Consider the following 72089-nt stretch of genomic DNA (forward strand, 5'->3'; position numbering starts at 1 on the left):
ACACACACACACACACACACACACACACACACACACACAGAGGGAGAGGTATCTTTACATAGCAAATAGCTGTTTGCTCCTACATTAATGTTCGGGATGTTGAATACAGCTCCTTTCAATGTGCCTTATTAGAAAGTAGCACTACATTTTTGATATCTGTCAACTTAATCAAATCCAATATACTTCTGCTGATACATTGGTCAACTTAGAAAATATTCACTTACTGTTTCAAATTAAAAATTTGAAAACGAAGAGTTGGAAATGTACAATAAATTACCAGTATTTGTTCATGTTTCTGTTTGTAAATGCTCCTTTTACAGACAGACGTGTTCTTTAACAGCATTTTGAGAGATTTAAGTAACAGTGTTTTTAAAATATGACTACAGAATTATTTCCAAGCATTATTTCTGTGCCTCATTACCTGAACTCTGAACTCACTATAGTGTTAATCTCCATGTTTTGACCCCCATCCCCTCTGTGTCTCAGTCAGTTGTGACCAGTCGTTCTAGCTTGAACCCTTCCATGAAGTCACTTCCAGACAGAGAGCATCTCTCTGAGGCCCTGAAGAGCTCTTTTCTTCCACACCACTATCAAAATTCCACATCTGTCCTCCTCTCCCTCATCATCATTTACATTTTCAAATCTGCATTTTTTCATATAGATCCCACCTTACTCTAATTTTAATATCACTGTTATTTCCCATGACACCTTTTGTTTTATTATACATTATGAATTTCCCCCTCTCTCTCTGTCTCTCTCTCCTCAATGTTACTTTCTCCTGCCCCCCTCCCCCTTTTCCTCTCCCTTTCCTCGTCTAATCCCTGTGCCCACACCGCGCTTATGAGCTGAAATATTTTATCAGGAACCCTCAGTCAAACTTATCATTTTAATCTTATTTCAATAAAAAAAATAATCTCTCTTCTTGGCTGTTTGACAGCAGTTAATGGTTTTTCGTTATCGTAAAGGAAACTTTGAGGACTGAGATAGACTGCCAAAAAAATGCAAAAAAAGCCCTTGTATATTCCTCCCCAGATGATTCATAAAGCATGCACTAAGAACAGGTAACATATGAGGCGAGAGGACAAAAGCCTGCCGAGTAGATTCATGCATGCGTGCAGATTTACATATTCCTGCAGCCTTTGAAGCTCATCAGTACGGCTGTTTTGGAAGCCTGTATTGTTATTCATTGTTTGTTCTTGGCGTTCGCACATTCTCACAGCACAGCTACAATGCTAAGTTCTATTGCACATGTCACTTTATGTCCTCTACTTTAATCAAAATGGCATGAACTTATTTTGAAAGCCATGAAAGGGAAACATAGCCTCATGACACTTGGAATTCCCTCCATCTCAGCGGCAGTGTGGGCTGCTTTTTTTTCTTTGAGTAGGTTCTTTGTCTTAAAGAATAGGTCTGCATTTGTTTCCAGTCTGTCTTACATCTGTCATGTATTCTGAAGCAGCTTGTGTTTGCTGTGAAGTCAACCTGTCAACACTGGCTACCAATGTGATGAGAATGAATGTAGGAATTATGGACAAATTCCACATTTTCAAATGTAATTTCATTTCATCACAGATCAGAGAGCAGGATTGTTTTATAATGCACGTTCATGTATTTACTGCTGCACATCTCCCATCCAAACAGACCAATTTGATTAACAACGCTGAAATACACCAATATATAACTTTACTGTAGGCTTCAGGTCAAAGTATGTTGAAAACAACTTAATCTATCTGAGACGACATGCGAGAGACTTTAAGCTGAGATCAACTGTGTTGACATTTTGATGAGCTTAATTATACATTTTTCTGTTTTGAAAACATTTATTGTTATTGCTGTCTGGTACGCCCTGATGCTTTTATGAAAAGCCCGTGACCACTTCCTTTTCCGCCTCCTTCCAAAAGACACTAATAATGTATAAAGATGTGGGACAGCATTGATTGTGCAATAACAATGTTTATTTACAGGGTTTTAGACTTCTAATGTATAATTTTATATATTGCGCAAATTATATTAAACACTTGAGGGTGGCTGCGTCTCTGTTAAAATGGTATGTTTTTTGTTTTTTTTTTGGTTGTATGATGTGTGTGGAGGGAGCACCCTTGTCTTTTTAAAGTCAGGGATAATGTTAGAGCTAAGCTCAATATTAAACCAATTAACAAGACCCCAAACACAACACTTGACTTAGGGCAATGACTCATTACGAAACCTTAGAATGCTTAGAATGTAGTGTGATAAGGAGAGCACTGTGGCTCCACACACACCTCCAAATCACTACAAGTTGCAGACTGACTGGTGGATGGATGTCATCATATTAATGGTTGGTACTAGCTTATGTACCAACCTCCTGTATTTTGTTTTACAGGAGGAAACAATGATTTGGTTTTGACATATAAATACAAAGATTCCTATATTGTTAAATGTGATCGGGTATGGTATCATCTAAACTTTGAGCAAAAGCAGGATTACAGCAAAGCATCCGCATATTTGAAAAAAAAAAAAAAAAAAAAAAACATCACTTCCTGTTCACCGGATTACTTTCCCCATGATCTTCAAGACACTAGAAATGTAGAACAGCAAATGGAAAAGCTCTGAATTGGCTAGCGGTTGAATCACTACTGTGCAATTCAAATCAGTGACAGAGTGAAGAAAAACACGTTCATTGATATAAAAGTGTCACAGTTTATCACTTTACAGCTTTGTCACTTGCTCATACACCTCAGGGAAGCTGCAGCTTACAGAGGCAGAGAGGGAAGAGGAGGAGGAAGAGGGGGGCAGGGACTAGAAATGCCCTCAACCCAACGTCCTCCTCCTGTTTCTCCTTCACTCAGCGTCCATCCCTGTCGCCGTCCTCCCTGTCCACCTCCTGGCTGTCCATTAGAGGCACTGGGGGCACATTCCCTGACAGATAATTTGTTAAGTAAATGAAACAGATGTCTTGTTGTGAGTTGTTTTTCTTCCTCTTTTTTTTGTTTTTTTTTTGTTTAGGGAGGGGGGAGAGGTTGCTCCCGTGGGAGAAGAGTGGATGGGGATGGGTGGCAGCAGGGACGTCCAGGGGGTCACACTGACTTCGCCCCAGGGGTGGTTGGAAGGAAGAGGAATAACAAGGCCCTGGTGGAGTGCCCGGGGACACGCAAACATCATTCACATCTCCCCATAATCATCAAGGCCATGCTAGGATGCCTTCTTAATTTACATAATACCGTCCCGACGCTTTTACTCCTGCTATCCATCACGGCTGGGATGAGGGGATGAGGCCCTCTTCTCCTCTGTTCTCCTTCTCCCTCCGTCTTTCTTCCTCCCTCTGATTGTGTCTTGTGTTTATCTGCCCAAGCACAAAAGATTGATTCCCCACTGTTTCTCCCCCTTATGTTCAGCAGATATGAATTTTCACGGGATGATGAAGCACCGAGTCAGCTAATAATAAACAGAAAACACATATTCAAAAACAGAGGGAAGAAAGGGAGAGAGGAGGGGAGGCGTCTGTCTGTGTTTGGCTGATGAGGAGAGATGGATGTTGCAGGGTAAGAGACTCAGGAAGGTTCTCTCAAGAAAGTTGAATTAGAAATGCTGTTCTGTTTTTTCCTCCCTGACACTCCTTTAAAATTTCATTGTTTCATGGGGAGAGGAGGGGTGGAGGGAGTGTGACAGAGGGGAGACTGCGGAGACACACAGTGCTGTTTGTTTCATTGTTGTTGATCCTGCGTAGCCAGAAAAAGCAGACAGATCTGCACCAGGTCAGTGACGTCATGGAGAATTATACCGTGATAATGCTAATCTGGTGGTATGATAGAGGAATTAGTTATTCATATTAGATTGAAATAAGTGGCGGGAACCCACATATGGTTTGAAGTAAAAGTAGGATCAACTATGACAGCTGAGCAAATGTCATCTAATGAAGAAGATCATGACATGGAAGAAATATTGGACTCAAGTGCATCAGGTGGACACAAACACGACTCTTAATGATTGTTGCTTTGTGTCTTCTGGATGTCTTAACAAGCAACTGTTTGTCAAATTTGATATGATTATACAATTTTTATATATTTAAAGCTTGTTTTGCTGCCCAAAAGTGGCCAATACAATCAATTCATGATAATTAAAGATCTAAACATGTTTTAAATGCAAATACTGAAAAGGGCAATTTCAGCTGTCTCTGGTTGTCACGACGACTGAAATAGAACAAAATTCCACATGTTCAATTAATTTGGTCCATGATATTGGTACTGTAATATTGCCTGCTGTAAATGCAGATAGTGCAGGCCTAGATGGTTTTTAACTTTTTAAACATCTTTACAAAGCCCACATGTTTAGTCATGGACGAATGAGACCATCTCATTGACAGGGCTGCAGAATTTGAAATTTAAAATCTCAATATCCAGCAGCGCAGGCCTTTAACTCGTGTGGTGTTAAATCAGAGCGGTGTCGGGGAGCTATGTGCTGTGTCTATGAGCGCACAGGGCCATGTCTGGTTCACGGAGGACATTACCATAAGTACCATTACTGTCAGAAAGCATGAGATCAGTATCAGTGAAATATACTACTGCCGCTGCTACGGCATCTGCCTTGACTTACAACGTCCCTGCCCTAATACTGACATTTCTAGCACCGACACCCACAATGCAGTTTGCTACCAGAAGTAATGTGGCAATATGTTGAATACCATGCCATGTTGTCAATTCAGTCACAAACTCTCGAAAAAGAAGGAGGATCAATGCTGGGATTTGAGGCCATTTTTCTTCATATGAATCACATTTTTTAGTAATACATTGTCCTTAGTTCAGCTACATTCATATTCCAGCGTTTCACCCATACTTTTGGGGATATTCATCTTCTGGCTTGTTTTTTTCTCTGGACGCATTCCCAAACTGCAAATAGCAGATAGCAAATTTACATTTTACATAATTTATGTAATGTTTTTCAACGTTATACTACATAAAGTGCAGTACAGGCTAATGGGAACCAATTGTTACCACATGGCCAGCTGAAGCATCATTGTCAGGAAAACAGCCAGCTCAACTCTGCCTTCCCCGAGGGGGGGTGAATAAAATAACAAAAACATCTCGAGGTAGTTAGAACGGAGAAACATTAATGTAGTGTGTTTAACAGCTGGCAGCAGTCTTTCTCCATATAGCTGTCTAGATGGAAGTAAAAAAATGAAAAACTCACGGCACCAGATTACTATTGTCTCGTTTTTAGACCTTCAAGTCTTTTGCCTCATACAGGTCATGCGTGTCTGGGCAGTGACCTTATATATACACATGTCATATTAAGAAGTAAGCATCTTCTAAAGATGCATGTTGGCCGTGAGCTAACCAGTGGAGCACGCTCACGTGCACTAACATGCACTAAAAGGCACATGCGGCTGGCCTGGCTATGTCAACAAAGCCAGGCAAAGATGTGATCACAACAAACAGAGTGAGAGAGACTTCGTTCTCCGCTCAGGTAGACATTACTCTACTATATGTTTACAAAAACAGTTGTTTGAAATTCTGAATACCAAATTAAGCATCTTTAAGAAAGTTTAAATGTAATGTCGCCCGACGCTTTTAAGTGGCAACCGACAGGGCTCCATCCACTGGAATGGAAACACCAAAACTCTGACAAAATTATTATGTAGCAAAACAGCACTGGGCAGAGGTTGTGTATGGACAAATACATAATGCGTGCGACAAAGTGCAATGGAAATAGACTTGGTGAATAAATGATGATGTAAATAAAACATGTGACTTCAATGTCACTCAAGCATCCACTGAAGAGCTGAAAGCATCAGATATGTGAGGAGCGATGAGGAGACTGTAACCTTCCTCACATTAATACATAAAACAAATGGAAACGTTCCGTCATATTCTTCACATGGTTTTCTATCGTTTGAGCTTGGACTGGAGTTGTTTTAACGACCTCTTCTTCTTCTGTGATGGTTTTATGGCAGTGACTGGATAATTAGCTCCACAAGCTGTTTGTCTCCAATGAACTAATATTTAATATATAACAGCAGCGGATGGAAAAAAGCAGTAATTCACTTTTCCTTTTTTTTACTGATTTACTGTAAATTCATTTGAAATTTGGATGGAAACCATGCCTATTGTTGTATAACAGTTCAACAACACCTCGCAAGGCACATTAAGTCTGCAAGGGGAAGCTAGGAAATATTCTATGTGCAAGTTACACACAAGCAGGAAATTGACAGGAAATCATATGACGGCATGTGGCCACATAAGGTAACTGCCTAATCAAAGCTGACGACGTTAATGATGTGCTTGTGTATGAACACACTCACTGACTCATGCAAGGGAAGACACACCCTCAATCTGCATGCGTAAACAAGGTCTTAAACATCAGAGACGATGACAATAATAAATGCATAAAAACTCTGAAATGGAATATGAAGAACATATATTTTACAATATAAAGTAAATATACATACATAAGTGCAATGGTTTAATTTTCTTTGATAAGGTCATAACACACAAACCAAACAGATATTGCAACACTATACATTTGAACTGGTAATCTGTCACTGAAATCATTTGGTGAACTGAGATAATTACTGGCACAGACTTGTGAACTGTATGAACATGCAGGTGAGATGGGGAAGAACAGGCCCATGCAGATCTGTAATTCAGAGCGCTCTCTGCAGTGCAGGACAGACATCAGGCTCGACTGGCAGGAAATTACAAGTTTAGATTCGTTGCATTGCGACAGGTTATTGCCCACAGACCAATAACACCGTCAAATACACATCCAGCTCACAGTTGTCTTAGAACCTCGTGAAGCAGAAAAGTTGCCAGCTCTGTGTCCATTCTGAAGCCTTTCAAGTTCCCCCTGTGCATTTGTATACAAATGTGTGTGTGACAGTGTAACCCACACAGGCAATGACCAACACACACCTGAAGTGACACTGCACTGAGGCTCTGACAATACTGCTTCTAGAAGTGAAATGACTTGAGTAAGCACAATGCTGTGTGGGGGAGAGAGAGCGAGAGAGAGAGAGAGAGAGAGAGAGAGAGAGAGAGAGAGAGAGAGAGAGAGAGAGAGAAAGAGAGAGCATGAGTGTGTACATTGGAGAAAACGAAAAGTGTATGTGTGAGAAAAATAAATGTAGAAATAGAGATAGCAGTGTGTGTGGGTGTGTATGTGTGTGTGTGTGTGTGTGTGTGTGTGTGTGTGTGTGTGTGTGTGTGTGTGTGTGTGTGTGTGCTCATGACTGTGTGTGATGCATGTTTGTGTGGGCATTTTCCTATTGGGCTGCTAGCCAGTGTTCCCATCACCTTTTCTTATCCTACTAACCCTGTTTGGCTTCCTTATTCTCTGACAAACACACACACACACACACACACACACACACACAGACACATTGAAGCCATGTGTTTGGCAGACCATGCTGCCAGCACTTCTGGATCTACTCTTTGAAAAGGTTCAGTGTTTTTAACAGTAGAATTTGGCTGTGGTTCAGACTGCACACTGCTTTTCAGCAGTTAACTGTGTGTTTGTGGGAACACGCTTTGTTGCATTGTTGAATGGCCCTGACTTTGTTAAAAACGTTTTTTTCAACATTCTCAAAAGTGTTGTGCTAAACATTATTTGGTTGGTCCTTCCTGCCTCATTTTGACACTGTTTAAGTTAACCAGTTTGTGATGGGAAGGAGAGCTTATTTTGTTGTGTTATGCTTTAACCAATCAGTAGCGAGTACTGTTTCCTACTCTTATTGTAATTTTCAGTGAACAGAGAAACTACGGTTCATTACAATCAAAGAAGTATTTAACAGAGAACATGTACAGCTGTCTTTTGGAACAGTTTTCTTCTGTTGCTATTTATGGATGTAGACAGGTAGGTAGCTATCTATGTAGCAAGAGGACACCCTAGTCGTAATTGAGCCTTCAAAGCTCTAAAGATCAATTGTTCCTCCAAGCAGCAGCCAATGACCAAAACCACCAAACCACCATGGCTGAACAAAGGTGTTGAACCGGGCTAAGGAATAACGAGAATGAGGAGGCTGCGCCTTACAATTTTTGATCAGAAATAATCACGGAACTAACATTCTGTGCACCACCTACGGAGACTTAAACTCCATCAGTTTACATACAGTGAGCGGGTACATATTATGATGCCCCACTTTGATCAATAGGTGAACTCTGAGAAGTGCAACCCATTAATCTCTATAAACAGATACCCGCATATGAATGCAGATTCTGCAACGGGACAAGATTTTGGTGAAGGAAGTATTTTGTTTCAGGTTGAAGTCCAAGTAGCATTGACCAATCACCAATCAGAGCGGGCTTTGGTTGAATGCAGGTAAACAGTCCGTGTGAAGAGCTATAGAGGCAGAACGCATTGGCCGAAACACAATCTCAGAACCTGATGATTTAGGTCATAGTTGTTGTCTCTCAACTACAACTCCATTCTCGCGTCTCAAGTTGCTCATCGGACTGTATACAGTTCACGGTCCATCATAGTGCCTACAAGGTAAGTCTACTATACCTTGTTTAAAGCTTTGGTCTCAGCACTAACTCAAAGCAGCTATCCTCTCCAGCGCTGTAGTAAAGAGGCTGGTTTTCTCCCAGTATTTCAGCTCTGATGGACTTACCCAGAAGCGAATACTAAAGGTCAGCTTTTGACATTATAAAATTTAATTGTGTCCTCGAGCGTCCGAGTAATTATGGCACTTGAGTGAAAATGATCCTGTCTTGTACAAGTCAAGAAGGTGCAGCATTATTTCAATTGTGTTGACCAATCCCTGATAAAGATGTAATGGCAGTGCATAAAGATCCTCCCCCATTTAGTTTTCAGCTTTATTCGTCATGAAAGCTCCTTGTTCTGTCATCTCTTTCTAACACAAGGCTAGCTTCCACCTAGCAGCTCCCACAGGATTAGCTCCTTCTTCATGGGCTTTCTTGTGGTTTGTCTGATGCAGACATTAGTCTCATGTAGGACTGGGTGGGCGGACCTCGGTAGATTTTACTCTATGTGGAAAGACTTGGAACAATTGGGTGTTTTCTGATGGTCATCAGCGCTGAGTGACTCACAGCAGTAAGAGTAGAGGACAGGTGGCAGGGCGTACAGGTCCAAATGGAAAAAAAAATCAAATGTAGTATAGCTTATAATATGAGGAAGGACACATTTCTCCTCGTTATGATTGTAGATGCTGTTTGATTTTATTTTGCAAACCTCAAGTTGCATAACATTGCTTTACGTTATGGCGTGGCTCCAAAATGAAGTGGTGAATGACTCATTTCACTATCTCTGAAAACTCTGTGTGCGATTGCTTGAAGTCACAGTGGAGAGAAAAAGACACAGACAGACAGACAGACAGACAGACAGACAGACAGACAGACAGCAGATGATGGAGAGAGACAAGAGAGGGTGACAGTAGCAGATGATTGAGAGGTAAACAGTGCACGCACTACACAACATGAACAGTATCTGTATTTGTGTGAGTGAAATTAAACCATTTCAAAAAACCAATGGTAACTGACAAAGAAGAAATAAATACTTTAAATCTCTACTAAGTAGTAGTATTAAGTATTAATACTACAGTGTAAAATACACTGTTACAAGTACACATCCTGGATTCAGAATAATACTGTATTAAAGGAAAAAAAAGTGTTATCATTAAAATATACTTAAAAAAACAAAAGTAAAGGTAATAATTATGCAGAATAATATATATCATATTATTGTATTATAATCATTGCATCAATGCATTCATGTGTTCAACCCTTTAATGTTGCAGCTGGTAAAGGTGGAGCTTTATATGTATATTTACTTTATATACTGACAGTATAGTAGTTTAATCTATAATAATGCATCATCATTTAATACAATTGATTATATTCTCTAGTATTATTCTGAATCTGTAAGATAAGATAAGATAAGATAACCCTTTATTAGTCGCACAGCGGGGACATTTGCAGGATTACAGCAGCAAATAAAGTAATGTCAGATAAATGTAGTGCAAAATGTTCAATATTTCCCAGTGAAATGTAATGGAAAAGAAGTTCAAACTAGCATGAAATGGAAATATTCAAGTACAAATACCTCAACATTGTACTTAAGTACAGCAATTGAGAAAATGCACTTAGTTATATTCCACCACTATTAACATAGATACATTTAATAACAGTTTTTTCCAACTTAATAAGTATTCTGTATCTACTAAACAAAATACTAATTAATACAAACTACTAACACAAAGACATGTACTTTGAATGTAAATAAGGTAGTGTATAACAAAAAGCATTAAAATAGAGCTGGTTCCCAGGGGAGAATCCCGGCAAAACCCCCACACAGAGGTTCGGTCTGGAAACGCCCCTGGAGAAGGTATAAGTAGGTACTGAGATAAGCATAGATGGATGGAGGAGCATGGTGGATGTTGTTGGACGGGTATATAGACGATGTGGAAACATGGACTAACAATACACTAAGTGTATTTGACATTACCCATGCGTTTAAATCTGTGGTCTCGGTGAAAGCTACTTGTGACTTAAAGTACAGATTTCATCAAAGGAGAGGAAAACTGGGTGCCGCTATGGTGGGATGATAAAGTAGCAAGGCTGTCTTTGATAGGCTGACACACCTTTCAATAGAGCACATCAAACACATTCCAAAACATCATTCAAAAACTACCTGACCGGACTCACACCTCCTCAGAAAAGTGCATCTTTTGTTAAATATATCACCTGCAGAAAAGTGCTGAAATACCTTAGAAGAAGTTATTATGTTAGGCATAGACTTCATTACATTTTTGAAGCATTTTCCCAATGGCTTCACCATTAAAGGTCAGTATGGTTGGAGCCAAGGGGGAGATGGGGGGAGAGATCGTGTAAGAGTAGTGGAGGTCAACCGAGGGTAGGTCCAGTAGAGGTAGATACATAGATATGATATGAATGGGTTGACACATGTAGGTGAAGAGACAGAAGTAGGCTGACAGGTCTAAGGTGTGGAGACAGTTGGTTGGGATAGGCAGAGTAATGCAGAGATAAGAGGGGATAGGTGGAGGTACGCAGGGATAAAATGGATGCAGATATGGAAGGGAATGAGGTGTGATGAATGGGAGAGCAAGTATATTGAGTGTAAGGTAGAGTGACAGGGATGGGAGACAGAGTGAGAGACCTTCACAAGAAGAGAGACAAGAGAGAGAGAGAGAGAGGAAAGTCCAGTCACAGCCGAGACACTAATAACCCTCTCTCCATAACCCAACTCTGCCCTTCCATGTTAACATACTGTGAACTGAGCACAAGTGACAAAATCAATCCATCATGGCTGCCCGCCGACCGGCACAGAAAGGGACAGAGAAGCTAACAGAAATTGATGACATCCCCGCTCGAATTTTACACCGTTTCGGCCACAGCGGCGATTGAAACAGACAGAGATTTATAGTCCAGCCGGGGACTGCAGCTATCCTTGATTGCCTCTTTTTTTTCTCTCCCTTCTTTCTCCACCAGGAAGCCCCCTTTTTTGCATATTTATTCCCAAGCTCATCAAGAGTGAGCGGACGCATCAGAGTGACAGTCTTATTTCACCTTTGGGGAGGAGAGGGTGGCGGTGGATGGGCGGGAGGTTACATCCTACACTTTAGATAAAAGCAGATCAGCCCATCCTGCCGTCTGTCCTTTTTGACTACGATTACTCATTTTGATGTCAATTTTTAAAATCTGACGCTAAAAATAGGATTTGGTGCGATTTGATGAGACTGAGCTGCTTTTGAGTTCACACTGAGCCCAAACAGGGCAGCCCAGCCTCTCCTGAGACTGCGTGATGAAGACAGGGGTCACTCTCTGTCTTTATCCATATAGCATGTCCATGCCATGTTCAATTTAGATCAAAGCATGAACCTGACCGCTTCCACATCAACTTTTAATGGAGTGATTGAGATATAAGAAGATGTTTTTCCTTTTCCTGCTAAAGGACAAGATTGAGGACAAGCTGAAAGCAACAAACACTGGACAACCAGTCCGCTGCTCGGTAACCACAGGAGCTCGGAAATCAATGAACACTATTTGTTATACCACTTAAAAAGTTTGTCAAAATAATTATAATGTCTTTGTGGATACGGGATGATAATTCTGTTGTATTAGTGTTCGTAGGAAGGGGGACAAAGAGCAAGATGTGCATTTAATACCCTTCTGCTGATTAATTACGAGCCTTTAGAGCAGCAGGGTTGAGCCAACAAAGACCCACAGCAACCAGCTGTGTTCTTTTTGGACACGAAGTAAATAGAATTGATCAGTCGATGTTTTGAGTCATTATGTTTGCATTAAGGACATAACATGCTATCGTGTAAACACGTACTGCTTTTTTTCTGTATATTTATATATATTTTTATTATATGTATTATTCTGCGCTTTACTGCTTTATGGACCTTTGGTTAGATGCTTGACTGCATTTCGTTGTCTCAGTACCTGTACTTTGTTAAAGGAAAAATAAAGTTGAACCTAATCTAAAACCATTTACTGCTGTTGTGGAAGACATTTTGACTAGTTTACAAGCTGTGCTATACAAGACTGATTTTTTTTTTTTTCTTTTGGATATTAAAAAAAAGGCTTACATCTCTTCTCTCCCTCAAAAATATCCATGTTGAATGAGATCTGAGGGAGCACATTGGACACAAATGGTCAAAACTCCAAGCCAAATGAGACACAGCACTTGGAGATAAACATCTAACTTGACTTCAACTGTGTTGGAAGTGTTACAGAAGTGTTTCCAGCTTCAACCGTGTAAGAATGAAATGTGTCACCCACATTTAATAGTGAACCATGTCATAAGGGGGCTCTGGACCTCTCACTTAATGCATGATCAGATGGTAAAAGCCACTCTGCGTTGACCAGAGAAAGCATGTAGTTATCTGTGTTCCTCTGGCCTGCTGGAAGCTTTGGTTTTCCATCTTCACTGGGTGATTACAGCGTTCATGGTGGGTTTGACTGGCTTGTTGTTTTGGGTTAAGCAGCTTTTATACTCAATATAGGAAGTTACTCAGGGTATCCGATGCTTTCAGCGGTTATGAGCGAGGCCTGTGTGAGGAACAACCTCGTGTCACATTATAATCGGCAATCGAGATCTCGTTCTCAAGCATCTTTATTTGTGTGCTGGAAAAGGAGAAATGATGCCTACTGCTCTTTATTGTGTTTGCAAGCTGTTTTCCTGCTACTGCAGAGCTCTGTACATAATTCTGCCTATTTGTCTGTGAGTGACTTTGTTGTCTGCAGCTGTCGTCTTGACTAGGATGTCTGGGCGGGGGTGGTGTCGGGGTGGGGTGACTCTACCCGCTCAGTCATGCTTTGAAGGTTTTACGAGTACTTATGGAAAGTATAAATTTCACGGGCAGCGCCAAGCTGCAACCAAACGGTGCTTGACGGCAGCGTCACTGTGACGGCCACAGCAGTTAGCCTGACAGCAAATTGATTAGAATAATTCAAATGTGATGAATAACTTTCATCATGTAACCACATAGTCCGGTGAGTGCGCCATTCGTTAGGGCCGCTGGGGTTTCTGATAGGACTGTGCACTGGAGAGAGACAACATATCAACGATATGCATTACACCAAACATCTTTGTCGCAAATGGAAATGGCCCCACACACTCTGTGTGACAATTGTCATGAAAAAGTGGAGCTGTTAGGAATTAGAGTCCTGTCAGAGCTGTACTTTTCTCTTTTCAATTTGTGTCTCGACATTATATTAAATGGGAATGATATTCAGGCTCTTTAAATGTGGTATGGTGGTGAACATGATGGATAGTGATCGAAGAACTGATGAGTACAGTTGAACCATCATGTGAATTATTTATGCCCACAACCAGATACAAGCGGACAAGAAGGTCAAAGGTCAAACGTATAGAAATATATTCAGTCTTGCATAAAAAAACACATACAAATCTAATATCACCATAATAAAAATAGGCTAATCTGAATAGTAATAATGCACATTAGCATTCCAAATCTTAATGTTTGTCACCAAAAGCAATTATTTGAAACGTTGCTTAAGCTTAAGTTGACAATATTTAAAACGTATTTTTTGATTGAGATCAATTATTGACAAAATAAAGTTGGAAAAGTTTGAGGAATAAAATCCTTCAGTGTCATTAATCAAGAGTTTAACGTTGAGAGTCTAACAAAGCATCTTTAGCTCGATGCTTATCTCTGCTATTGTGGTTGCTGCAATTATGATTTTTTTAATTCACTTTTTTAAAACGGTCCATCATGAGTCTGACAGTGTTGGCTTCTCTGTTCAAACAAATTAATATGTAAAGATATAGTAGAGCAGAGTCACATGTGTGTGGTGCTATCCTAGCATCTTTGTGCTTTGTTGACTTAGCCGGCCGGCCACAGTGGCATTTTTGTGAATGTTAGTGCATGTGAGCGTGCTTCACAGGCTAGCTGAACGCCGGTGCTCTGTGCTCATGCAGTGGTTACAGTCCTGACCATAGGCGTTGTTTACCCCGCAGGTAAACAACGTTAGCTCTGACAGCACTGTAGCGCTGTTAGCACCATTAGCCGTGTGCAGCCGGCTCAGCCGTCGCCATATTGAGATTGCCATGGGGAGGCAATCCCTCTTTCACCTTTAAAGTGCAAAACACAAAATCACAAAATCTGTTATCAGAATGCAGAAAAATACATAACATAGAAGGATGACCTCAAAGCAGCACAACCTTTAGTAATAATTGAGCCAAAGCCATTATGAATACTTTATTCGTAGCCTAATTGAATTAATTTAAAAGATATTCACCCCTGATACCTTCCCAACTGTACAGATCATTTACAGACAGAGGTCCGGAGCGAGCAGTGTTGTGACTGAACCTGACACACAGCTGCACACACAACTTGTTTAAGCAGGAAACAGGATTGTTTTGCCCGAAACATACAATGGCCAAGGAGGAAGCCTTACATTAGCAAAGGAACTGAGTAATAAGTGCACAGTTGGACAGAAACCACACACTGGTGAGTTCTGGTTATTAACATTGAATCATATAATTCATTGTGACCGTGAGGAAGTGGATCTCCTGTGAGTTGCATCACTTTAAATCCCATCTAAGGACATACATTTGACAGTGGCAGGTGTTTCCTTGAGTTTGGCTAATAAATTGTTCAGAACAGAAGCAACTAAGCAACTAAAGTGCATAGTAAAATGAGTAATTCCATTGCACTGGCTGCCACCTCAAAGTCTCAAAAAGGCAGAGAAAAGTGGTCTACAAATCCTTCAGTGATGTTATTGAAGGCTACCGTCGTTTCACTGAGGCACCTACATGCTCACGTGTTTGTCTGTGAGTTGTTATCTCTGTGGCCGCATTTCCAGCAACGTTTAAAGTAATAATCAGTGACATTTTCATGAATAAATGTCAGTGTTGCTGCTTTTCTGTCACTGATTGCTATAACACAGCAGGAAATCAACCTATAGCCAGTTCATGAAAGCTTTTACATCTGCTGGTGTAAACTGCAAAGTCTTTCCTGGAAAAAAAAAAGTGCACATGAAGCAGTGATGTGTTTAATGTTTAATCGCTGCTGTTTATTTGAAATAAAAGGAAGAAAGGCATGTTGTAAGTCAGATTGGGTTCAGGTTTATGGCTGGATTACAATTCAGATGTTTGAGGGCAGTGGTGCCCACTGGTTTGAACTGTGACCCCATAGAATGAAGGAGCATCACAGCTTGTCAAAAGCCACACAAGTTAGATTTTTACATCCACGTCTCAATGTTTAATTTGAATAATTGTTACAGGTAAATCCAATATTTTACAAACAAAATTCATGAATAAAAGAACATTATTCAAATCTGTGTCGCAGAACAAGGATTTTTTATCGTCCTTTTTATCAACTTGTGAGCCTGCTAGCTTGGTAACCGCTGGGTCAGGGCAGATGTTTAAAGTTAATGTTATGGAATGAATGCTGCTTATGAATACTGATACAAAAAAAAGTAAAAGGAATGTCTCTACATCTCAGCACCTCCTCACAGGCACTTTTAGTTACCCCTCCTTTTCCCGACGCCACTCAAACGCAGCAGCCCGCCGTCACGCGCATCTGCATCTTGTGCGATTTGTCACCGCCGTATCTCACGCCACCATTGGCTGTTGCCAAGCAACCTGTGTGTCTAACAGACTATTTCCCATGATAAATTAGCTGGGCTGTTACTATGCCAACAGAATTTGTTTCTTAATTAAACAGATTCGGATCGCAATTGGCTGGAGGGGAGGGAGGGTGGGGGGGACATGCAGAGAGAGAGTGAAGAAGAGAGAGGGAGGGAGGCCATGACACACACACACACACACACACACACACACACACACACACACACGCTGGGGCCAAGGAAGTGAGATGAGACAGAGAGAATCCACAGAGGAATGACTGTTATTAGATAGGCTGAGATATTGAAATGGTCAGGCTTTGCAGACGAGGTTCAACAAAAGAAAGGTGGAAAAAGAAAATCCCCCAAAAAAACAGGACCCATCTGGAATTAACGGCTTGACGCCTTCAGAGGTGATTCATTTTTTTTCTCTCTATGCGCTTAAGAGAAATGCATTTTCCCTGACAACAAATGTGCTTTTTTTTCTCCTATTCTACTTCTATTCAAATGAGCAGCCGGCAGGTCAGACTGCTCAGGTGGTGTGAAACTCTCACCGCCGTGTTTCAACGTTAGAAAATCTGCTCCAGGAGACAAACACAAGGCCTTGCGCTTTGTGTGACTGAACGTTAAAGGTCAAACGTGATTCATAATTCCTCTATCTGTCAAACAATAACTGTTGATGCCTAATTCCAGCGGTAGACCCTGTAATGTCTGGTAGCAGGAGACCACCTTCTATTTTTTTTTTTGTCCCACTGTATTGCTGCCGCAGCTGAAGTGGTCCAGGCAATTGCATTGTGTAGCGTAGCGTATGCCGCCACTGGGCTTTGACCGCTAAGCAAAGAAAAGAAAGAATGGCAGAACAATTTGGGCGTCGGAGCAGGACCAAACGACGGGGAGCGGCGAGCATGTAATCTCCTAATTTGGAGCATCACAGCGTCAGATCCCCGCCTGCTCGCCGCGTTCTCTCGGCCTTACCTATAGTTATTTCCATAACTTCCTGACAAAACCATTTTGTCCTGCCTGATTGGGCCCATTTGCATCGGACACCTCTTCTGCATATAGATTGATGGGTTTAATCAGCGAATCAGGGAGAGCGCTCAGACATCAATCACTGTCACAACGCTCTGTCTTGCTTTCAGTAGTAGTAGTAGTAGCCTGTTTTTCCCCCCTGTTTTGGTCACTCTCTGGTTCTCTTCCTCTCCTGATGTTCTGCTCACATTCATCAGGGAAAGGGGAGAGAACGGGGGAGTCCTCTCTATCTCTTTCTGTCCCCCATTTGTTACAGTCTCTAATGTGAGCTCTGATGCTGCTTCAGTCTTTATAGAATGCGGTCAGAGAACATCCCTGGACTTCAAATTGCCGCATATTCCACTACCACCTGAAACGTCGATCTTATTTTTCATGAATTCATCGATATTCTCCAATTCTCTTATAATCCCCAAGACTTTTGACAAGTAGATCTCTTCCTTCTCAGAGGCATTTGTGCTGCTTATCCTACCTCTGCCGAGATTGCGAGAAATAATTTGTATCTATTTTTTTAAACAATTTTGTTCTAATCTTTTTATTCTGTGTTTCTTTTCCTTTTTGAGCAAAGTGACTGAGAGAGATCATGGATGAGTTGGCATTAACAAGACGGGGAGAGGAGAACAGCATGACGACAACATAATGACATATAGGTTCAAAAAGAGGAAATGCAATATGACTGAAATACCATGAATACTCAAATATAGACATTTAAATTGAGGCGAATAATATATAATAGCGATGGGGTTAATAATAACAGGTTATGTTCAGCATTAAAGCCAGTCCCAAATGAAGACCAAATTCAAAAACTTACACTTGGTAAAGTCAGCACCATGTCATTTTACATAGAACTGATTCTCTTTTCTTTTTTTTCAAACTGAAATTATTTTTTCATTTGCTAAATATTTCCAATCACTTCTACTTTGCCCTTTTTTGATCAGTGTTAAGCTATCGTCAATGACATTCAACACGTCCTGCAGACATTTCACATTAAAAGTCTGCTTGGAAAGGGATTGATTGTAAAATGTTTTCTACGGGAAGGCTTTTTATGTGAAGTTCTTGAGTTTTGTTGACAGAAAACAAATGGAAAATCAGTAGAGTAGAATGAACCTCAGAGCAGCAGAGTGGTTTGACATGGCTCTGTTGATGACTTGATGGAATTATGCATCATTTGTGCTGTGAAAATCCATCAAGATTTCAGGTAAAACATGGGGAAATGAAGAGGAAAGAGCATGGACAGCAAACAGATCAGAAAAAAGACATCTTACTAAAACATGATTAAACATACCTGTCTCTAATGTAAGCCTGTATAAAATACAGGCCTGGTTCCCTCTGCAGTATCAAAATGAATAGTACATAACAAATACATAAACGGACTGTGAGAGTTCAACACACTTCCACATATTTCAAAATGACTGACCATACAACACACTTCTCCATATCTGTTTTCTATATCCCATGTATATGCAGCACACAGGCTACATGAGCTATGGGGATACTTGTCTTGTCTGTGGAGGTGTGTGTGTGTGTGTGTGTGTGTGTGTGTGTGTGTGTGTGTGTGTGTGTGTGTGTGTAGATGCAGGAATATGAAACCTAACAATAAGCTGACTGGACGGCCAGGCCCTGGGGACAGCAGGCTGGCCTGGAGGAGCGGCCTGCGCCACAACCTTCCACATCAAGAGGATGAAGGCAGCTCATTAAAAATCCCTCTGATATAGATTGATGTGTCTGGGATGTCCATTTGCCGCAGCTGGCTGATGGTGCATGCTGGGTAACTGTGACAACATTGGGGTCAAATCTGGCCTGGGACCTCAGTTACATGTGATTTCAGTGTCTGTAGCATCTCTCTGTTTTTGTCCAGTGCAGTAGTGGGACAGTAGTACTTCATACCTGTTACAGTACAGTTACTGTACAGTTTGTAATGTGAGTGCTGTCTGTTGTATTGTCACTTATAGTCTCCAGTATAGTGATAGCAGGCCAAGCTGGTGCTTCATATAGTATGATCTACCACATGGTCTCTAATTTACAGTTAAAAATCCAATCAGTATAGTTGTGTAAAGAATTATTGATAAAGTATGTTCTATCTTGCGTAATTGTATTAATTATTGTTAAGAAAACTTACTATAATAAGTCGTAATGGTCTTCTGCAGTTACGTTATCTGTCACTTTGCTCCAGAGCAACATCCTGAACCCACAAACAGGCCAAAGTTTTCCCTTGTACAAATCCACAGATTGCTACCTCAACTGTTTTCATTTTGAGATTTGTTCTTGCACCACCTTTCAAGCAGCACTACTCAATATTTGTATATTAACAATAGTTCTGTCGCCCAGCAGGGCCTCAATTCTCTGAGGAGTCAGACATTCTCCCATCAAACATCCCTGAAAAAGGCCTGGCTTGTACTTCTCTTCGACTCTCTCGCTCTCTCCCTTCCCCACTCTGACGAATCTGGAAACCAACTCCACCTGATATTCGCCAGGAACTGCTCTACCACCTCTCTGATACGCCTCCTCGTGTCTCAGACCACATATTCAATACCAATGTGAAATCATCCGTGGCAGCATTAGAGGCTCAGACCGACTACATCGGTCGCCGGCGTAGTGAGGAGGTCGGGTTGGATAGATGAGTCAAACAAACACAACACCGACATGAATCATGTTAGAATATGGTGACGTTTTTTTGTTGCTCAGTTCAAGTTTTGATTGGAATGACAATAAAAATATCATGTCTCTTGTGTCACAGGCTGGTCTATCTGACCAAAAACACGAGACAAACAGCTATAGCAACAAATAACTGTTATAGCTTATTTCATTATAGCAGAGGAATACATTTCATGAAGTCACCTTCTCATCATTATTACTATTTGTGGCGGCACCATCAACCAGGGCCAATGAAGGTGAACCTGCTTTTTATTTTGTCCAAAAACATCCATGAGAATTGTCTAATTATATCAGTATGTGCTGTAATATATGCTGTACTATCTATTCAAAAGAAGATAAAAACCCATGGCTTCCATAATGCATTTTTGTTTGGTGGTTATAGAACATTTGACTGGTTGATAACCTTAAATTTTGAAAATTAGCTCAGAAAAAAGCTCCTATTTATTTGTCATTGTTAATTTTAGCCTACATTACTATAAAGGTTCTGCAAAATAGGAAACCGTCAACAGTTATGTGTATTCATGTAACCAATTGAGTTATGTTCTAGCCTATTAGTGGAATGTGAAGGCAAACAGGCTACACACACTACGCACACACTGTCATCACGTCATGGCCAGTGGACATCCCTTCACCACCCCACTTAAAAATGTCTAAATCAGCCACTGGTGACTATGGCTCAATACTTTACACCTACAGCAAATAAGCTTTTCTTTTTCAGTCCAGTCACGTCTTTGCACATAGTTTACATGCAGTGTCCCTGTCTGTGTTTGCTTCTTTCAGTCTAAACACCACTTTAGACCACAAGGGGCTGGTGACTTAGGTCTCAATTAACAGTTTGCGCCTCTGAGGTGCTCTCAACTATTAGTTTATTTTTTTGTGGACAGTTTTTAGCTTCTTGTTTTCCTCAATGAAAAGTGAAAAATATTCATCATGAGCCAAAATGCTGAAAAAATCTCTCTCTCTCTCTCTCTCTCTCGCTCTCTCTCTCTCTCTCTCTCTATATATATATATATATATATATATATATATATATATATATATATATATATAGATAGATAGATAGATAGATAGATAGATAGATAGATAGATAGATATACAGTATATATACACAGTATATATATATATATATATATATATATATATATATATATATATATATATATATATATATATATATGTATCATGTGTGCAACATTTATTTTTGTAAATCTGAGTTTCTTCAGGTTCTTCAATCCATTTCATGCGGAGCCAAGTGTCTGCATCTTTTCATATTTCATATCGTGTGATCCTAGCAGCCTTACTTTTCAAAACACTTGTCCTTCTAAAAACATAATGTCCATGGTTCTCTACCTGAAATAATAATAACCCTTTAAACGCTCTGCTCTCAGCACAACTTCAGGCCAGGCAGCAAGAAGCGACGTTCGTGTTCTCGGAGTCTCGGCTCACAAGACATCAGCTTAGCACAAGCAGCGGTAAGAGATTTAACAATAGTTGCTGTGTGCCAGCTTTTTACAGTTCACACACTCAGCCAGCATCATGTCATGTGGAGACTATCTGAGCTGAAAAACTCTCCACGCACACACACATGGAGCGTTTTGAGAAACAAAACCTGGCATTTGAGGATGGAGGTCCATAAATGATGGAGATTTGCAAATGGATGCTGTTCTCTCCTCCCAGTCACCCCTCCTCACATCCTCAGGCCTGCCGCTGAATTATGGAGCGAAACACTTTTCCTTTGAAAATATATATCAATCAAACATTCATGGCTGAGGAAGTCTCCAGACAATGGCACTGTGAAACCAACCCCATGATACACTCAGTGTGTGTGTGTACAGAAACAAACTGGTTTGCCAATTAGAGCAGAAGTTGACCATCCTGTAAATATTTAAATGGGCATCACATATCATATACATGAGGCAGCAAAGCAGCCGAGCATACGGCTGAACTCTGCAGAGGTCACGGACATCATCCTTAAGCACCGCTTTCATACACACTGAACATGTCTACTTAGGAGACATGACATGTGGCATAAGGAGGATCACTGGACAGCCTAGATTGAAGGTACATCATGCCTGGCAGCCAGTCGAAAGATCACACAAGAAATAATGTTGAAAGAAGTCGACAATCTCTTGATCATTTGATATCAAGAACTATAAGACAGTTTAAGAAGAAGGTGAGGAATGACAGTCCCAGGTCAGAGGGGGCATTTGTCCCCTCCAGCTGTACCCACAATGCCTTTCATCCAGGAGTCCACCTACAGGCTGAAGCCTCACAGCGTCCGACAGAAACTATCCCTGCGGTGTCGCTTAAGAGCAGGCCCTGGCAAATGTGTCCTCAAGCTACGAATGCATTTTTAAGACGGTGCACTTTAAACCAGAGCTCACTTTAGCACCCGCCTTTTTGGGTCTCTGTCTCCATTTCACTCATTCTGACACTGGCCTCTTCTTCATCACATGTAGACCAAAAATAAAAACACTGATCATATTTTGTTTGATTATATTAGGCAGGTACATAAAATGTATGGGGTCTTATGGGGTCTGGGGACCCTTTGATTGACACTTCAGACCACCTTAAAGCCTCAACAGCAAAACGTTGAGGGCCCTTATGAAAAATCTATTAAAAAAAGGATTCATCAATTGTAGTTGTCACTAAAGATGCCTTTTAAAAGCTTGCTATGTCAATATCCATTGGTTAAACGTGTTGTTTCTGGTAAGGCCTTCTTTCATGGGTGGCGCTGTTGCAAATGGTCCGCAATACAAATCTTTTGTAGTTAAGAAAAGCTAATGTTACACCGTACAACCTGAAAAGAAAAGGTTTTTTTATCAGTTCTCTGGTCCATTCCTTTTTAAGGTAAAATAGTAAAATGTTTTGATCTCTGTCGTATGTACAGCAACACACAAGTGTGTCTTTTATTACAGGCTGTTTAAGTGTTTGTAGTGGGAAGTGGATTTACCTAAAGACATCTCTCTCCCTATGTCATTCTATGATGCCAATGGCATCGCGTGAAAGACCCAGAAGTTGTAATTCCACTTTTTGACCAATATGTGAAATTAGCCTAAAAGCCCGGCTCTCTTCCTTTGTGACCCAATTGGTCACTTGTGGTCTCCACGTTGCATCATACGTGTGTGGGAATATGTAGCTGATGTATGTAATATGTGGCAAGCAAGAGGTAAAGAGTACATGCATCTGTGTGTGATGGAATTTGTGTTTGTGCATGAATGTGTGTGTGTGTGTGTGTGTGTGTGTGTGTGTGTGTGTGTGTGTGTGGTTAGTGAGGCTGCAGGCTTGATAAGTATCAGTGCTGCTGTTGGCTAACGTCCTCTTTGCGGTATTAGTAGGTGATAAAATGACTCTGCGTGTGTATGCGTGTGTTAGTGTGTGTCGGTGTGTGAGAGTGCTGGGAGGGGTTAGGTGCTGATTAGGGTTTACATGGCTAAGTGGGTGGTTACTAAGTGGGCCCCAAGGTGCGAAAGCAAATCTGATGATTGTGGCGAAAGCGAGCCGGTGACAATGTTTCCAAAACGTCAGTTGAGATAAAAACCAAGGTGAAAGTAAGGAGTCAGTTGAAGAGGAGCAGCAAAGAGAGAGAAAAGGTGTCAAACTCTGAAGTGGCTCACACCACAGACGTTACGGTGGAAGAGGATGTAGAGCATCATTAGTCAGTGACCTGTTTAAGGTCACAGACTGATGACACAGGATGTGTGCAGTAAAAGGTGTTTAGATTCATTTTCACAGCGACTCGGGTCATGTGTTTGGAAACTCAACATGTTGTTGAGCTTGAAACTGTGACACATACAGGAGCTGCTAACTTAACCAGACATTTTAGAAAAGGATTGCATTGTGACCCACACTCAAATCATTCAAATCACATGGAGTAAATAGGTAGAATACGGCTGGTTTAGTTGGTGCACACGCTTGACTTGTTTGATATCAAAACCAAATTCTCCTAGTTGTTTGGATTAAATCACGACACTATAGTTATCTTATTTTTGTGTTAAACATGCTCCTCCCCAGGACATATTGAGCAGCAAACAATTGTCTTCATTCTTGTGAATTTATTGTTGAAAATAAATGATTTAGAAAACCACAACATTCAGGCGCCAGGTGAGAAAAAGATAGAATGGAATATAATGCAGTAAGGTTCTCGCGCATTCTGTATTGCTTTCAAATATGTACTCACCTGCAGATCATCTTTTAACATTTAATGTCCTCAAAGTCAACACACACATGTAGGCATGGTTTACTCTTCCCTCCTCTTTTGTGTCTTTAGTTTGGGAAAGTAACCTCTTTAAATATGTGAGTGGCTCCTATTCAAGACAATGCTACATTCATTTATTATATTTCAATGTATAAACCCCTGGACTTTAATAACTTATAGGTGTTGCAGCAAGATTTCTGCTCTCATTCAAAACTTTTTTTCACAATCAAAACATCATGGCTGTGCGCTCTGCTCATATGGTAGTATGCTCTCAGACAAGTACTGTGTATGGGCTGCAGTGCTGATAGTAGAGGAAAGAGACCGGGTTCAGACAGGATCAGAGGGATCACAATATGCAGCTGTTCACACCAGAAGTACATCTCTCTCTCTCTCTCTCTCTCTCTCTCTCTCTCTCTCTCTCTCTCTCTCTCTCTCTCTCTCTCCCTACTGTCCATATATTTAAACCTGATTGGTGCAATCTGATGGCCTGTAAATATTGTACATTTTAAACTGAAACACAAAACACACATTGTTGCACCAGTGAACATAATGGCTTGCCATCCAAAGATAAAATGTTTGAACTTTCCTAGTGAGACAAGATTTTACAAGTTAGTGTTGGCCAGACTATCAGAACTTGGGGATTGGGACAGCATCTTTAGCAAAATGTCAAGCTGCAATTAAAATTCCTGAATATTTTAGGGGCATTCTGAGAAGATAACGTATGCAGCTCTCGCCATTGGCATTTGGTATAGCTCATGGTTGGTTTACACTTTAGATTGATCCCTACATTTTGCTATTGCCCACATCAATATCCTGTTTCAACAGAAAATGCATCACATTAAGAAAGTACTGATATAATTTATTTGGACCTTTAAATAGAAACTGGGCGTATACATTTCTTGTGGGAAGCAAAATGTTATGAGTCATACATCCTCCTAGAGTTGTTTGAATCTCACACCATATAAGGATATACTGTATAAGGATGCAGCAATGTCGCGTGTGGCATACAATTTCAGCCGTAGCCAATAATATGATGTAGACAACTGAATGAAACCCGTATCTGTCCAGAGTGCTATTGACAGCCTTTCACATGAGCCGCTCTCAAAAGCCATTCACACCTGGCGTGTGCGAGATGCTTTTCTGTGCGCCGCCTTTGTTGCTTGTTGAAAATGTCAGAATATCGTGATTGCATGGCCTTGCCCTTGAGTGTGAAGAGCTGTTTGCTTGATTACTCCAGAAGTCATCCATTCAATGGCTTTAGCTTTTGTTTTTCAGTCGAAACTTTAGCGCGCCAGCATCCGGGCTCATGGTCATGTTAGCTGTGGTTCATTACCGCCGCAACTCATCACAACGCATTCTTTCTTCCATTCTTTTTCAACCAAGGTTTCTCGGATGAGTCCGTTATCAGCTCTCGCTAAAAGTGTGATGCACAAAAAACACACAACAGTCATGTCGTCAGGGCTGAGCCCGCCGCGCTCCTAACTTTGTGGCAGTATGTGCGCTATTGTCACCACTGCTGTGGTTTCCACCCTATGGATGAGTTGAAGGGGTAGTGTTGTTTCACATGGAGATGCCAGCACAGATGTCTCATTAGCAGCAGGACCGGCTCTAGACAACAGGGGGCCCAAGGCAAGATTGTCTTTGGAGGCCCTTTATACTTTGCATGTGTGTTTGTGGGAAAGAGAGTCACAGACTTTAGCCAACCAAATAAAATGATAATCAGGTAAGCCTTGTTGATATATTATCTCTGTTTCTTTGATATTTTCTTTTTATTTCACTTCTCTCTCCCCCACATTGCGCTGCTCATTTCCTTTCAGCTTATTTATATCAAATATAAACTTCCACTGCCACTGGTTGACTCTGTGTCTCCAAACAACTTCCTTTTTATAAAAAAAAAAAAGGATTTTCAGGGTCCTACGCAATTGCATATTCAGCGTATAGGCCCGGGCTGACATTGAAGTACAACCGGTGAGGTGTTATGCTTAATCAGGATAGCGCTTGATGTGGTCAAGACTGCATGGAATCCACCTTCCGGAGTGTTTGTGAAGAGGCTGGAAATAAGAGCTGGCATTAGTGACAGCACATACCTGCCGTCATCTCACACCAGCTCTCTGATTTGATTTTTAGAGGACAAACAAGCTCTACAATAATGAAAGTGTCGCATGAAAAGAGTCAAGGTAAGAGTGATTGTCGCAGTTAGCCTTTCCAACACAACTACTGGGCGGATTGCAATTCAATTCTGATGTGGATGACAAATATGAACAATTTGTGTTAAATTAGCAATAATCACAAAGTATAGCTGATGTTGATGGGAATGGGAACTGAACCTGGACCAAATTCCATGTCAATCCACCCAATAGTTGTTGAGACATTTCTTTATGAAACAAATGAGTTCTGCCCGAGGGTGGTGCTGGATGAAGAGTCAGGGGATCATCAATGTCATCATTAATGTCCGAATGGAACAAAGTTCGCACCAACTTTGACCTGCTCATGACACTGAAAAAGAAGTCGTTCACCCTCTGGATTCCTTGTATATCTGTACCATGTCAATCCATCCATTAGTTGTCGAGACATTTCACACAAAACCAGCTTTACCTGCATAGTGGGGTGCTAGAGGGTTAGTCAGGGGTTCACCAAAGGACTCATCGTTTGGGGATCATGCTTTTCTGTGCAAAAATGTTTTTGTGGACGCCTACGAAATGCGGGGTCTCTCAGAATTACTGTGGATTGGTACAGTTGTAGAAACAGAAGCTTAACTTTCCAGTTAGATAAACAAATGAGGACCATTTAAAATGTTTCAGAAAACAGTGTAGATTGCCCTTAACAATGGTAAAATCATTAGTATGTTGTCTGTTCCATCCACCTCTTTTGTGTTGGGACATGTAGGGAACACCGGAGCCATCGGCAGCAGAAGCATGATCAGGGATTCCGACATCAAGTTCATATATCTGGCACATACGGACGCAGGCTTTTCCTTTCAATCATTTCACTTGATGTAGCCTGCAGTCTCCTCCGCACACTCTCGAGTCCCCAAACATTTCTCTCAGTTAGCCCATTCATCCAAGCTGTCATCAGTTGAGTGGAACATTTTTTTGCATGAATTATGTCTGAATATCCTTTTATTCTAGCGCTTTTGTCTTCTGACTCTTAAATCCGAACAGTCAGCAACAGACGTCCAGCACGCTCAAATGCTTTTAATAGAGCTAGCTGTGGAGAGGAACGGCTTCAACTTTTTCATTGCAGTTTGGGGGTAAATTTACAAGGAGTTTGGAGTGTAAATGGCAACCCTCAGACCACACGTGTACACGTGTCACGTACACAAAGAGAGACACCAAGTTGTGACAAAACATAAGTGTCTGTTACAAAGTAAAATGATGACAAAAGTTTGGGTACCAGAGACAGATCTGTCTGAAGTGTTTCCCTAGAGAGTGCCCTACATCATCTCTTAAATATTTCAATCCCTGTGTTCATGTCGGGGAGGCAAGTCTCACAGACTCCCTGCCGTTCTCTGTTAATGAATATTAAGAGGGACATTTTCCTGAGGGTGAGGCCCCTTTTATTTATTCCCTTTATTGTTTTAAACTCTCTTCCCTCCACTGCTCTTGGTCTCTCTGCCTCTAATTTAATTGTGCGTTCATCAGCTTGCGTCGAGCTTGCATCATTACACAGTGTTGACCTGGCTGAGATAAATACAGAGGAAATGACGACTGTGCTGTGCAAGACAATTACAGGAGAGGATGAGGGAAAGGATCAAACCAGCTGTTTGAGTTTTGCATCAAAGTATGTCAGTGTACAACTGTGTGGATGCTAAAAGAGGAAAATAGACTATTGTGTGTTTTGTAGCTTTGCTAGTGGCTTCAATCTAGAAATGGCAATATTTGGTTGATTGGGCCACAACATCGCTCCACATTTAATCTCTGAACAACTGAAAGGATCCCCATGATATTTGGACTAGCGGAGCAGGGGATTGGACCACCGATCTTCTGATTGGAGGACTACCCTGCTCTACCACTGAGCCACCATCACCCCTAAAGAACCTGCAAGGGTCCTTTGTTCTTTCAGGTACATAGAGTAGTAGTGGTACTTCTTCAAGTAGTAGGACCCATTTTGAGTTGTTTAGCACTCAATTTACACACACACACACACACACACACACACACTCTGTGAGGCAGCTGTTGTGAGTGCAGATTATTCTATCAATGTCAAACTTCAATGACGCTTGTCATCTGATAAGGTTTGGTTTTAATAAATGAGGGATGGGCAGCCAAGCTGAATGCAGCAGTTTAACCCCTTGTATGCACAGCACAGCATGGCGTCAGACCGACAACTCCTTCATCACCCACACAGCGTTCATGGTCAGAAACAGCACTATCCTCACATTTATCATTAGTCACAGCAGTTCAGAGTTTCGTGGCCAAATAGAAAACGGTAGTCCGGATGCCGGAAGGCAGCATATCCATAGCTAATATTTCCTGTTAAAGTAAAACATGAATCATCTTCAACTTTGGCAAATGTATAGAGACCTGGAGGTACAGTCTCTCGATCTTGGCTTATTCTCACAAGTATTCCCAAGCAAAAATGACAAAAACATATTTGCTGGAGTTGACTATTGATCTATACTGACTAACTTTGCAGCTTTTAAATATTGTCATTGTCTGTCTTCAACAATGGACGACGGTCATACAACAGAGTGTCAAAACAAATGAATTTGAACATCTCCAAGAAATATTCAGAGACGAATACTTGCGGATTGTGTTGTGGCTCAGCTGGTTGTGTCTATTATATATACTATAATAGAAACATTTTATTGATGTTTCTTCTTTATCGTCAGAGCATAGTCGTATATAACTTATGATGGTGTTTTCTATGTTGGCCGCTTTGATTTTGTCTGTTATGTCAAGTTTGCAGTTGGTCAAAGGCCCACAAGTTCACTAAAGTTGATTATTACTATGCTAATCCACTTGACTTTCAAAGGCCAATCCACTGCTTGTGGTGATTCCATTAAATGCATTACTTTCTGTGACTGACTTTGCTGTTACTTTCCTAGCAGCTGTCCAAACCTCTCACGAGTTCAACCACAAGAAATCAAAGCATAAAATATACATATCTTCTGATTTGAGCATAGCCTGGTTCCAGACCTCTGAATCATCACCTACCTCTGGGTCTTCTCTGCATTCTCTCTAGTGTCCATCAGGGGGTGACTCCTCTGGTTATATAGAAGTCTATGAGAAAATGACTCTACTTCTCTCTTGATTTATTCCCACAGTAAACATTGTAAACATGAGTTTATGGTCTCAATCTCTAGTTTCAAGTCTTCTTCAACACATCACGATGTTATTAAATTATGGTCCATAGAGTCAAATAGACCATAAAGCAGAGTATGATTTAGGGCGGGGCTACACGGTTGTTTGAAGGGTCGCTACTGGAGCTTTCACCAGTCTGGGAGTTGTCTGTGCATTTTTCTAGCAACTTTAACCCTTTCACAGTTTGTTTTCAGTTTATGAAAGTTCATTGTAACTTGAAATAAGTCATATTTAGCTTACTTAGCTCCACAAACCAATGGGTGATGTCCCAGTGACTACGTCCACTTCTTACTACAGTCAGTGTGATTGACGCAGCCGTATATGTTGTTGTATGTTGATTTGGAGAAATGACTCTTAAATCTATACATGTCTTTGATTGTTGTAGAAAACACCAAGTGAGTTGCTCTGCCGCTTCAACTGAAAAAAAAACATTTGCTGGACAGATACATGACTCTCTTCACTCCCAAAATGAAAGCATCTCGTAAGAAAAGACAATATTATTATCCATTCTAGTGTAGAGCAAAATCATTTGTGAGTTACATGCAAAGGATATGTAGATACGCTTCAACCCCGCTGGTCCTACTTTCATATTCATATAATAATGTAAACAAATAGTTCAAACACGCATAACTGTATTTAAAATTCTAATCAGGATATTTCCAGTTGATCTAATAGTGATCACTGTGATGATGTCATGCAGCAACCTTTCACTTTGAAGCTAATTTTTCATTTGGTGGTGACAGCAGAAAGACATATGATAACTCATGATAGCCCTCAGCTTTTTTATGAACCGGCGTTACTCAGTGCTATGAGACTTTTTTTTGAACATCTGTATAATGTGTCTTGTGTTTATTAAGCCCTCCCAGATTACCTTCTCTTTCCCCTGGTGCTTAACCTGCTTCTTTTATATATTGTGACCATGAAAACAGTTTCCCTTTTCTCTTCACTCTCTGCACTGTATAATGATTATTGAGGCCTGCGAGCTGCTGGAATTTAATTTCTCCACATAAATCTCCACAATAGGAAAAGGAAATTAAAGTTGCCATTACTGTCGGCTGTATTATCGTATCCTCACTTAACCTGCCATTCAGGAGGAATGAAACATTTATACTGCAGCCCCTCCTTCCTCCTTAGCCCTCGTGTATCGTCTGTGATCTCAGTGTCTGTGTGTGTGAGAGAGAGTAGAAGGATCAATAAAGGGATACAGATATTCGAGGAGTTCATATTTCAGCTAAGGCGACACATTTTTTTGGAATGCCTTAACGTATTTCAAATAAGAATCTGTACTGTACACATGCATATCATGTGAGAAAAGATTCAAATTTTTGCTGAAAAGCCTAATTACATTTCTATATATTTAGAAATATAGATATATTTAGATTTTTGCACGAGTTGTCGGAGTATTTGCAATCTTTGTTTTGCTTTTGTTTCTGCATCTCTCATTCCCACCAGCTAATCTCCTCAGTAATCCCTGGCCAGCTAACAATAACGATACCTTGAACACACACACACACACATTCACACACACATGAACGAAAAAAGAAAAAAAAAAATCAATTATGCTGGCCCTGACCAGGAGTGTCTCATTATTTCATAGGCAATAACCTGAATGATAGAGTAATAAAGAGCAATTTATTTGGAGAGGGGGAAGCGAGGGAGGAGGGATGAGCAGATGATGGATGTGTTCAGATAGACAGATCTAATTAGCCTCATCCAAGCTGCAGCTAGCCGCTCTGCTCAGGCTAATCCTGGGCTACAGCTAATGACCTGCAGCTCCTCCTCCTCCTCCATCAGCCTCGGGCTGCCTTAGTTCTGCTTCATGTGATGTGAGGATGGACGGATGGAGAGACCAACAGTGACCACAAATCAGTATATCATGTATCTATAGGTCTGTGGTACCAAACAGTGACTCCAGGGGTTCATATACTGCAGTTTATAGCATTTCCACTGCTTTTGAAACATGAATGGTGTCATTATATTATGTTAGTTGTATAGTAGAAAGTATTTATGTAATATTTTATATACTTTATTTGTTTTCGGAAATGGTCTCTGTGACACACAATAGTACATTTATAGTGACCTTTTGGTATTTATTTTTCTTCTTTTGAACTTTTTGTTTAATTTTGGTTTGCACCAGAACAGGTAATTCATATAACCTAGGAGAATAAAATAAAAATTATCACATTGAATATGACATCATTTTACTATTGTGAAATGTAGTGTGACTTAAACGCTACAAATGTTTTGTTTCCTGGAAGATCTAGATATTTGAAAGGCTCTTGGGACCGTGTGGGGCACACCATGTGTCACTTTCAGTCAATTGGCTCAAGTATTGTGGTCTTGAGACTCTTTGCCCATCTGGGATCACCTACATGATGTTTAAATCAACATGTCTTCTTATAAAGAAAATGTCACTAATCCTGAAGTACTGTATAGGTGTTGATATTTTATTTTGAAAATATTGCTTTTAAGATTAATGGTTTATGTAGGTTGTGTTGGTTATGTATGGCAATTTGATTTGAAATGTCTGTATGATGTCTTTGAGTTATTTACAGCCAGGGAATTAAATGAAGCTACTGTTGAAATATTATTTAAATCTTAAATTATAGATGTATTTATATTTAGTTGTATTAAATTTGAATGCCAGTTGAATCCTAAATGAAGGATGAGGTATTAATTCCTAAATCTGTTCAGGGAATATGTGTCATCATCTGTGGTAAATGGTTGGCATTTTGGATATAAGGCAATGATTTAAAAGATAATTTAATAATCCAAATTGTTGCTGATTTGTATCTTGTCGATCATCAAACCGATTGACTATTCACAGCAGCAGCATCACCGGAGCCACTACTGGTTCTAGTGATGAGTCAGACATATGCTGTACACATAAATCCTGTGTAGGATGTAGAGAGAGTTAGTAATGCAAAATACAAATAGATATTTAGAGGATTCATTAATATGCAATAGTGAGATCATCAGGACCCTGGAGTATATGTTGTAATTATGTCAGAGTAACATTTCCATAATTTCCACATAGGGGCTTAAGTGGTGTTACTTCACCTCTACATTTACAGTGTGCCTGTAGTGTGAATCCTGAGGTTGGGCAGTATTTGCCCTCTGTCTCATGCAAAGTGTGAGCTGTGAAATGGAAACTGTAAACCAGCAAGTGCAGCCATACGCACAGCATGTATGCATAAAACATTCACATTCTTAATATGATTGGCTTTATTGTTTGTTTGTCACGACCCCTCTGTTCATTTACACACTGAGCATGTTCAGATGTTTGCACTGTGCATTTGACATTGCACAAACCATTCGGCATGAGTACGCATGTAATTAATATGGCTGATTTAGATTAAAGAGATAACAGGCAAATAAATCTCAACCTTAAGGGAGAGCGAGGGGAAATGAAGACGAGAGAGGAAGAACATTGGCCTTTAGACTGCTGCCATCATCCAATTTACATCTGTTTACTCTCTCTCTCTCTCTCTGTGACGTGTCTGTCATTTCTGGGTAGCCGAGGTTCGCTGACCCCTCACTCTCACCTTGTATCACCCCCCCCGTACTACTGCAATATCTCCATTCTTCTCCTCTCACCGGAATTAGCATCTCCCTCCTTGATTCTCTTCTTATTTGTGGGAGCTAACGAGTAAGTAGACAGGGTTCACGGAACTTCTTTTGCTGGCAACATGTCTTAAATTAAACATAACGCCGCATCCAGGCCCACTGGGAATTATTGTGAAGGAAGATCTGCCATGTCTTCCTGCAGCAGCTGCATTTGAATAGTGTTTAGACTCTGAAGCATTCACCTCTCTTTCTGCCGCCGCACCTTCCTCTTTTTCCTCCGCTGTGAATCTGTCCCTTGATAAACGTCGCGTTAGCCCGACATCCAAATTCATTTGCTGGAGATTGTAGCGCAATGGCTAATTCAGCTCCTTTTAAATGCTAATACTCACACTCCTGCTCCCGCGTCGGAAACTCCTCTTTTATTGCTCAACATCCCCATTACAATGGAGGGGAGAGTGTGTGTGTATAACCCTGCGTGTGTCTATGCAAGTCTACCTGTGTGTGTGTGTGTGTGTGTGTGTGTGTGTGTGTGTGTGTGTAATGAATGAGAGCAGCGCCACAAGGGGGAGTTGAGAGGTGATGATTTGGCTCTCTCTAAAACACATCCAAGAGGACGACAGAGGGAAAAAAGGGGGAAGCAAGGGAGGAGGAGGAAGCTGCAGAGGATTAGGGTGAGACAGGGGAGAAGAAAAAAAAGTGAACCAGGATGGGGAAAAAGACAAAAGAGGACAGTGCAGAGGTAAAAAAAAAAAAAAAGAGGGGACAGGGAGGGACAAAATGAAGTGAAGGATACATACATGTATAGGAGTGGATGTTGAAAGAAGAGTAAAGGGTGGAGACACAAACACACATCACAGAGACCTGTATGAGAGGCTGAGGATGCTCTATCCTTTTTTGCAAAATGTTTAAAAATAAAAAAATACTTAAAGGCTAACTTCTGTATTTTTCAACCTGAACCCTGTTCTCTTATGTTTTTGTGTCTAAGTGACTACTGGGGAAAGCAACTTTTGCAATTGGTCCAGTATTGAGCGGGAATGCTGCAGACGGCAGACGCTAAACGGACTGCAATGTAATCCTTTTGGACAGTTCCGTACCATCAATGTACTGTTGTTTTTGCCATTGACTTGCTCAGATTGTTATTGTCTGACAACATTATTGAAAAGACCCAACAGAGAAAACCTTTTTCTTTATCTTTCGCTTGATCCAGTCTGTCTTTTCGCTCGGAGAAGTCTAGTTCTGCAATCCTGCGTCGCAGCTACTGTGTTGAATTCATCTATATATTTAGCCATGACATTGAAAATCTTAAAAAGCTCTCTGTACTCCAATACAACAGACTCTGACAACACTGGCACTCCTCTCCAACTCTCAGTCACGTTTCCATCATTGTCTTCCGGCAGGTCTATGACTTGTCTTTGAGTAAAGTGTGTGTTTTGATGCCTTACAGCCCATTGGATCTGGATGGGGGATTAACCAATTGTGGGTTGTATTCATTCAATCACACAGAAATATCAAAACCTTATCTATGTGCATACATTAACATTGTATTCAACCTCTACGGAGTGAAAATATTAGAAAAGTTAGTCTGTGCTCTCAAACTGTCCAAAATGCACTTATGAATGCTCTTTGTGACTCGAGGGCTGAAACTGCCTAGCATTACCAAAAGCATAGACAGAGTCGAAATATAGACAGGACGAATAGACAATTAGAATAAGTCATACAATCACTACATCATAGAAAAATGTAATGTTATATGGATAAATAGCATGTAACGGAAGCTGCTATTAATTATGTTTTTATTTTTATTTATTATAATACACATGCTATAACAATCTGCGCCTGTCAGTGGTAAAAACAAGCACTTTTATTGGACGTACAATGACGTTGCAGAATTGGCCCGAGCAGCAGTCCGTTTAGCGGCTGCTGTCTGCAGTGTTCTCCTGGTCCAGTATTCAACTGGACTAGTTTCAAAGTCATTGTCCCCTGTAGACACACAAAAAAACATGGGACATCAGGTTAAAAATACAGAAGTAAACCTTTAAGTGAAGGTTTACTTATTGATGTTACTCAAAGCTTTCAACAGCATCTCAGTGAGTGGACTTTTCTTAGTTGTCATGGAGCTAGCACACACTTCAGGTATTTGGTATACAGTAGCCTATATAGATAGCATAACCTCTCTATAGCCCTAACACATGCATAGATACAACTACTAATAATGAACACAGTAAATAGTGGAGTCTGGTGGCCTCATGGATAAGCAGCTCATTCCACATAACAATCCATATTCCACTCCGACAGGGATCTTTGATGCAATCCATACACCTCTCTCTCTCTCTCAATACTTAAAAAATAACATAAAACTTGATCTAAAAGCTCTATCACCTAAAAATATTTAGATTTTAGCTAACCTATTATGTGTTCAGTGTCACGTATTTAAGAGGCATGCAGTAGTTAATTTGTAGAACTGTCTACACATCATGTACTCATGAAATATATTACGGGACAGTGATTTAGTGTTTCACTTCCATAGAGTTTTTGGACTTTGGACTTTGTAAGTGCTTAAGGTCAAAGTTAAAGCAGCCGCGGCCGAGACATTCTGACTATTAGTCCCCATGGATCAAAGCCCGACAACCCTGGGTCCTGCGTTTCTCATAACTTGCTTTTATTAGAACTACACAGGTGATTTCACGTCTAATGATGAGTAAATTGACGTTGACATGGAAAGTTGTGTGAGTGACTGTCTAAGAAATTAAATTAGGCAAATTGTTTTGCTGGTGACCCTATACGGTTCCCCCAGCCTGTGTATACCCACACTACAGTTCTGCTAGTTGAGCCACTTGTACTGTTTTCACATAACATCAGGTTTTAGGATGATTTTGGGCCAATTTGTAGCTAAAACTTCAAGTAGTGTAATTTTGGCAGTAGTAGTTGGGTTCCGTTAGATCCCGTCTTTAGGGCTCAGGTGCGGTTTGGGTTAGAGACGTAATTTTGGCGGTAACAGTTGGATTCAGTTAGAATGGGTCTGTTGGGCTCAGATGCAGGTTGGGTTTGGGTCTTAAGTACGACGGTAACAGTTGGGTTCAGTTAGATCGGGTCTTTAGGGCTCAGGTGCAGTTTCAGGACCTCAATAAACTCCCCTTTGTAAAAGTCCTACTTAATGTGCAATGGCCATTAGGGGCAATCTACCAACTGAAACCCTTACACTACAGATTTCACATTAATTTAGAATGAAAGTCACCCAAAAAAGTGCACTCTAAGGCTGGATTGTAATGAGTTGGCGTTTGTGTGTAGTTCCACCTGAATGATAACATCCTGGCCTTATGGTACATTAATCATCTCTCCCACCTGGAAAATTCCAAATGCGATAATATATTCCCTCTCAAATAGTCTGAAAAAACCCTGAATGCAACATTGGCACCTTGAAGTTAATTATATCTCCAGTCCACAGCTCTTGTGTTAGCACCTAGCGTTAGCACTATAGACGGCCCCCCACCCCCTCAGGACACTGTAGCTCCCCGCCACTATCACCCCCCATCACAGCGGATTAGGCGCTAACTAACCCTCCTTTAATTAACTCATGATTAGGTATTAATATCTGGCGCAGGTTCCGGGCTTGCAGTTGTTGCCTTAATAAGTGGATTAGCGTTAGCCTCTCACTGCTCCCTCTCTCACTGGCTAAGAGATATCCTCCACTCCGTTTCACCCTCTTTTTACATCCATCCCTCTTGGCTTTCTTTGGCATCTGCTCGAAAGCAGACTTTTCCTGTTAATAACTTTATTCTTGTGGTCAGTGCTGGGCATTGATTTTTACATAACCAACACCCCAAAAAGAAGGTCAAGGGTTGGGGTCCTTTTTCTCGCCCGCTAGTTAGTAGCACAGGCTACTTCCTCCTCATTGTGAAAGAAGAAAAGACATGCAAATTTAGATTTTGTATTTTTGGCGGAGCTTTTGATTCGTTAATTGTTTCAACAAAAATATCAGCGAAGACAGGAAGACAATCTTGACGCTGATTTTTTTTTTTTGCAAAACAGTTTTCATGCAAATCTCTTTATAAAGTAGAGCATGTATTTGGTGAGTGGATGCATTTTGCTGGTGGTAAAGGTAAAAGTTGTAAGCAAAAGCATTTACAATTTGAGTTGCAATGGCTGTGGGGCTGTTCCTCTAGCACTCAACTAAGAGCACTGTTTGCCTGACAATTCAAAGTTTATTATTAAGCATTTTGCCTGTCCAAATTGCACCTTTTGTGAAAAAGCATCTATGGAGTCCCCAGCAATACAACCGCCTTGTGAAGTAGACCAGATAAATGTGCGAAGAACACACACACACACACATGCACACACACACACACACACACACAGACAGACAGACGGTTAGTTAGATGGTTATTTGGACCTACTGCTCAGGCAAAGAAACATGTTTAAAACCTTATTAAAGTGATCATCTCGCATCACTTAGATTTATTGACTGACCTTGATTAAAACAGACTTGGTCTAATCCGTCATAATGTCCATATCCTAATATAATCACAATGTGTGGCTGCCATATAATACGTTAATGACATAAAAACGTTCTCTGTTGAACAAATGCAAGAATTTGCAAAACAAGTCAGAAGATACACAGCAATTTTCTAGAAAGAGTATTCACAATCTGAAGTACACAGCTTTGACATATATATGGACATATATTTCCAGATATCGTCTGGTCAGTAGGAAGCATGCATTGGAGACATACAGATATGTGGTACAGGTGTTTTACTGTAGAGACAAAAAGAATGAAAAAATCAGCATCTCTTTGCAACAATGACTTTGAGGGCAGTGTTTCTGTTAAAAAGTATCATGAAACACCCGAGATAACTTTTTCAGCAGCACACGACGGAGGCAGGCAAATGTTAAGATAAAAGACTTATAATATTTAGCAGGTGTTAAAAAGGGTTTACAGGAGAAAAAAAAAATGTCAGCATATTAAAGCAAGCCACCTGCATCAGTTAGCAGGTCCAAGGAGCAGCTTTCAGGGAGCACACTCTAGTTTAATGAGTATGCTTGAGAAAGGCACTCCCAACCGGTATCAGAGCAGACCACAACAAAGTCTGTGTGTTTATTCAAGTATTTACAGCTGGCCTGCAACGGCAGGAAGCTCTTTATTTGTGACCTTATGGCAAAGGATCAAATAGATGTAATGTGGAAGGAATGAGTGAGGGAGGAGTGATCACAGCAAACCTTAATGGTTTGTTCACATTAAGCGTCAAGCGAATGTTCGCCTCACGTTAATCAGATAATTAACGTAATTAATAAGAGTTTGGTTGTTGATCATTTATGTTTGTTCACGTCACACGATGGTCTGGGGCCTCATCTCCATGTCAGAGGAGGCAACATTTAAAAAGAGTAATTGGTTGAAAATAACCATTACCAAACTCATTTAAATTCTCATCATATATAAAATTGTTTCTCTCTTGAAAAAATCTATTATTGAAATTCTCCAACTTTACTTTTTTAATTTTACTTGCTAACGTTAGCTACTTGTATTAGCCAAGCCTTGTGTTAACCGTTAGCATATTGTACGGTTTGGGACTGATTCCCGGTATGGGGAGCGGTCTACTGACAGGCTTGTAGTGACACATTACACACACAGGGTTCATTTTCACCAAGTGCCTGCAGTTAAGTAGTGACGTAAGGCATTGTTTTACTGCTTATGTGTTCATAAGAAAGCTTATTTGTTACATAAGATAGTATAGAGATTTACGATATTTATTTTGCGTAATGTCATCCGAAAGATACTTACATTTGAAACACATTAGTTTGAAAGTCCAGCTGAGTGACACTTTTTTTTTTGATTTGTGTCCATGCACATGTGGTAGGGAATTCTTCCCTATTGCTAGTGAATGCAGCATAGGTTGTAGTGTTGGTGAACGCAGCCCTAAGGCTGGCTCCTCCCACAACCACTTCCCTAATCAGGGCCAGATTGTAAAAGACACTTGTTGGCCCATGCTCCTTCTTTTGGACTCTGTGGTTAGTAGTGTTTGGTGTTACAGATATGTAGTCGAAATGGTCAGCCGACATGTCAACCTCTTTGAAATGCACCTTTAGTTGACTGCCTTCTATTCTAGCTCTGTTCTGATATGTTGGCTGGAAATATTGTTTTAGAACACCATTATTACTGCCTACCATGAGTGTATACCACCATGTGGAGATACCCAATATGAGAGGTGGTGAGTAGAGTCACAACATCAAATTGTATTATTTAGCAGCAATCCCCAATTTCCCTTTGTAGGTTCACCGGCTGCTGTTTTGTCGTTGTTCTTTTGCACCTTGTTTTGTTTGAGTTACATTGTTAAACCAACTGGGTTTGTTCATTACTGTTGTTACAATCCGGCTTAAAGGCTGCAACATGAATGGGAGACCAGACGAGTTTAAAGTAATAAATATGCACATTTATTTAAAGCTAAACTAAACAAACTTGGAGTCAGTTATCAGTAATGTCAGCATGTGTGGAAATGTCTGAACCAAACTAATCAACTAATCATTTTGTAGTAAGTATGAGTCTTCATAGTAGCGTAGCTAGTAACTAAAACTGGCAAATAAATGTAATGTTACAAGTACAATATTTCCCTCTGAGATGAATTGGATATAAGTATACAGTTACATAAAATTGAAATTAGTAAGTAAAGTAGGCTACAAATGCCTCAACTTGTGCATAATTTCAGAATTTGAGTAAATGTACTTAGTTACATTCCTTTACAACTAAAGCAATGGCACAAATGTTCTTGATCTAGGCTCTCAAAATGCACCAGATTGATGAATGTAACTGTTAAATCAATCACATTTTCTTCAATGGGAGCACAAAGACTCTGGGGAAGAAGCAACGTTAGAAATGTACATTGATGGGACATGAATTCATACAGAAGGAGAGGGATAAGATGAGAGAGGAGCTCGGTGTATCCTTAGAAGTCATCTTACCTCGCTGACAGAAGTTTTACCGTCTCTGTGGGAGACTTTGTGTCTGTTAGCTCTTCAATGTCTTGTGGTGTTCCGCAAAGCTTGGTTCTGGGGCCTCTGTTATTTTCTTTATATTTGTTACCTTTGGGACAGGTTATAAAAAATACTCTGCTGCCCACTACAACCTGTGTAATCTAGGGGTAATATTTGATCAATCATTGTCATTTCACCCCCATGTTAAGCAGCTGTCTAGATCCTGTTTCTTCCACCTAAGAAATATCAGCAAACTGAGATCTGTAGTACCAACAGCTGAACTAGAGATGATCATATACACCTTTATTTCTTCCCACATTGATTATTGTAACGCACTTTTCTCCTCACTCAGTAGGTCTGCTCAGATTACCTAAAATAGATGCTCTCACACCACACCCACACTCAGATCTCTTCGCTGGCTCCCTATAGATCCCCTTTATAATTCTCACTTACAGAGCACTACACGGTCAGACTCATGCATATGTGGCCGAACTTCTTCCCCCTTATTTACCAGCCCGCACTCTCAGGTCAAACATGTAAAAGGATCTGTCCCACGCACTCTCCTTAAGACCCGTGGTGACCGAGCTTTTGAGGCAGTAGCACCAAAGCTATGGAATGCTCTGCCTGCACGGTTTTCATGTTCTTGTAAATTAATGGACCTTGTATGGTCACAATGTGTTATTTATGTTTTCTTCTTTGAAATACCGCTTCTGTCAAGCACTTTGTGAATTTTGTCTGTGAAAAGCGCTTTATAAATACATTTTACTTAAGTACCCCCGGCAGTCTAGGCCTAAAGCAGCTTATCTAGGGGCTGGTCCAAGGCAACCCGGAGTCAGGCCTAACTATAAACCTGAACCAGCCCTAACTATAAGCGTTATCAAAAAGGAAAGTCTTAAGCCTACTCTTAATGTGTGAGCGTGTGTCTGCTTCCTGGATCCACAGGAGAGGAGCTAGGTCGTTGAAGGCTCTGGCTCCCATTCTACTGTTTGAGACTCTAGGAACCACAAGTAACCCTGCATTCGGGGAGCACTGCTCTTTAGTGTGGATCTCTGAGATCCCTCTGATACAGGAGTAATATGATCACTTTTCTTAGTTTTTGTCAGTACACGTGCAGCATTCTGGATTAACTGGAGAAGAGACTTATTACAGCAGCCTGATAATAAATAAGGACTTGCAGTTATCTAGTATAGAAGTATCAAATGCAAGGACAAATTTCTCTGCATCGTTTTGAGACGAGATGTTCCTGTTTTTTGCAATGTTATGTAGGTGAAAAAAGGAAATCCTTGAAATCTGACAAAATCCGGCAGGGATCACTGGAAGTATCATCATGCTTCGACACTGTAGTGGGAGGAAAAGAAAATCACCTTTACTCTGCCCTTCTTTGTCTGTTCCTTGATTAGGACTAGATCTACAAAACACTTCATATCTCTCTCTGTCTCTCTCTCTCGGTCTCTCTCTCTCATCTTGCATAAATGCCAGCTCCCCTACCTGAAAGCCTTTTGCGCTGATTTACGAGGGAGTTTGTACCGTTCGCTCACATTATAAATCTCTCACCCCTGTGACACTCCGCTGCTGGTATCCATCCACCATCTTTTATTTTGTCTGTTTTGTTGCAGAGGGCTTGGACCGGGGCCAAGGAAAGGCACTCTGGGATTATCGAGAGGTTTAACAGGAATGAAGGGTGAATTACAACAGGGAGGCTTCTGCACCTATGCCGACCTTAGTGAACCTGCGCCCATGTGTCTTTTTTTTCCTGTTTCAGACCTCTCGGATAATTTCTCAGCTCATATTAGCTTGCATCTATTTGCAAGGGGTTTCTACTAGATGTAAACCTCAGTGAATTTCCCTTTAGCCTTTGCATTTCATAAAAAATAAAAATTCCTTGGAATAAAGAAATTCAGTTGAATTTCTGCCACCATGTCTTAACAGTTTGTCATGCCGAAAAGAAACAAAAATCTCAACACCAGCCCAGTATCAAAGATGTTTATTCACTATTTCAGATGAGGAATGGTCACCTGAATGCTTATATGTTGTGGTGGCGTGCTGGAAACCGATAGATGGAAATGGTGGTGGAATCTGAGCTGCGGGAGGTGATCTCCTCTCTCTCCCCATCTGGGCGCCTTTATTTCCGCGCTCCTGACAATCTGTGTTGAGGTTTAGCTTTAATCACTCAGCAAGGGGCTGTCTGCAAAGGTCAGCTCCATTGATAAAGTGCGGAAAGGGAGAGTTGTCATCTTTTATGCCGGGCCTGGTGATATCTCTATAATTCTCTGTTGGAGACTTGGTTGTTTCGGGGGGGCTTCACGCTTACAGAGACATAGGAGGAGATGTCCTCTCTCTCCTCTGTTAAATCATGCTGGAACACCACTTACAGCATAAATCAGTCCAGCTTTAAAGTAAAAATTCACCAGGTCTTCATTTTGAACACTACATAGCCATCTATGATGGTCATTCCAAGAGATCACCTGGCAGTGAAATAGTTTGCCCACCATGGTCTTTCAGATTTAAGTTTGCTGTTCAGTATTGTAATGTGTAACTTTATTCCAGACTAACATAGTTACGCTTCTTCTGTAATTGCCCATCAGGAGTTTGGAGTTTCCATCATCTGCAAACAGTCCAATTTTAGTTTCCTCACATGAATTCAACCAGTTCTCACTCCCCGTGTCACTGTTTTCTTTGTTCTGGCTCTTCTGACCCACAATCCTCTGCACAGCTGATGTATGAGCAAGAGGGTAAAAGTTCAAGGTGCAATGTCCCAATTAAATGCGTGTAACATGCAACAGTGCGTACTTTGTAAGCACAGCGTCAATGTGTGCTAAAAGTAACAAGATTTGGACTTTGGTAAATCTTGGGTATTTTCGGTAAATTTTGGGAGTAGTTTAGGCGGAGGCTGACAAGTTAAGCTACCAGTTATCAAATAATGCTGCTGGTGTGAAAATATGGGGAACAAGAGTAAAAGTTTACTCGCATCCATCGCAGCTGATAGTTTGAGAAACATGTAATTCAATTAATTATTTATAGCCACCACGGTTTGGTGTGGCAGATCATCAGAAATACTGAGAGAGTGAGCAACATAGGGAATCAGAGAGAGGAAGAGAGAAGAGAGACAGATAACAAGGTTGTCAACTGCAGACAGGCATCATATGCTGAGACAGAATGGCAGACTTGGAGTTGACCTGCTGCTGACGGTGGAGTGTGTTTTGTATGTTGGAGTGAGCAACATAAAGAGAGTGAGGGAGAAAATGATGAAAAGAAACACTAATAAGGATACTCATATGAGTGTATAGAAATTCAGTTGTGTGTGTGTGTGTGTGTGTGTGTGTGTGTGTGTGTGTGTACAGAAAAATAAATACATTTTTTTTTTTAAATGAAGCCTTTGCATCCCTTTGTGTGTTTGCATGTTTAATGAACCTACAAAGGGCATCTCAGAAGCCTTGCCTCCAGTGCTGTGAAGATTGATTGGTTACCATAAGAGCATGGCTCAGATCAATGTCTTTATAGCATACAACATATGGGCATTATGTTAACAACAAGCATATAACACATTCACAAGATCTCCTTCTGAAGGGGCAGAAAAGACTTGTCTTAGGGTCAAAACCTGCTGAAGTCTGGGTGAAGATGGATTGTGAAATCTATTCATTTTATTTCAACATAATCCATTCATGATAGTCCAATCAAAAAGTGCGTAGACTAGTCTGTTCTGTGTTGTGCAAGTTATTTCTATTAAACAGGTCAGATGCTATGGTTAGTCTTTAAGACTTGGCACCACCAGAGACAGCTTCAAACCAGAGGCCAAATACTTTTGAACTCTTGAGCTCATTATATGACTCCCTGACTCCACATTATACTGTTACTTTACCTCTATATACTTGACTTTCTGTTTCACAAACGGTTTACACCTCTGTGTGTGTGGAAATGAAGAAAACAAGTAAAATAAATGTGGTATAATAGGACCACTGCAGTCTGTCTCTGTTGCCTGAGACAGAGCAGCATGTTGCCGTTGTCGTGGTTATACCTGGACCACGGTTCTGGCCGCCTGCCGTGGTTCTGTCATATGCATTGAATGTGTTGTAACTCTGTTGTTCATTCTGTACACATGACATATATTGCACTTCTGTCCATCCTGACAGAGGGATCCCTCCTCTGTTGCTCTCCCTAAGGTTCCTTCCTCTATACCCATATATGGCATAGGGCCTAAAATGACATCAATTCAGGGCCCTGTTTTGATCAGCTCAGTTTTACACAGGTTTTCAGAGAAAAAGAGAGAGGGTGTTCTTTTCTTTGACACTTTGGGGGTCTGTAGACACGCTGGGGACACATTCATTAATGTCTTTTGCTAACCCTAACCCAAACCCTTTGCATAATATGTGAACTCTAATCTTGTAAAATATAAAACCATGCTTGTTTTAAAACTAATCTAATCAATTGAGTGCCAAAAAGTTTTTTTTCTTTCTTCCACCACACTCTTTCTGTAAAATGCCCCCCCAATTGTTTGATTGTATCTTTCTACAGGAGAAGATGTTGATCATCTCGTTCTGGAATGTGACTCCCAGGATGTAGTCTGGTCCGACCCTGTCAGACGAACTTCTACGAAAGAGCTTTGAGGTCAGGGGCCTCAACCAAGGGGCTTTAAATCAGTTTTGACAAATTGATGACCATTAACCCCTACATTCCTATTTGCCGCCCAATTGGTTTAAATGGTGTGTCGCAATAAATAACCCCCACCAACCAGCTATCATTTCCTTTCTTCTTCTTCTTTTGGATTTCTCTACTCCTCCCACCTCTCTCCAGCTTCCTCTCCCCTTTCAACATTTTTTTTTTTTCCGTCTCAAACTTTGAGTCATGTACAAGCTGTGTTCATAGGGCTCAAGCACAGTCATGTTCCGGTTTTATTTCCACTGTTAAAATCACGTCAGAGTACAGTGCATGTATCAGTTTGTCAATGAATACATTTATCACTTCCTCTGCAAAAGAGTGTTGATTTATTTAACACTAAGAAAGTCATTTAAAATAAAAACTGTTCTCCTGTTTTCATTTATCCTGCGCTGATTTAGTTTTTGACCACTGCGGCTATCTTAATTACATTTTGAGATCATGCTGGTTTTCTATGTCAGTTATTTATCTCAGTAATTGTTTTAAACTAAGCACTGTCTAGATATTACAAGGTTCTCCCTCTAAAGGAGTATTCTGATGATTGATTAAGTATTGCACTCCCATAAAGTTGGGGGACTCACAAGAGACTTATTTAAGAAAGGTCAAAATCTCTGCATCAGAGGCCGAGATATCTTGACTACTAGTCGCTATTGGTCAAAGATCCTACAGTACTCCACACCTTCTGTTTGTGATTCAGTTTTGTGTTAAAATGTTTTAAAAAGCCCAAGCTGAGATAACCGTGATCAAATATGATGAGGGTTATTTTCTCAGACTTGACAAAGCTCCAAAGACTTTATACCTCATGCCAACTAAATTGTGTATATAATCATGGACTTTCCGTTGAAGCCATAGACATTTAGTAGCAACTAAACTTAATAGCAACTTAAAACCATAACTCTTAAATCTAGCTTTGATTTCATTTTATCTTCATTGACCATGAATGGCTTTTGGATTTGTGTGTGAATAAGTGTTTATCTTTGATGTTACAGTACACATTAGAATGCAATCCAATACAAAACTGCTGGTTCAAGAATGACCATATAGAGGTGTTTCCCCATTTTTAAATTATTTTTTTTCTGGGGACCCACTTTTTAAAACTGACAAACCATTGCGACCAAATTCACAACAGGCCTTATTTATAGATTGTGAGAAGACCAAACTTGTGCATGAATAAACGTTACTGACCATGTTTACTGTCTTATCCACATCACCTTGTTATTGAAAAATATACACAAGTTAAATACTTTATAAATGAGACCACAGGGCGACCGTGTCTTAACCCCAAATTGGTGTCAATGGGTATGAATGGTAGTCCTGATGGTCAGGTGGCACCTTGCATGGTAGCCCGCCATCAGTGTATGAATGGGTGTGAATGGATGAATGATGACATACTTGTATAGACGTTTCTAGTCTTCCGACCACTTAAAGCGCTTTAACACTACATGTCATCATTCACCCATTCACACCCAGCCATACACTGATGACTGCCATGCAAGGTGCCACCTGCCCATCAGAACTAACTAACATCACACATATTACCACACCGTAGGCGTAGACATTCATCACTACGGGAGCAATTGTGGGGTTAAGTGTCTTGCCCAAGGACACATCGACTAGCTGAGCCGGGGATCGGACCGCTGATCCTCTGATTGAAGGACGACCCTGCTCTCCACTGATCCCGGTCGTAGGCTTCACCTGCCATTGGATCTGGATTGAATTGCATTATGATTGTGTCAACTAGGGCTGCACAATTTGAGGAACATTTGAGACATACAGTATATGCTGTTGAATTTGGTGATAGAGATATTACTTGCAATAATATATACATATACATATTAAAGTGTACTTAGTTCTTGTCAGTACAGTCAGGACCATTTTTTCCATATGGTGCCAATCACATAGTAGTATATTTAGGGTCCTTCACTGTCCTGACATGCTCATTGTTCTACCTTTCAAACATAGTTTCAGTCTTGAAAGGGCTGAGAGGCACTGTTGTCAGGACAGTTGTACTATTCTACTGGAACTGCTGAACATAAAACTATAGACAATATGTTTTATAATATATATATATGTTATCATATAAAGGCCTTTACAAAGTACATGCTTCTAATTTGAAACCAAGGCTACTTTAGAGCAACACGCTCAGTATGTTTTTGCTAAATGTCGACACCGGAGCATATCAGTGAGTGAGTGATCCAACCTAAAGTGAAACCTTCAAAAGAATCTGCAATATCCTTTCTGGTGCTTGGATTAGTTTTTGAGACATCTGAAACACATTGTTCTGATCATGAAATTAATTATTTCTGTACGCCACAGTAGACTTCTTGACATTAACACATCTGAAAACTGTCAGAGGCCACTGGCGAAGAGCTGAGCACACAGCGCCGCTGACACAGCTGCTGTCTGTATGAATGGCTATTTCTCTGTTTTAACATGACAATTTGAAAGGCCTCTATGACATCTCTGTCAGAGAAAGCAGTGGGGTTAAATGTAATACAGTATATGCTGTATATTTTAGTGTTAGGGACGGATGGATGGATCTCAAATGTTTCTCTGATTGTCTGTAATGAAATCTAATAGTCCAATGCATCAACCTGCCATACAAACAATGTCATTAGGCTATGAGCAGTGGTTTGGAATAATATATAATAATAATTTAATAACTTCCCAGTGCTCTGATCCAGCTGACACAGCATGTGCACGAAGAACTCTTTGGAGAAAGTTTAAAGTCCTTTATTTTAATACACTTAAATACCTGCAACCAGCGATGCAGGTATGTGCTGCCATTGGGAAGTTCGGGAAGACTCCTGAATGACTGATCCATTCATTCTTGTTTTGATTCAGTGCAGTGGTGACGTGCGTATACATACTAATGTCTGCGAGACATCCTAAGTTGTCTTAAAGGTCTCCAGGATCATCATATTCTCTTTATACCACAAAACCTGTAACTTCAGGATCATCATAATCTCTTCATACCACAAAACCTGTAATTGTGTAAATATAACTGCCAACATGTTTTCAAAAGGCCTCTCCTCTTAAATGCTCGACTGAATTTCCATCCCAGACATCATTGAGCTGTTTCCAAGTTCATACAGTGAGATTATTTGAAGTATAGCAAGTGAGTTGTTTTTTTTTTACTGGGGACAAATCTCCAAACGCCATATGGTGATGTACACAGCAAGACAATTGCTTCTATCTCTGACTGTTACTGATAAATTCACTCTGGTAAAGATAAAGAAAATTAGACATTAGTTTTATGTCTCTCTTTTTTACCTGTTACTGCACTTGTTGCTGGTAACTGAACCAGAGGACTCTGAGATCCACGGGAAGATATTTCCACTATAGATTTTCTACAGAGCAGAGCTGTATCCAAAATGCAATGTAATTGCAAGATTAACTGCCAAACAGATCAGGCATGTTGGTGCAACGAGTGCAACAAATGAATGGACACCCACAACATTTCATCATAAAATCTCTCCAGGCCGCAGCGAGGAGCAACAGTGCGTTCTGTGTTTCAGGTAGCTTCCAGGTGCAGGTAGAAGCTGAGGTGTAACTCTACGAAACAAACATTTGAATTGCTGTCTTCACCTTCTCTTTGCGCCACGCCGCTCCATTAATCCCCACATTCCTCCACCCTTTTGACCCACCCGAGGGAGGGGTCAAAGGTTAAGATCACCATAGGACATTCCCAAGAGCCCCAAACTCCCAGGGGAGGGAGCAGCCTCGGTTTGACCCCTGACCTCTGACCGTTCCACCCAGAAGACAGAGAGGCAGGAGGGTCACGGTCAAGGACTGTCTGCTCAGTGTCAGGAACACACACACACACACACACCCAGGCTGTCGTCATCCATCACCTGGGTGTGTTCAGGACTCAGGCTGCTTCCGTATGTGAACACAGACACTATTGATTTCCCATTCATCTGGACCAAAGACCCAGAGGAATGGAAGATGACAGGAAGGAAAGGAATAGAAAAGAAACTAAAGGAATGTAGGAGAGGAGGGGGAAGACATAGGGAACAGGGAAAATGAAAACTGAAAGTTGGGGAGGGTAGGTGGGAAAAGAGAAAAAAAACAAGGAGAGCACAAGAAACAAAAAGAGAGGAAGGGAAGAAAGAAAGGGGAGGATGACAAAAGAGGAAAAAAAGGAGAAAAATTGACAAGGAAGAAAAGGAAAGGAGGTAAGATGAGACTATTGAGGAAGGAGAGGAGCAGGTTCAGGGATGACAGCAAAGGGAAGAAATGGAAAGAGAAAAGAAAATAAGGGAAATAAGGTGAGTAGATGAGAGAAAAAATAAATTACAAGAAAAAAGAGAGGCTCTGGCAGGAGTAAAGGAAGAAGAAGAGAGTCAAAGATATAAAGGAAACAAAAAAGAGAAAGGGTATACAAAAAAAAGGAAGCAAAACAATGAGATGAAAGGAAAATAGGAACAGGAAAAAGGAAGCCTTCAGCTGTCAAGCTCCTCTTCTATGGAACCAGCTTCCACATTCAGTCCAGTGGACAGACACACTCACCACATTTAAGAGTAGGTTTAAGACTTTACTCTTTGATAATGCTTATAGTTAGGGCTGGCTCAGGTTTATAGTTAGGGCTGCCTCAGGTTTACCTTGGACCAGCCCCATGATATGCTGCTATAGGCCTAGACTGCTGGGAGACTTCCTAGGATACACTGAGCTCCTCTCTCCTCTTCTCTCTCTCTTTCTGTATGAATTCATGTTCCATAATGCACATTACTAACACTGCTTCTTTCCCGGAGTCTTTGTGCTTTCTCGCCTTGCAGGTTTCTATGGAACGTGGATATACCTGGATATTGGTTGTGCCTATACTACCGTGGCCCTGCCTGACACCCACTGCTGCATATGTATCATGTGCATTGACTATAATGTAATTCTTATGTTGTTTATTCTGTACATGACATCAATCGTACTTCTGTTGATCCTGAAAGAGAGATCCCTCTGTTGCTCTCCCGGATGTTTTTCTGCATTCATTCATTTTCTGCCCCTTTTAAAGTGAGTTTTTCTTTTTCAGATGCAAGCGTCCTGGGACAGGATACACTGAGCTCCTCTCTCCCCCTCTCCCCCTCCGTCTGTATATATTCTTGTCCCATTAATGCACACATTTAATATGGCGTTTATTTCGGCTCAAAACGTGTTCAAACAAAAACCATGCATGTGCATAAATGCAGTTGCAGGCTCGCTCTACAACTGCTCAACACCCGCTCACACGTCAAGTTGACTTTTGAGACTTTGAAAGCGGAGATAGTGGCTGATGTATCTGCTCTTTTTGATTGGTCACAATTACATAGGATGGGTAGAATGATGCTCTTTCTCACAGCCCCGTGTTCCCGGGACAGCATTTGTGCCAGAACGCCGTGCTTTGAAGAACATTTTATTCACCAGATATTTTCTTTTGAGATAAATCAACTTCTCAAAATAGTCCTTTTTTAAATCATTAGGTCCTTAAAGATATAAAATGCACTAATAGCAAAATCCAGAGTTATTTTCCTTCATGTGAATGAGCCCAAAACCGAGCGGCTAGGTTAAAGGAAACCCTAGTGCGTCGCTTTTTTTCTAGTTTTAAGTTACAAAGCCACTTTGGCTTTATGCGCCACTGAGCATCCTTCATAGGATTGAATGGGGTCATCCAGTGTGCGTTAGTATCACGTGCATGCTACTGGTTTTTATGTGCACAGAACTAATCAAACGCCATATTAGCGTAACCAGAATAATTACGTATGGAACAGTTATTTCACATAATAAGAATCACCCAGTATATTAGATTCAACATATTTTCCTTGCAGGTTCTCATTTTTCCAGGTTACTGGATATCTTGTAGTCCTGAATTGTGTCACACATCCAAGAGGCTTTACTACTTTGGAATTGATGAAATTGTCCAGACAGACAAAGCCCAGTTGCTTTAAATTGAAGACTACACTTGTGTCACGTACTAGAAGGGTTCCTATGTTTTATTATTCCACTATGCGTTGAATTTAACTTTTTTTTTTTGCTTAGTTTACAATATATACATTTTCTAATAATGTAATAACTTATTACATTAGGTGCTGATGTTTTTTTTAATATGCTGATCATTACATTATAAGCTTTTATTACATTTAAAATATTATTTTATGCACAGTTCTTACATTATGAGTTCCTACAGCGAGGAGAGGTAGCTTCAGATTTGAGAATGAAAGGAAAGTGGCTGTGTGACTGCTAAACCTTGGTTTATGAAAGAGGAGGTTCAGACATTTATGTATAGTGTTGCTATTGTTGCAAGTTTTTCACAGTGGCAATATTCCAAGGAACTGTATACTTCCACAGTATTGTATTGCAAATGATTTCCCTAAGTCTATTGTCATAGTATTGGATCTCATTGTAATACCAGAGAAAAGAAGAGGGAGAGCTGTAAAATCGGGGAAAAATTAAGGGCTACTTTCGAGTCCCGAAAATAGTTGTACACAAAGGTGAGAAGTTTAAAAAACTCACAAAGAAACGGCAACAGACATAGATCAAAAACGTCTGTCTTAAGTCTGAAGGAGTGGAGTAATTTTGCTAGCAAAAAATGACGAAAAACACAGACTATGGTGGTGATATCGCCGGAAACATAGACAGACACATCTGCGAAATGATCACCCTATATTCGCTGTTTTAGCTAGCCAGCTAGTTAGCTGCTGGGATATAGCTAGCTAAAACCTCAAAACACTAGCTGCAGAACAAACAACCAACGGGTGACAATATCACATATGTGGCTGGCTATGTTTATATATCATCATCATGGTCTGTGTTTTTGTCAGTGTTTTTATCATTGTTTTTAATGCGGGAGAAAGTTAGTTAGCTATCGATTGGGAGGTTTGTTTTTCTTTCAATGCTGCTTTGGTTCCGAGGTCTTAGACTCAACCGCTCACGAAATAGTTGTAAGCTTTTAGACTCTTATACGCCTTCATCTCGTAAGCCGTGTAGTAGGAGGTCTGGAGGATGAGGTCATTTGTAATGTCGATCGCCTCCACACCGGGCAAACCGGTCAAGTTGTGGGAATAATCGCTCTTCATTTTGTAGGGTTCACATTCAATATGTGTTTATATTTCCAGGTAATACCTGCTGCATGCAGGTTCAACCAACACTTTTATGTTTTCACTTTCCTCCATTGAGAATTTGCGTATAATATATATATATATAGTAATAGTATAATAGGTTCTTGACTTCCTGCCCTCCATCTGAATTTTGCACGTCACAATAGTCACGCGACTGCAAACAAGCGATGCTGTCTTAAACAGGAAAAGTCTTTAGATTATATCATTATTTCGATATTCTTACCAAAATCTAAAACCATCAGTGGCCGCTAGCATGTCATCGTCCTCTGTGTTCAAAATAATTTTATAGTCTATAGTTTTTGATGTGCGGCTGGATTGATGGAGACAACAAATCTGAGATTCAATATGTTATCTGTTCTCACCTATGTCTGTTATAATCATTGCCTCAGAAGTTTATTTTGAAAGGAAGCTATGCATGTGACAAGTGTATAATGACACACCGTCCCGATGCTAGAGACCTAGTCCCCAATGCAAATGGCCACTGACCAAGCGGTGGTATTTGATGAGGTGGGAGTGAGAATGTGTTGCCCACACTGAGCGGCCGTCCCTGACCCGCTGAGTTCATTATGAAACTCTGGGGAACACTGCCTCAGACGAAGTCCGACGAAATCATCTCGTCACTGTTTACCTTAAGCTCTGCTTTGCTTTCACGAAAGAGCAGTAAAGAGGGGAGTTACTAGATTAGTAACAAGCTCTTTTTAATACATTTCAGTGGTCAAATATTTGTGAAACCCACAAAAAGGTAAATGGTGATCTGTAGCATTGATTGATGGAGAAAAAAAAGAGAAAACATGGAGACAAAAGGTTTTCTCCACCCAGCGACACTGAAGTAGATTGGATGGATGGGGTGACTGTGGCTCAGTGGTAGAGCAGGGTCGTCCTTCAATCAGAGGATCGACGGTTCAATCCCCGGCTCCGCTAGTCCATGTCAATGTGTCCTTGGGCAAGACAGTTAACCCAAAATTGCTCCTGCAGGCTGTTCCTGCAATGTATGAATAGGCTTGTTTGAGATGAGCCAGTCCTGATCAGAATCGATCACAGGCAATTGCCACACAATTCATGCCAGTTAGATTTGTGTCCGACTTGATCCGGACTTGCTCTGACGTCATGCACACGTGGGCAACAATAACCTTATGAGAGTGAGGCAGCTGCAGTTTGTCGAGCATCTCCAAAGCATGATGGGAAACGTCTGGCTGTCGTCAGATCAAAAAATCAAAGAGCAGGTACTTTGAAATTTGACAACAAACACCAAGTTTTGTAGAAAATCCTATTTTTCTGTGCAATTGTTATACTTAACGTTATATTGTTGGCTATTAGTCACATGTTGTGCAATGAAAGTTTAATCCAAAAACATATATTGTGTAATTGATACAAATAAAGCTTATTTATACAACACCTATTAAAACGAGCAGCAAAGTGTTTCACAGGCAGACATAAAAAGAACAAAGAATAACATACAATGCAGATACACGCACATTTCCACATAAATATCTATTTACAAACATGAATAAATGCGAACGAGGTCTGCAAACTATGAGTAGCCTACAGATCGGATCTAACAGGAAGTAACTGTTTCTTTAACTTCCTGTGTGTTCTTTGAAGGCAGGTGAAAGAAGTCCGACAGCTATTCTTCTGAAAAAATCTGTAGGAATCAGGCACTGGCTAAAGCTACAAATATTTAAGACCAGTTCAGAATCAATTGGCTCAGTTTGTCCTCTTTTACAGCCTGCCCAGAACACAAACCTGTAAATTCAAAATTACAAACATTTTAATTTCAATAGTTTTCTTTTTTTTGTTAAGCTTTAAGTGTGTGTGTGCGCAGTGTTTTTGATACCCTCGCAAGCGTGTATGTGGACTTGTGTGCAGATGCAGGAGGAGGATGGCCTGAGAGTGTGTGTGTGTGTGTGTGTGTGTGTGTGTGTGTGTGTGTGTGTGTGTGTGTGTGTGTGTGTGTGTGTAAGTGTCCCCAGCCATGCTCTTGCTGCTGCAGCAGGCGTGCGGGCCAGAGGGGTGGGGGCATTTATCAGCCCTTTAAGTGGCTGTAGGAAAAGCAATGCTCGCTGGGAGTCGAGCTGACAGCAGTTTTCCTCGGATCGATCTGCAGCGCTGCTCCAGTTTATGACAAAAGAGTTCACGACACGGCAGTCACAAAGTCAATACCGTGATAAATACTCCCCCTCCACTCGTTCCTGTCCGCCACTTTACCAGGCATTTGGCCTGACAGTTATTACTCCCGCGGTAAATCCACTGACCAGAGGGGAAGAAAAGGCACTCCGCTCCAGGTCTCCAGTCTGGATTTATGGACCCAGGTGGGCCAAGTTTACTTAATTTAAAGAAAAGATATAAACTTGGAGCTGCTCCTTTGGCAGACGAGCCACTGGTGTTGCCCCTGGGAAGTTGAAAAAACAATGCACACAATGCTCCCAACGTACTGTGCTATGCATGTGTGTATTTACATCCAAAGGAAGAAATTATGAAGCAGTGTTTCCAGCTTTGTCCACGAATGTAGATAACTATTAATAGACCCAACATAGATTCATGATATGTTCCTATTTTTTTCATCTGTGGAAATCTAATTTGAATAATGATTAGTGAAATTAAATCAGGGATTAAATCAAAAAATGTGCTCTGTTTGTTCTTGCCTTGACCAACTAACACCCCAAAACTTTCCATCACATGCTTGTTGCATTACTGTGAAAAGAACCACCGTTCAAATTTCCATAAATTAGGAAATATTAAGAAATGTTTTGTAATTTGCCATAGACCCTTGCCTTAGCGCTAATCCAACATGTAAATCCCTTTACAGTTAAAAGTAGCCTTATCCTTCCATATGACTGGGATCACAGTAATCAACACAGCCGATTATGCGGATGAAAATTACACTTGTACATATGAATATTTTCAATTATTCTGGTCCAAATAATACGAGTCTGGTGTGAGATTAATATTTTTTTCAACAAAGATTTACAAACAGGACATCTATTGCATGTTGAGTGGCAAGTCATCGTGTTGCAGCATGACTTGTAATCCTGTTAGAGATTGGGAAACACATAAAAAGATCTCATTAAGATTTAAGTTGTTGCGGGATCATCAATAAAACGTTGGCATGGACACCCCGGCACTTTGCATCCCATCATGCAAAGTATCTCTCGCAGGCTTGTGACCCACATTGGCACTAAGGCAGCACGGCACAGTGTCAGTTAAACTTAATTTAAATACTGACACTTAGCCAGAATCTCTCCTGTGTTCTGCATGCTGCTCTCTCTTCTCCTGTCTCACAGCCAGGTGGAAAGACATTAAGTACATTTACTTGACTGTACTTCTTAAGTACTGGGATTTCACTTGTATTTCCCAAAAATTAAATTCAATATTTTGTTTTAATATTAATATTTTAAATTTAAAAAGCTTGTACCAGTAAATATTTTGCTTAACAATGTATTTAAACAAAGAGTCAATTATCAAAAAAATAATACTGATTGCTGGTTTTATCTACCATTGCAAGCACTGTCCATGTTTTTCATTTGTGGCCTTAAAACGTTCAAGGTGCATCAGCAGTATGGAGTTAGATGTATATGTATGCATATACATGCAATTATAATAAATAAATGTGTTTTCTTAGGTCAATTGCAAAATACTCTCACTTTGATACTGCAAATAAATAATACTTACAGCATGCAAATGTTTTAAATATAAAGTACTTAGGTTCTTGTCTTACACCAGGTCAGATGAAATTTTCTATCTGTGTGTCTCATACAGAGATAGGACTGTGACATGTTCAACCTAGCTTAAGTACTCATTTAGCAGACGTTGTTATCCAAAGTGACTTATAATTCAGTATCTACACACTGTAGGCACAGCTACGGGAGCAATTTTGGGGTTAAGTGTCTTGCTCAAGGACACATTGACATTGGACTAGCGGAGCAGGAGCCAGGGATCGAACCGACAACCCTCTGATTGAAAGGCGGCCCTGCTCTCCAGTGAGCCACGGTCATCCCGTGGTGCAGGAGGAAAGTGTCAAAAGTGGCAGAATACAACTTCCAACACCTTCAGCTGACCTGTTTACATGTTACATATGAAGCTCTAGCATAAATTCAGTCAGGAAGACTAAACTCTTGTCTAAGCTCGTAGTTTATTTCTCATACATCAGCCATTCTTTCCTCACGCATGCTCACTCACTGTCACTGTCATTGCTCAGGGCTGTCAATCATGATATCAGCAGTTTAGATCAGCTGGTCTCCTATATCCAATAGCACAACAAAGCAATTGCATTGTTAGCCTATCATCTTGCTGCTGTCTCTTTTAAATATGATTGTCTTTCTACTTTCAGTACGTTCATGCTACGCAGCCCTTCACCTCTCCATCTCCGCCCAATCTTTGCAGATTCATCATCTTCATCAACTCATCATTCTATCAGCCTCATCAGCCATTACCACCATCACCAGTGTCTGGACTCCACGGGGGATTTATCTTGCTGCTGCTTAGGGCAGATACCCCTCCATCTCCCTGTAGAGTCCAAGCGCCAAAGACTCTGTCAAAACCTTATCATCACATATCATCTGTTAATAATAAACGTACTCACCCAAACATTTTCCAACAGTTACCTTTCTGTGTTGAGATGTCTTATTCTCTGTTTATTTAACCAGCAAGCCTAAACAGAGAAGTACATCATTGGGCTACAATGTGTGCAAAAAAAATCACATTTTCATTTTTGCCAAGGGAACCAGTGAGTTAATCTGTTTGTGAATTTCCACTTAAAAGGAATGTTTGCAGATTTTCAACCTTATATCTGTCTATCCAAGTTAGGTATATATATAATTAATATGGCTTGCTGTGCGGTTGTCAATGTCATCACCGGTGCAAACCGGCAAACAGGAGCAACAAGACCACAGGGTCTACTAGCTTGGTATTTTTTTGCTAGTTGGTCGTTTTAGCAACCAGGCTTTATTTGGCCCGCCTTAGCTCCATCCATGCACCGGCTCTTTGTCCATTTTTGGATTAGCCGGTAGTCAGGCCGTGTCAGTAATGTCAAGATGGTGACAGCCGGAGCCGCCCACTTTGAACTTCATATTGGCTGTTAAAAAACCTATTGGTGACGTCACCGAGACTTCGTCGATGTTTTATACAATCTATGGTATCTGTCCCATGATTTGGATCCCCTCTAAAATTGATAAACATTGGTTCTTCCATGGCCCATGCTACATCATTCCAAAAAAGTTTCATGAACATAGTTTTTCTGTAATTCTTCTGTCAAACAGACCAACAAAACTGAAAACATAATCTTGGCGGAGGTAAAAAAAAAAAAAGCTTTACCTTCAGCCAGCAAAACAAATGCAATGATTTGATCCTGGGGGATTTACCCGACTAGATCTTATGGGAAGGGCGTCTAAAGCACCCCATTTTCAACATATCCATGTGTCTTTATTACACATTTAAAGCTTTTCGAGTGTCATGTGATGCCACGTTGCTACTGTCAATGTTTTTATGTTTAGGCAACAAAAACCTCAGCAACAGCCGCTTTGTCACTTTATATACTACGTCACTTGTTCGGAGCATAGCACATTCACACGGATGGGCCTACATGGCGTTCAGCACAGACTACATGGTGTACAGATGGTGTTCTTTTTGAATGCAAAGTTACTAACAAACTGTCGTGACATTCATACGCCAATTGGTTAGAGCAAGTTGATTTGCCTGTGTACTTAAAATCATTCTCTCATACAGTTAATGTATGATTAATGTTAATGTTAGTTTTCAGAGTTGCATGCCTTTTTCAAGTTTGACAAATATCTGCAACCTCTCAAGCTCATAGAACCCTTTCAGAACCTGTTGGATAGTCTCCAAAATGCAACATCAACAAATAAGGCTGCTTGTCTGAATGTGTTTTTCATCTGAAACCAGAGTTATGTAATTTCTATCAGCACATTATAAAATGCAGTGTTCACAGTCAAACTATGCAGCCTGTTGTTAACCCTTTCAACTGCCCTGCATCAGTCTGGAGAGTCAGGTACTGACAACCATAGGAAGGGAAAACAGGAGAATAAAAAAAACAAGAGGAGGGGAAGAAGAAAGAGAGACAAGCAGAGATGATGGCACAGATTTTTCTTCCAAGTTTGACTGGAGGCAATCCAGCAAGCCGCAATTAATTACCACAGACAGGTACGTATTAAAAACAATATTCCATCTCACCGAAGCCTTGGAGGTCTTTGCGCCAATAAAAGGAGGTATTCATCAGATGAGGCCCTGTCCAAGTAAACCTTCATGAAAGGGGACGCTGCCTTGTGTGGTTAATTTATTTCAAAATCCCTGCATAAACTGGGAGGCCGTAAAAAGTCCCAATTAGCCATCTGCGATTGTCTGGAGGAGGTTTGATGTATGAGCCTATCAATACAGCACAACTGCAGGCTGGGCTGTAATATCAAACTATAATCCAGGGTGCACATGGCGAATAAGCACCCATTGACTCTGTATGTGATTTTACAGACCGTTAGGGAGAGCTATTTCAAAATAGGCACAGCAACGGAAAAGCGGTGGATATAAAGCAACAGACGACGTAGACACAGAGTATGCGTTTATCTGCTGTAAAGTTGGACGTGGATGCTTGGAGCTTTTATTGTCTGGTTGTCAACCGGTTTACAGCTAATGTGTTAAGGTTAAAGGAAAAGCATCCAGCAGTTTCAAAGGGCTGCAGAACATAACTCCTTGCTTTCAAGCCATATGCTACTGATGGAAAAGTGACAAAAAAGTATTGTGTAATTGTGCATAAGTGAAAATGTATGCATCATTTCTAAAAACAAAAAAATATATATTAATGTTAGCTGTCATATGACTGAATAGTTTATATGTACTTCTATTTGCATTTTTTCTTTGTTTATTTTTTCCTATTTTGTGTTTAATGTCAGCTTGTGAACAAGACAGCTGTTGCTTATAGTCTATGGTAAATGGTAAATGGACTTGCATTTATACACCACCTTTTTAGTCTTCCAACTACTCAAAGCGCTGTCCATTAAATGTCAACATTCAGCCATTCACACACACATTCAGACTCAAGTAGCTGGGAATCAAACCAGCCACCTATTAGTTAGTGGACGACCAGCTCTACCTCCTGAGCCACAGATGCCCTGTACATCTATGGATGTCCAATTTAAACAATGGGAAACTAGTAGAAGCTAGGATATCCTGGCTTGCTAAGATTTAGCATTGGTGAATTTCCCAAATGAGCATGCTGGCTAGTTAGCTGGCTAACAGTTTGACTCTTTAGCAACAACTTGTAATGTTTTGGTGGAGAGACTTATGTTTAGAAGGTAATCAAGGGGATATTTTCTAGGCTTGTCGCTGAATCCCACAGAAGGATTAAAACCAACAATGGATTTATGTGTGTATTAAAGCCTGATATATCTTCTTTATATTTGGCATAGAGCTCCATTACGGGCCAAAAAACATTTAAAACAATATCATAGAGCCCCACTGTTGCACTGGGTGACATGTCCCTTCATTACCATGAAACATGAAAAAGTTGTGGTTTGGGCTAAAATAAGAATGCTTGTTGTAATGAAGTGCATTGACTATGTTTCATACAGGACACAAACAGCGGTCTCCTGGGTGAAAGTCCTGTTGGTTTGATTCATTTGTTTACCACCAACCTCCACCCCAAGCGGACTTTGTTGCCTTTTGTAATACACCACCTGACTTCCTCCTTTGCACCCGTCATAATTAATATGGCCTTTAGAGGTTTGCGTTGTCATGTAATTCGTATCAGTGATCACACTACCCCTGAATGGGCCAAGATTGAGAATGAGAATGATGGCAAAGAAGGAAGGACATGGTTTAAAAGAGGTAGATAAGCAACAGGAGAACAGGAAGAAAGCAGTTGGGGGAGCGAGAAACAAACTGTAGCTTTGAGAGAGGGAGGAGAGGGGAGGATGGCAAATGGAAGAATTGGTTTACAGTCTTGAGTTTTGTTCCCATTTCTCTAATTAGTTGGACAAAAAAAAGAAGGGGGAGAGAGAGAGACAGAGAAAGAGAGTAAAGAGGAGGGAGAAGCGTTCCAGAGGTATTAGCTTCAGGCAGCTTGGCCTGTGAGTCAGCAGAGCAAACAAAGAGCCAAGAAAACACTGTCACTTGACCTGGACACACACACACACACACACACACACACACACACACATACCATAAAGAATACACTGATCTGTAAACACTCCGCTGCAACACACACACTCATACACATACTGAAGCAGTTGTCCATATAGTCCCCAGGTTAATTTGGTGGCAGCTCCTCATCATCATCATCATCACACAGATGGCCATGGGAGAACTTAATTCTTCCTCTATTGACTCAGTTTGCGTCGCCAGTCCCTGCTGTAATGACTGATCCATCACCAAACCTACTGGAGGCTCAGGATGAGAGAGGTTCACACTTTAAGAGAGAGAGAGAGAGAGAGAGAGAGAGAGAGAGAGAGAGAGAGAGAGAGAGAGAAGAAAGGGACAATGTAGATCAAGAACAGTCTAGAAAGTGTCTATTGTATATATAAATAAATATATATATATATATTCCATATTGTCATATATAGCAAATATTTATATTTTTGTATGACACATTTTAGTTCCTCAACTTAATATCACCTTGTGTCTGTATTCATGTATTCATGCAAAAACATTTTGAAAAAAATCCTTGATGTACAAATCAATTGCATGAAGAAAAAAAAAAGCACCCAGTGTGTAAAGGCATTTAGAATACTCTTAAAGCCACCTACCAGCAGGAGTTGTATCAGCCAATCAGCTTGCTTAGCGATCAGGTCTGCACGTGTTTGGGAGTTGCAGTGGCTTTTCTTGGACTCTCTGCAACCTACAGTTAGACATTTAAGTGGTTCCCAACCTTTATTGCTTGTGACCCCTTAATACAAAGCTGTGTCTACATGCAATCTCTTCTCAATAGTTGCATGTCTTTGAGTTGTGAGCGCTTCATTATTCACTTTCATTTTCACAAATTAGTAAAAGTACACTGTATATAAAAAGAAAAAAAGTGGAAAGTTTTTCATCATTTCCTGTCCCGGTAACCATCTCTCAAGCCCTTAGATTTGTTTCATAACCCATTTGGAACCACTGGTACCACTGGTACCACTGGTGGACTCAGGGGGCAGCATGCAGTAATGATAACCCTGAGATGAAAGCAAAAGTCTGACACCGGTAATGTTGATAAAATACTTTTGTCATTCTTGTTTACACTGGTGGTCAGATAGTGAACCCAAATCTATGAGAGTTGTAAATGCAGCAGCAGCATCCGGACAGCCAGAAACCAAAGAGTCTCGATTGTTAAGTTATCACAGAGAACGCAGATAATATTTACAGGTTTATGACGGACTAAGTTTCTCTATTCTCCATGAAACCATTCAAACAGTAAGCAGTATCAGACCAGAAGCCATTTAATAAGATTTAGTCCCATTTGGGAACAATCATTGTTGCTGATTTAGTATTTAATTGTAGAATTGTCTGCCTTTAATTCTCTGATGGGGATTATTTCCATTGGATTATTATACAGTCAAATTAAACTACATGTAATTTCATCAGGGACTCAGTGGAACCACCCTAAAGGACCCCTGAAACTCTTTAAAGGCCCTTTGAAGTCCACACACCCAACTCTGGGAAGTAGTGCGGGAGGAAGAGAAGGGTTAACCAGCTGCCAGGGAGGCCTGTCTTGCTGCTTAACTCTCTAAACTTCGACAAGTCCGGACTTCTCAAGCCAATTCCTCCAACATGATGGACGCTCTCTAACAGCTGGCCATTTCCACTTTTCCTTGCAGACATCCCCCTTACCCCCTCCCTTCTTCCCTCCCTCTGTCACTTCTTTTCTTCCTCTTTTCCTCAAAGATGCCTGTAAGATGAAAGGCTGCGTCCCTCGCCCTCGCCTTATCACTGTCTTTAGAGCTTGAAAAAAACTTGGCGGCACCTCAGCTTTTTTAGAGAGAGAGAGAGAGAGAGAGAGAGGAGAAAGGAAGAAAGAGAAAGAGAGACGAGAAATAGCGTTGGGGATTATAGTTCTGAGGACAAACCTGACTATTCACACTTGGCATTAGCAAGACAGCCCGGGTACAAGAAGGATATTTTTTATTCCCTTCAATTTAACTTTAATTACTCAAATCTCGGCGAGGGCACACAAGAAAAGCCCAGGCATTTGTGTCTGGGAGATTAGCAGACTGCCCTGCCAAGTCCTCGCCGGCGCTGCATCGTTAGATAGAATTCAAATTCAAATCCAGGCTAAAGACAGTGCAGCTGTCACCCCCCTGGCCTGAAAACCCCCTGGATCAGGAACGAGCTGTCCTCCCTCCTCCCTGCTTTCCCCAGGAGAAACCTAATCCTGCCTCCCTCTCTTCCTCTCTTTCCATCCTTCTCTCGCTCTCTGATGACTGTGACAGCTAAAATAAAGCCATTAAAGCCTCCCTGAAATAATTAGTAATTAAAAATAAAATATTGGGTTGTTTTGTATTTCTTTGGCATCTTTCCTCAGGCTTGGAGTGGAGGTTGGCATTTGTAGGTGTCAGGGGTGATGCATCCTTCACAACTCCACGGATCCTTTTTGAAGCGTGGTTGAAGGAGGGATTTCGTCATGGACATATCAGGTTAAACAAACACTTCCGCTTGCACACCTCCTCCCATCTCTCAGGGAAAAAACTTGCTGGGCTTTCCTCTCCTCAGTAAGTTTGACGAAATGTTTCTTGGTGACGTGTGATACCGCAAGTCTTCATTGGGGGCTTGTTTAATCTTGTCAGCGAAGAACTCAATGGGAGAGCGTCTCACACGACACTGAAATCCCCACTAGTTGTTTGCCTTTCACCCGCAATTGACTTTGGGAACACCTGCAATGTCTTCGATAAGTAGCTCGTCTTATCTCCTTTGGAGGAGCAGACCCCATTATCGCGGGTTCGGGGGCAGATACCCCCGTCGAGCCGCAGGCTGCAAATGATAATCCATGCTGCCACACTGCTGAAATCCTGGTAAAATGATCCTAAATTGACAAAACCCTTGGATCCTCTGGACTAGGTTAAGCCTCATCTATTAGTGCTACAGTAGCTTGGGATAACGGTTCGTCAGCCTTGTGCCACTGCTGAGAACGTCATCAGCAATGCCGTCCTTTTGGTTATCTTCTTCTTTTAATCCCCGCAGACACAGCAACGCAAGAGGGGCAAAGAGTTCACCATCCCTCACCCTTTAAAGTCTTTAGGTAATTTCTTCATAGTCATGTGGTTGGGTCTGTGAAAACACAGTATCGGGCCATAATATCAGAGCAGACAGCATTAAGCTTGCGCACAAAGTGCTGCAACTGGTTATTTCACTGGCCCTGAGACCATGAGCGCAGTAATTGATTGGCGTGATGGAATTAAGGGGGGACTTGCCGTGCTGAATGGAGAGCTGGCACAGGCGTGATGCATTAAATATCTGGCACGGCCTAGCCAGCCAGGCATCTGATTATGATTTCAAAGGACTCAGACCTGGACTTGATTAAAAACCACATAGCCCTGCAAGGCCCTCATAGGCATCCACAGAGATGCCAGTAAGGGGAGCCACAGAGAGTAACAGCAGCCATGGATGAAGTCATGGCATGCCAGCCTAATTACAGGTCCATTTAAAGGGGCTTGTTTCAACCGGCCAATCAAATACTGTCAAGAAGGATGGGGGAGGGCTAGGGTTGTATACCTTTTTCATAGCGTTACACGCAAGAACTCTCATGAAATCATGGCTTATGAAACTGTGGAAAGCAGAGGCAGGAAGACGCAAAAAAGTCTGGACCTCCTCGAGGAGTTTGCTTGCGCCTTCCTTACTGAGTTCTAACAAGCCGCAAGAGCCAAGTTAATAACTCCTATTCCCCCTCCCTTCCATCCTTCAGTCCCTCTTTTCCATCATCCTTTCTCACACCCCTCCCTCATCGTCCTCTCATCCTCTCCCCCAGTCTGCTCTGGCCTTAGGGTGGGGATAGCGATTAATATCTGCCTAACTTGTTACCTAATTCATTATGGAATAGCAGTTAATTTGATTTGATATTATTTTAATAAAATTCTGTAATATATTAGATTGTTCCAGGCTATCAAAATCATTTTCCAATTATTACGGTTACTCAAGCAAGTCCAGCTTTTTCCCTCCTTTGTGGCAAACGGCAGTTGGTCTGACTGTGAATACATTAGCGGCTACGACTCCATCCCGCTGATTGAAGGGAGACTAAAATATATGTGTATGCATGATTACACCCCAAATGTTATTAGTGCTATAGATCCACACAGCCGCAATAGATTGCAGTGTGACTGGCTCAGCAAGGTGTTTTAAATATGTTTGATTGAGCCCTCGCGAGAAGAAATTAATAAAATAAATCCAGAGAGATCTGATTTCTTTCTATGCTAACCTCTGCACACTAGTGTTTTGGCTCTCCGGTAATTAGTAACACGCTTCAGCAACTCTGGCCTTTCTAAGGCATCAAGGCACAGTGGGCCTCGGCTCAGGCGGACGTGATCTAAGCAACCCCCCCACCCGTTACCCCGTCCCCATACACACACATGCACACCTCACTGCCCCCCGCTGGCCTTTGAAAGCAATCATAGAACAGAGAGATACGGACTCACCATCACATCTCAAATACCCTGCCCACAGCTGCAAGGAGAGGGTTTTAAAGGGGAACAACACCTTATAAATGACAGCGTGATGGTCTGCTGTTTGTAAGCTTTTCCTTCCCAGCAACCTGTGACCTCACTCATTCATCCTAGGAGCCAAACTGTGTCCATACTCTGTGGATACACAAATTGAGGCAGAGGGAAATAGTTTCAGTCTAAACTGGATCGGCAGGGCAGGTTTGGGTTGAAGTTATCCCTTAGGCTTTTAATGTGTTAAAATGATGGTAGGTTTCTGATCTGATTGACCCAAGCCATGGGCTCAGTTTGCCCCCTTTTGTTGCATTAAAGTCTCCTATGTGCAAAGAAGAGAACCTTTCACACGTGAAGACATGATCCAGGCTCTTACACAAGTTTGACTGATTCAACAGGCTCTTCACTGTCTTCATTCATATTGTACATACTGTACCATCACATATTGAGTTTCACTCCCTCAGGGGAAAACGTACTGTACTGTACATGCTACCTAAGTATGGCTTCACTCTTATGTACGAACAAAAAAATTATCCTCCTGTTAATTGTGTGGTTGACCCAATTTCGAACCACCTGTTCAACCCAATGACTTGATTTAAGGTTAAGATTTGCATGTCAAAAATGACACAAAACTGCAGCTTCTAAGTAATTTATGTCCACATGCAGATTAGTCCCTTGTACATTCAATGGTGGGAATTTTCCAAAGCAGTCCTTCTCTTGGAGAAATGCCTCCACATCTATTACTTGCCACACTCAATTACACCCAGCTGTAACAGCGGAGCCAGGTTGACATTGATGGCTTTTCTTTGACCACAGACAGGTTTTCTGTCTCACCACCTTGTCCAGCAGCTCTGATGTCTGTGCCAAGGGGTGCCCCAGGGCCCTCGCTTAGGGCCCAGCCTGTTTCACAAGTTCCACCTTTCTGAAGCTCATAATTCAGCTTTTGACAAGCTGTTGGCATTCTCCCAAAGACATACCTATCTCTTGCCAATGTATGCAAACCGTTCTTGCCTTGAGAGTTTTGCTTTTTTCCCCATACCATGACAATGGAGTTCACTTTTTTAAACGGCCTACTTTTTATCTCTTATTGCATTCGCATAAATGGTAAATGGTAAATGGACTGTACTTGTATAACCGCCCCCTTCTTTTTTCTCCCTGCAGTCACAGTGTTATCATGATTTATTGAAGAGTCCATTTTGTTTTCAGTTCCAAGACGCTCAAATCAAAGTACCATTGCAGTACTTTATCTTGGTTTATTGGAAGCTACTGCATACTCCCCTCCTGGTCAGTTAAATGTATTTAAGTGTATATTTAGATAAAAAATAGTCTCTGAGCCACAGATTTCATTGTTTTCTGTGTCAGTGATGAATCTCTCTTTTTTGATAGTTACTCGCAGGGAGAAGAAAAATGCAGGCTTGGCTGCACTGTTATTTCCTCTGAAGAAAAAAAAACAGAGAAGGCACTCGCTTTAAGAAAAGAGGCAGACTCAAAAGAATCTGATTACTCTACCTTGCTTTGAAAGTATGCCATCCGCAGCACATTCACCATTGTGGTTTGACATTTAATTAACATGTCAAAAAATATTTTGGTCATTATTTCAAGTTTTCCCCCCAGGGTATTTGCCCACAAGCCTAGAATGTTCCCATCAATTACCGCCACTCCCTTCTCTCTGGCTGTGAGGACACGAGGAGAGGTCACTGGAAAACTTGTCTTGCAGACTTGAAGGGCATTATAGAACACTCCGTTCAAGGGGTTTATATGCAGAGCTATGTGACGACAAGGCATGCTTATGTTGACTTGGCAGGCGTTTCAGAATAACACACAAGATCTGCGTTTCCTTACTCTCCTGCACACCCAACTCGGCAAACTCAATGAGCTTCCATGTTCTCTAGCAGTCAGAGGAAGGGAGAAAAATAAACACAATACACAGAAAACATGAAAACCCACCTTTGTCTAAATCAGGTAACAATGCCTTGCTGTCTGTCAGACTGACACAAAAGCCTTTAAGATGCACCCTGCTGTTCCTAAGATTCTCAGAGAAAGCATCTGCACGGGCAGATGACATCTTATGATTTATGCTGTGAGGACACAGTATAATAGAACAATGGCCAGAGTCCTTCCATAGAACAAAGAGGGCTGCAGGAGAGCGGCTGAGTGGTGAGATGCTGCCATTTATTGCAGGTAATAAGAATGGAGAGACGCCAAATTTGATTTCCAGGGTACAATACCTGTGAGGTGTTTGTTGGTCATCACTGGCAAATCAACACAGCCTTGATTAAGGGCCACAAACACCTCACAGGCAAGGAAGGGATTTGGTGGAAGCTTATTTTGCATGGATACATGTAGTAAAACTTCTCTTTGATCTTTGCTTATTCCCACTTTATTGCATGTTGTAGCAAACAGAAAGAGGATATATTAGTTGACTGATTGCTTTATGTTTACAGTGGAAAAAACATGCTTTTAGATGAATAAGACAAGCTGAAAAGACACATATTCAACACACGCTCACACAAAACACAAAGAGGGATGGAGGTGTTGTTTTCAAATTCAGCCCACTTCTTTGGTCACCACAACTTTTGAGTTTAACCTCCATCTGACTTCGACGCATGTCTTTATAACTGCTCTCTGCCGAGGCGACCAGGGGCACTGTGTGTGCTTCCTTGCACCCTGTGCATTAAAACCTTCCCTCTAATGTTCTGGGAGATTGAAAGTGTCCAGCGTTTTATTCAAATGACACGCTGCCTCACCGGGTGCCTCTTTTCTCTCTCTAACCCCCCCCCCCCCCCCCCCCTCCACACTCCTTCACATTATTTTTGAAGACAACTGCAGGCTAGAGGATAAGAATCCCGGTTGCTGTGCTTGCCGGCACTTCTTACTCGGCCCTGATTTGAATAAAGAGCTTTGAAATTAAGTGGACAGGCCCGTCAGAAAAGCAGCGGTGCGCCTTTAAGAAAGCCACCGAGCCCGGGTAAATTATTTTGATTGACGGTACCAGGACATTTTTTGCGAGTTGGCTGATTTAATTGCGAGTGCCAGGGGGCATCTTCAGGGGCCAGGTACCGGCGTACCCGTTTGATCTCCTCTAGCCATCTCCCGATGGTACCGGCCACCCGGGCACTGAGGGCCAGAGGGCAGACGAACAAAGGCAACTCTGTGTCTGTGAGCCTCTCTCCCCTTCGCCTCCTCTGAAATAGAAAAAAAAAAAAACAAAGCTGCGAAATGGGCAGGCAAAAGTGTGAAAATGGATTTCCAAGCTCATTTGATGTTAAGTCTTTAGTGTCAAGAGTCGTATATTCATTGATAAAGAGAAGAGAGTGGGAGAGGTAGGAAGAGGGTAAGGTGGAGATGGAAGGGTGGAGGAGAGAGAAGGGAGGGAGAGCAAGAGCGCAAAGGCAAAGAGAGCGAGTGCATCTTCTGACAAAGAGCATTTTTTTTATTTCCTGGATGGAGGAGAGGTGTGGACTGGGTTTCAAACGGGAGGGAGGATTAGGGAGAGGGGGCTTAATGAGAAAAGGATCCCTAGTCAACGGACAGGCCCTGTCAAAAAGAAGAAGCCAATACTCACTCCCAAAAGCCAAGCCAAGCCCCAGCCGACAAACACACATACAAATGTGAACACACCTCCAGACCCAACAGTTTTCCTTAAATCCCATCAACCAAAGCCCAACACAACCCTATATCACCTTTACTACTATCTCCACATGCTGTCTGTCTCACACTCGCTCGCTCTCAGCACAGTAAACCAGCTAGAGAGCCAGTTGTCCTTATCAGTCTAGCCCATACTCAATAGGAGCTGAACAAAGTAGCTCGGCTGTTGCACCACATCAAGCTTCAGGTCCAGATGCCTTTCTCAGTCTCTGCTCTACTAATTTATATACATATAGAGGCTGAATTTAGCCAGGGTTTGTAGCTATACCCACACAAATACTGCACTGTAATTCGTAGGTACCCCACAACATCAAATGGTACGTAATCCATGTAATCATGAAACAGAACCCATTAGCTCACACAGGCCGGGTGGGAGAGGTGAGTTGTAGATTGGTAAATAAAAAAACTTTCACCCTAGAGACTGTTTGTTCCCCGTATGAAACGAGAAGTCAATGTTGATTTATTTTTCATGTGACTTGAATACAACTTTAGTTATTTGAACCCAAATGAAAATCTCTTCCTAAACCTAACTAAGTGGTTTCCTTTGAAGAAGGAAGTTTATTTTGAAACGACTGTATGCATGTAACAAACTTGGCAAGTGTAACTGTATTTCATAGGAAAATGCACAATACAATGTATATCATCGGAGCCATTGTAAGAGTATACATGGCAAAATAACATTAGCTCAGCCATTTTTTCTCCATCTGCTGTATACTTAAACACAGTAAATGCAATTACAAAGCATTTAGTATAGACTGCTATAACAGCTGAATGGCACTAAGATGCTTTTTACATCAGCCCAGCCATGATTCAAAGGATGTATGCTTCATAGTACTCTTAGTACATATGTACAAACCATTCACAAACAGGTTGGAAAGTGTTAAATGCATTGATAGACACTAAAATGTCTTAAATGTCCATGTCGCCATGTAATCTAAACAATATATTAATTGTTTGTATAAGTCTACTGTTTATAAATGCTAAATAGTGACGGTTACTCAGAGAGTCCTGAGACCATTTATTAATGAAAAAACTTAAGGCGGACAAACAAGTATATTTTAAACTTGTGGTTTTGGTCGTATATATTTCTGTCACGCTGATTGTTGCCGATGTAGTAAACAGCCATGGCCGTCCCATAACAAGTGGACACTGTGACCCACACTCGTTCAGGTAGGCGAATGTGGATTTGTTCGCCACCAAGACAGAATGCACAATGCACACTGTGGTTCTCCATGAACGTACGAGACCACCATCCACGAGGAGCGGATGCCCTCTCTCACAGACCATGACCCAGAGCTCTCCTTTAAGCATTTCCCCCAGTTCCTCTGATCACTCATCTTAAGTGTGCATTCAGGAAGAAACTCTAACGGTCACTTTGCTGGCACCAGAACGCACAAACCAACCATGGTGCGGGGAAACAGTGGCAGCTCCCACGAGATGCATTGTCACAGCAGGATGGTGCGATCCTCCACCACGTGAAGATAGGCTAATGGCTTTGTGCCTCGCCACTGAACGGGATCTCTTGGAAAGGCTAGGACTGCCCTCTGAAGTGGTGTGCACTGTCCAGGGCACTACAGCCTCCTTTATTACAGTGTGTCAGTGTGTTACACGAGTAGATGGTCTGCTTTTGAGTGTTGGTGCGCTGTGCTGTCCTTAGGTGAAGCGCTTTTTGAAGGGAGTCAGAAAATTGTTTCTCTGTTGTGCGTTCTCTACCACCACACTGTTTTTTACCACTGGTGCTGCATGCCCTTTTGAGCCGATAGCCCAAATCTCCCACAAGATGCTATCTCTCAAGACAGCGCTCCTCCTAGCCATGACATCCGCCATGAGAGTGAGTGACTTGATGTGCTGCCTTTCTACTAGAAAGAACTGAAGCGCAGCAACTTTACAGCCAAATCTCTCATTTACATCTGAAGTTCTAACAAACACCTAGCGGTCGACAATAGTCTTGAGGGGTTCTTCCCTCCGCCTCATCAGAACGAGGAAGAAGAAGTGTTTACGCTACTTTGCCCAGTCTCTGTCTCAGGTTGTTGCACATGTGGTAAACATAAACGTGGACAAAACTGATTTTTTCATTACAGAGGGCACTTGCAAGACGTAGCTCTGTTAAAACAGCTTTTGTCTTACTTGCTGTGTGATGCCAACACACAAGTCTTCAGTTTTGCCCTTAACCCAATAGCGACAGCTCTAAGAATGCAAAGCCTATTCGATAGGGAAAGTTTGCTATATAATGTAACTCTGGGTTCTATGAGAATAGGTGTAGCTCTCTGAGCTGTGGTCCCCTCTGGCTCCAGTTACGCCAGCTGAAAAAATACTGGTCGAAATTGGGAACAGAATTATAGTCACACGGCTGCTATATGTCCAAGTACGGACGTAAGTGAGGCCCGTATGCACACAGGGCTATACAGGGCTATGCCTATACTCATAGCATCTCAAGTTACAATACATAACTAACATTTACTATCCGGCAATCTCTGGTTCATAAATAGGTCAGATCACATAGGCCAAAACAAAAATAGACATTCTACACCGTAATCAAAATTTAAAGTGTAGTGTTTACTACACTGGATCCACACTATTGATGGAAGCGTATGCTCAATGTATTCTAATCTAACCTACATTTGTATAAAGATGATTGAGATTTCCTATTGATACTTGGAAGACACTAGCTTGTATGGAGAATCTACAGAGCTGTATAGCTATCCAAATACAACCGGATATATACCAGATTTTTTTTCAAAAGTCCCCCTGCCCTAATCATTGATTGATTGATATGACATTTAAATAAAGCAAAATAATTGGCTAAACAACTCTACTGTCATCCTTGTGAGTCAAAATGACAGGAATCTTCATCTACCTTCCTAGTATGACTTGGATGAAAGATCTCCACCTATCTTTGTACATTTTTGATACACATCCGTGTATAAAGACACTAGCTTCTGTAAAATGATACTATTTATCATGTAAAATACACTATTTTCTCAGGAAGGGAACCCCTGAATGGGTTGCTGGACGTATGACATTTTGAGGGGGAGATTTCAGATTTAGATGTAGATTTATGCATTGTCTTTAAAATGAATTCGTTGCAATGGTGCACTTGTTAAAGGGCTTGTTTGTATTTGAAATCTCTCCCCACTCTCCTCTCAAACACAGTTTTCTCTCCCTCTCTGAATCCGAGCAGCGTTCCACTCCCACTTAATTGACTTTGCTTATAGAGGCCTTTCTAAACTGGGATAATAATGTCAAGTTAAACCTCTAAACTTTGCATAGGGAAATCAAGTGCCCATTTTAGATTGGAGGCAGGTACATGATACACAATGCAAATTGTATCCTCTGTAGGCTAACCTATGTATGGATATTACACATAAATGGCTTAACAATGGCAATTAACAGTCTTAAAAAAGTCTGCGATAAAAAAGATATTAAATGGATGCTTCAATGATTTAATATTACACTCCCATAAAGTTAGGAGACTCACAAAAGACAAGAGAGTAAAAAACAGGTGAAAAACCATAAAAAAGGTGATCCTGACTTGAAATTCCTATGATGGGGCAAGTCCCCCCCCCCCCCCAAAAGTGAGTGCTGTGTCCTATTGTGCAACCAGTAGCGTCTTTTCTGTTAGATGTCCCTGCCCTGTTTACACCCATGTGATTCAAATTCCACACCTCCAGTTTGTCTCGCTGCCTGTCTGTTATTGTGTAGTTTCCAACTGCAAATCGAGATAAGTCTTCATCACATTAGCAAATTGATGGCTTGGATGTTTCACGTTAACACTTCTTGCCAGGTCCTATGGTGAGACTTTATTCAAATATATTGAGAGACACCACAGGCTGTGTGTTTATTCTTTAGCCTGTGCTGAATAAGAGTTTGCCCATAGTAAGGGTTGACCATTTTGTTTGACCACAAGTTGTATTTGTGACAAGCCAAGCCGTGTGCAAGCAGTCACAGTGCAATAGGTTTTCCATATGACAAAAAGGCAAGGAAGGTGATGTTTACTTTGATTGCATGTCTGAGGTGTCCCGATACTCTATTACTGAACAACAGAACAGCTAACAGACCTTGTCTACTCTCTGTGACCTATGAAGTAGCTGCTTCACAATGAGTTTCTTATTTGAAGCTGGAAAATGTTTGGTTTGCATTATAAGTAACTTGAAAGAAAACAGACATTTAATACAGCTTGAGTGTTTGTTTTTATTAGGGCTATGCAAGTTAACGCGTTATTATCGCGTTAACTAATTAATTAACGCCGACAATTATTTTATTGCACGTTAACTCAGTTTTTTTTATTATTAAGCGGACAATTGCGATTAATCGCA

This window comes from Cebidichthys violaceus, unplaced genomic scaffold, assembly GCF_023349555.1.
Source record: "Cebidichthys violaceus isolate CVI_PGR_0920_01 unplaced genomic scaffold, fCebVio1.0.p SCAF_22, whole genome shotgun sequence".
NCBI classification, from domain to species: Eukaryota; Metazoa; Chordata; class Actinopteri; order Perciformes; family Stichaeidae; genus Cebidichthys; species Cebidichthys violaceus.